This window comes from Oncorhynchus tshawytscha, linkage group LG13 (genome assembly GCF_018296145.1).
Source record: "Oncorhynchus tshawytscha isolate Ot180627B linkage group LG13, Otsh_v2.0, whole genome shotgun sequence".
Lineage (NCBI taxonomy): Eukaryota > Metazoa > Chordata > Actinopteri > Salmoniformes > Salmonidae > Oncorhynchus > Oncorhynchus tshawytscha.
Genome location: NC_056441.1, coordinates 20,931,240 through 20,990,678, shown reverse-complemented (window position 1 = coordinate 20,990,678; position 59,439 = coordinate 20,931,240). Strand labels below are relative to the sequence as shown.

The window sequence follows — 59,439 nt, the reverse complement described above, 5'->3', positions numbered from 1 at the left end:
TGTTTTGTCATTTCTGCTATAAACTGGAACTGGCTGGCTAGCTCTTGTTGTTCTGTACTGTCCTCTCTGCTGCTATAGCAAAGCTTGGAGTACTCTGGGGCTGTTTTTCACAGTTCTTTATGTTTTCATCCGTGTTGTTTCTAGGTCAAGGGCTCTCCCTGTGGCGGCCTGCCAGTTGTATCCACAGTCTCACATAATTCAGATACATAAATCAAGCTAGCCTCCACAGAAATCCTCCTCCCAGCCTCGCTCTGCTTGGCCAACTCCTGCACAGACAAATACACCCTTGCCAGTCAGAGAGAGTGTTTGTGTGTGTGTGATATTGAGTGTGTGTGTGTGTGTATATGCGTGTGTTCATGGGGGCAGAGCATGTCAAAGTGTGTGAGTGTTTCTGTATGTCTGTGTTTGCTCTGATAGGAGAAATTTTGACAGGAAGCTGATTGCCAGTCATGCACCAGACAGTGTCTTCTCCGGCATGATGGGATTTATTGACTGTCTGACTCCCCAACCCCCTCTCTCCTCTCCTCTCCCCTCACGTTCTCCCTCTCTCCTTCTCTTTCTCGCTCCTCTCCTTCTGTCTCTTTCCCTCTCTCTCTTTTTCTCTGACTCTACCAGTACTGCAGATCAGACCATTAAAGTAACAGTTTGTAAAGTTTCAACTAATTTCATTTCACACAATATAGCCGTTGAACAGAGTGTGGCTTTAAGAAGTGTAGGGGGGCCTACACTTGCAGATTGAGTGACAGGCACTACCTGTTCCTCTTCATTGAAACCTGGGAATGTCCTGAACTCTGACACGTGTCTGGCCCTGGTCGTGGTGCTATAAACAGGGTCAACACACACGCACGCACACAGGCAGGCACCCACACATACATACTCTCTCTCTCACACACACACACACACACACACACACACACACACACACACACACACACACACACACACACACACACACACACAAAGGTACCCCCACCACGTTTGCACACACTAACAAAATGACTCAAAACCTGTAGTCTATATGAGAAAGTTGACATGTGTTCTGTGTGAGTGTTCATTCAGTGGCCATATCCCTTCCTGTAGCACACTGGACCACGGGAGTCTCACTAGTCTGTGTGTGTGTGTGTGTGTTTGGTTTTACTATCCTTGCGGGGACATTTTGCCCGTCCCCTTAACGAAAAAGGCTATTTTAGGCTTAGGGGCCAGGTTTAGGCTTAGGGTTACAATTAGGGTTAGGGTTAGACTTAGGGGTTCGGGGTTAGGTTGAGGTTTAGCGTTTAAGGTTAGGTTTAGGGTCAGGTTAAGGGTTAGGGTTTGGTTTAGGGGTCAGGGAAATAGTATTTTGAATGGAAATCAATTGTTTGGTCCCCAAAAGGATAGTAAAACAAACATAATTAGTAGAGAAGAGAGTTCTTACTAGAGAGCACTTAGATAATACACATACACATTCAAAATCCTATTTTCTCTAACCCCTAAACCTAATCCTAAACCTGATCTAACCTTAACCCTAACTTTAAGCCCAAAACCATAACCAGTGGTGGAAAAAGTACCCAATCGTCATACTTCAGCAAAGATACCCTAATAGAAAATGACTCAAGTAAAAATCACCCAGCAAAATACTGCTTGAGCAAAAGTCTAAAAGTATTTGGTTTTAAATATACTTAAGTATCAAAAGTAAAAGTATAAATCATTTCAAATTCCTATAAAGCAGACCAGACGGCATCATTTTCTTGTTTTTTAAATTTACGGATAGCCAGGGGCATGCTCCAACACTGAGACATCACTTACAAACAAAGCATGTGTTTAATGAGTCTGCCAGATCAGACGCAGTAGGGATGACCAGGGATGTTCTCTTGATAAGTGTGTGAATTAGGCAATTGTCCTGTCCTGCTAAGCATTCAAAATGTAATGAGTACTTTTGAGTGTCAGGGAAAATGTATGGAGTAAAAAGTACATCATTTTCTTTGGGAATGTAGTGAAGTAAAAGTTGTCAAAAATAGAAATAGTAAAGTACAAAAAAACATTCAAGTATTTTTTACTTAAGTACTTTACACCACTGACCCTAACCCTAAAACAAAACCTAACCCTAGTCCTAACCCCTAACCCTAATTGTAATCCGAACCCTAAACCTATTCCTTGTGGGAACCGGTAACATGTTCCTACTTGTCCAAATTTTCCATGTTTTACTATCCTTGTGAGGACACACACACCCCACATACTATAGCAGCCGGTCTCTTTCTGTGTATGTCCTCAGTACGTCATAACTCCCCAGGAGTAAAGGGGCCTGCATTCCATGCTGACAAAGGAACCAGGGGATCCAGAGGAGAAGTAGACTTTGATTAAGGCAGCATTCAGAAAAGTATTTTAGACACCTAACTCACAAAGCAGCGACAACTAGACTGATGAGGATGATGAGGATGATGATAGGGGTGATGATGATGAGGATGATGATGGGGTGATGATGGGGTGATGATGAGGAGGATGATGGTGCTGATAGAGGTGATGATGATGGGGTCATGATGATGATGATGATGATGAGGTTGATGGGTGATGATAGGGGTGATGATGATGATACTGATGAAAGGGGTGATGATGATGGTGAATATGGTGGTAGAGGTGGGGCTCCGTCTTATGACAGGAGGACTGATATCATCTGCTTTGTGTAACCACTTACATGACAGTCTTCCATGACTCAATCTATGGGAATTAATATAAGGTCATAAGTGCATAAGGTCACTTGTGTCATGGACTATGCGATTCCTTACACACACACACACACACACACACACACACACACACACACACACACACACACACACACACACACACACACACACACACAGTGGAGTCCTTGTGGGGAGCTGTGAGTGCAGATGGTGATCCTCTGGTCATGGTTTATTACAGTATGTGTGGGTTGGGTAGCAACCTATGCTGGTCTATTTTTACCAGCCCTCCAAGTACCACCCCTCCATGCTTTAATGTGTGTGTGTTTGTGTGTGAGTGTGTGTGTATGTGCATGCTGTGTGTTAATGTGTGCATGTGTGTGTGTTGTCAGTCAGCAGTGGAAAAGATTAGATTGTTTTTCTACCATCTGTGACTGTATTATGTTTCACATACAGTATCGCCTTTTACTGCATGGCATTGGCCACAGGGCGTGTGTTGAAGGCCATGTTGTTCTGAATGGTTTGTTGATTCTGCTGATGCAGGGTCGTAAAACACTCACAGGCGTGTCTTACCAGCTCTCGCAGTCTCACGTCAGAATGAAATGTTCATCCATGTTTCGCGAACGTCACATTTTGAAGTTGTTCCAAACGTCAAATGACAAAGTGTTTAAGGTTAAGTTAAGGCATTAACTCCAAATTCTTAAGATTAGGCATAGACTGAATAGTTAGGTAAGGTTTGGGATAGACTTTAAACAAAAATATCAAAAAACACTTTTGTTGGAATCAGAGGCAGATGCTTACACCTGTCCACAATGCCCTAGCAATACTGAAACCTATTTGAAGGTAACAGTGTTCACTGTTGCCCCTTGTGGTTGGTTTCAACATCATCTCCTGACGTCCTCAGAGTGGATGGACGTTAAATACTGACTTGTGTCGCAAGTGACCTGTAATTATGTAATTATGCAAGCACATACACAGCCATTCACACAAACATTCAAAGCAGTGATGAGATACAGGTCGTAAATGACACACACAGGTCACAGGGGTCACAGCACACTCTGAACTATATGCTGACCTGATTTAGATAGCTGATTCAGGTCTGAGGCGTCACTCACCAACCGTTCTGACATTCTCTTATCAGACAACTTACTCTTCTCCACCTCTCTCCATCTCCAGCCCTCTCCTTCTCTCTCTCCCCCCTCTCCTCCACCAGTCAGTCAGTGATTATTTTAAAGGCATGAGCTGTTGAACTCCTGACATACAGTACATACCTCCAACCACGCTGACCAGACCAGGTGGCTACAGCAGCCCCACCACGGGGCACTAATCCTGGGCTGCTACCGGCTGCTGCGGCCCCCTCACCCCCAGGCCTGGACTGGGCCCTGTCCCTACAGTGCACACCAGGGCGTTGAGGCCTCGGGGACCAGCATAGCTGAACTTGGTCTACCCTGATCTCATACCCACAACAGGTGCCCTTTCAAATCAACACCTCATGATGTTTGACTAGGGCGTTATGGTGATACAGCACATTGTTTTTATTCAACCTTTATTTAACTAGGCAAGTCAGTTAAGAACAAACTTTTATTTACAATGACGGCCTACACCGGCCAAGCTCTAACCGGGACGACACAGGGCCAATTAAGCGTCGACCTATGGGACTCTCAATCACGGCTGGTTGTGATTCAGCCTTGAATCGAACCAGGGTCTGTAGTGACGCCTCTAGCACTGAGATGAAGTGCCTTAGACCGCTGCGCCACTCGGGCTGTCATTCAACCACATTATTTAAGGCCTCAGATAGAAATGTAATAGTAAAGACACATTACAAACATGACATGCTGCTATAAACTAAAAACATGTTTTTACTAGGCCTATTGTACATTGTAGGTTTCTCTTTTCTAATAGCCTAATATTAATTTCTGGAGAAAAATGTCCTTGATTCAAGGATGTTGACACTTTACACTTGGGGGAATTGGCCTATATGGATAGGGCCAAATTGACATGTTTCCCACGACTGCGGGTGGCATTGTAAATAGTACAGACTCGAACGAGCGGGGGTCTGACAAGGTGCAACAACCACATTGCAAACACAAAGTCAGTACTAGAGATAAAAGAGAAGCAAAGTATAACAACAGACTGGAGCGACATATAACTGGGGCAATATGGGGAGCAGAGTTCATACAACCTTACAATCAGTAGAAAAGTAGGAGGAAGGGAGAGTGGGACTCGGACTTGAGCACTCCACTCCACTCCTGTCGCCATCACACTGGCTCTATCTTTCCTTGATTCCTCACATCTTATCTCCTCGCCTCCTTCTCAAAACACGTTGGAGAGGAAGGTCTGAGGGGAGGGATCTTGAACGTTTTCCTCCGATACGGGGTTGAAGGAGGCAAAGTGATAAGATGAGAAGAATCATGGAAAAACAAATTGAGATGTCTCCATAATGAAATGTCAGTGGAAGACAGATGATGTGCAACATTTTTATGATGCATTAGGAAAACAATCACCCATCAGAATCTCCCTACTCTACAGTATTTTTTAAAATGGTATTTTATTTCACCTTTATTTAATCAGGTAGGCTAGTTGAGAACGAGTTCTCATTTGCAACTGCAAACTGGCCAAGAAAAAGCAAAGCAGGTCGACACAAACAACAACACAAAGTTACACATGGAATAAACAAACATACAATCAATAATACAGTAGGAAAAGTCCATATACAGCATGTGCAGATGAGGTAAGATACGGGAGGTTGTCACGTTCTGACCTTAGTTATTTTGTTATGTCTTTGTTTTAGTATGGTCAGGGCGTGAGTTGGGTGGGTTGTCTATGTTCCTTTTTCTATGTTTTGGGATTTCTGTGTTTGGCCTGGTATGGTTCTCAATCAGAGGCAGCTGTCAATCATTGTCCCTGATTGAGAACCATACTTAGGTAGCCTGGTTTCACCTTTGAGTTGTGGGTGATTGTTTCCTGTGTCTGTACCATACGGGACTGTTTCGATTTTCATTTGTTCATTCACATTGTTATTTTGTATTTTTGTAGTGTTCAGTTTTATATATTAAAATGGACACTTACCACGCTGCACATTGGTCCGACCTCTCTTACTCCTCGTCAGATGAAGAGGAGAGTCGTTACAGAGGTAAAGGCAATAAATAGGCCATGGTGGCGAAATATTTACAATATAGCAATTAAACACTGGAATGGTAGAATGTGCAGAGGATGAATGTGCAAGTAGAGATACTGGAGTGCAAAGGAGCAAGATAAATTAAATAAATACAGCAAGGGGATGAGGTAGTTGGATGAGCTATTTACAGATGGGCTATGTACAGGTGCAGTGATCTGTGAGCTGCTCTGACAGCTGGTGCTTAAATCTTGTGAGGAAGATAAGAGTCTCCAGCTTTAGTGATTTTTGCAGTTTGTTCCAGTCATTGGCAGCAGAGAACCATAAGGAGAGGCAGCCAAAGGAAGAATTGACCTTCTGGAGCGCTTGCTACGGGTGGGTGCTGCTATGGTGACCAGTGAGCTGAGATAAGGCAGGGCTTTACCTAGCAGAGCATTGTAGATGACCTGGAGCCAGTGGGTTTGGTGACGAGTATGAAGCGAGGGCCAGCCAATGAGAGCATACAGGTTGCAGTAGTGAGTAGTAATGGGGCTTTGGTGACAAAATGGATGACACTGTGATAGACTGCATCCAATTTGTTGAGTAGAGTGTTGGAGGCTATTTTGTAAATTACATCGTCAAAGATCGGTAGTATGGCCAGTTTTATGAGGGTATGTTTGGCAGCATGAGTGAAGGATGCTTTGATGCGAAATAGGAAGCCGATTCTAGATTTAATTTCCTAGCCTCAGTGCAGTGGGCAGCTGGGAAGAGGTGCTCTTATTCTCCATGGACTTTACAGTGTCCCAGAACTTTTTTGAGTTTGTGCTACAGGATGCAAATTTCTACTTGAAAATGCTGGCCTTAGCTTTCCTAACTGCCTGTGTACTGTATACTTGTTCCTAACTTTCCTGAAAAGTTGCATATCACGGGGGCTATTTGATGCTAATGCAGAACGCCACAGGATGTTTTTGTGCTGGTCAAGGGCAGTCAGGTCTGGAGAGAACCAAGGGTTAAATCTGTTCCTGGTTCAAATTTGTTTTGAATGGGGCATGCTTATTTAAGATGTCGAGGAAGTCATTTTTAAGAATAACCAGGCATCCTCTACTACGGGATGAGGTCAATATCCTTCCAGGATACCTGGGCCAGGTCGATTAGAAAGGCCTGCTCGCTGAAGTGTTTTAGGGAGCGTTTGACAGTGATGAGGGGTGGTCGTTTGACAGCAGACCAATTACGGATGCAGGAAATAAGGCAGTGAATGCTGAGATCTTGGTTGATAACAGTAGAAGTGTATTTGGAGGGCAGGTTGGTTAGGATGATATCTATGAGGATATGGGTTGGTGGGTTCATTGATAATTTGTGTGAGATTGAGGGCATCAAGCTTAGATTGTATGGTGGCCCGGGGTGTTAAGCATGTCACAGTTTAGGTCACCTAATGGCACGAGCTCTGAAGATAGATGGGGGACAATCAATTCACATATGGTGTCCAGGGCACAGCTGGGGGCAGAGGGTGGTCTATAGCAAGCGGCAACGGTGAGAGACTTGTTTCTGGGAAGGTGGATTTTTAAAAGTAGAAGCTTGAATTGTTTGGGTACAGACCTGGATAGTAAGACAGAACTCTGCAGGCTATCTCTGCAGTAGATTGCAACCCCACCCCTTTTGGCAGTTTTATCTTGTCGGAAAATATTATAGTTAGGGATGGAAATTCAGGGGTTTTGGTGGTCTTCCTAAGCCAGGATTCAGACATGGCTAGGACATCCGGGTTAGCGGAGTGTGCTAAAGCAGTGAATAAAACAAACTTAGGGAGGAGGCTTCTAATTTTAACATGCATGAAACCAAGGCTTTTACAGTTACAGAAGTCAACAAATGAGAGCACCTGGGAAGTGGGAGTGGAGCTAGGCACTGCAGGGCCTGAATTAACCTCTACATCACTAGAGGAACAGAGGAGGAGTAGGATAGGGTATGTGTACGGCTAAAGGCTATCAGAACTGGTCGTCTATTACGTTCAGAACAGAGAGTAAAAGGAGCCGGTTTCTGGGCACGATAGCATAGATTCAAGGCATAATGTAAAGACAGAGGTATGGTAAGATGTGAGTACATTGGAGGTAAACCTAGGCATTGAGCAATGATGAGAGAGATATTGTCTCTAGAGACATTTAAACCAGGTGATGTCACCGTATATGTGGGAGGTGGAACTAAATGGTGGTTTAAGGCATATTGAGCAGGGCTAGAGGCTCTACAGTGAAATAAGACAGTAATCACTAACCAGGACAGTAATGGACAAGGCATATTGATATTAGGGAGAGGCATGCGTAGCCGGGTGATCAATAGGGGTCCTGTGAGTGGTTGGGCTGGCTGGAGACACGGCAATTCAGACAGCTTGTAGGCCAGGGATAGCAAGCTAGCAGAGGGCCTTAGAGGGAGCTCTCGACGGAGGAAAGTCTGTTTTATTCTCCGCTTGCGGTGACGTCGATAGACAAGTCATGATGGATTAGTAGGGTTCCGAGGGGGAGAGGGGTCCAGATCCAATTGGCAGAATAGGTATAGTGGCCCAAGAAATTGGCCAATGGATCTATACAGCTAACAGTCCAATGTGCTCTAGACAGCTAGTGGGCCACGGCTAGCGGGCCACGGCTAGCGGGCCGCGGCTAGCAGATGGGCATTCAGGGGACATCGCGATGTACTGGCCAGTTGAGTCTCTCGAACAGATTACGCCGTAGTCCAGACGTGAAGGATCAGCGGGGTTCCGGGCCCCGTACCGGCAGTAGAAGGGGTCTGGGTATTGTAGCCCAGGAGTGGCTGATGGGCCTCATTAGCTAGCCAGGAGAAAGGGCCTAGCATGGGCCATCTCCAGGCTAATTTGTGCTTGCTTCAGGACCGACGTTAGCCGGACTATTAACTCGGATAGCAGCTAGCTAGCTGCGATGATCCAGGTGAAAATGTCCAGAGCTTGCAGTAGGAATCCGGGGATATGGAGAGAAAATAGGTCCGGTATGTTCTGGTTTGAGTCGCGTTGTACAAACTGGCGAGAGCTTTCCAAGCTAAAGGTTACTTCCTTTCCCACACGTTGTGTGTGTGTGTAGGGGTGAGGGCCCTCGGAGTGTGGTGTCAGGAAAATAACCTCACACTCAACGTCAACAAAACTAAGGAGATGATTGTGGACTTCAGGAAACAGCAGAGGGAACACCCCCCCATCCACATCGATGGAACAGTAGTGGAGAGGGTAGCAAGTTTTAAGCTGATGGGCCATCACAGATAAACTGAGCCAGGAGGAAAGGGCTTGTCACAAAAGGATGCCATCACCAGGCTAATTTGTGCTCTCCAGAGGGTGCTTCAGGACAACGCATCACCGGGGGCAAACTAGCCCTCCAGGACACCTACACCACCCGGACTATTAAGATCATCAAGGACATCAACCACCCGCAGCCACTGCCTGTTCACCCCGCTGTCATCCAGAAGGCGAGGTCAGTGGTGCATCAAAGCTCCAGGGACCGAGAGACTGAAAATGGCCATCAGACAGAGCTTGCCAACACACTGTCAGGAACTCCAGGGGAATTGATGGAGAAAAATAGGTCCGTTCATCTCATATGCATGTTCTGGTTTGAGTAGCCACTTTAACTATGCGGTTTACATACTTATCTCATATGTACAATACTGGCGAGAGTACTTTCCCCTTACACTGTGTAGCTAAAGGTTACTTCCTTATTACTGCATTGTCGGAACTAGAAGCCAAGCATTTCACACTCGTTAACATCTGCTGTGTATGTGACAAATAAAATTTGATTTGATTTGATTTGATTTAGGCGGCTGCCTGGGAAATGTACAAGGAAGAGAGAGGAGAGAGAGAGACCGTGTGTGTGTGTGTGTGTGTGTGTGTGTGTGTGTGTGTGTGAGAGAGAACAATGGAGAGAGAGAGAGAGAACAATGGAGAGACAGCGACAGAGAGAAAAACACTACGTAAAAAGAAGGATCAGTACGTCAGAAATCAGCTCCATGTAATTGAAGAATCCATAGACTCCAACCACTTCCAAAATGGAGATGTATAGGTAAACCACTTCTCCAGTCTTCTTGGCCCTATAACAGAGAACAAACAGTAAAAACATATACATGATCAAATACCAATCTTATAATCAACTATTAAAGACTACCAGAACCAACTGGATTCTCCAATTGAAAGAACTACAGGACAAAATACAAACCCTCCAACCCCAAAAGGCCTATGGTGTTGATGGTATCCTCAGTGAAATAATAAAATATACAGCCAACAACTTCAAATTGGCTATAGTTAAACTCTTTAACATAATCCTTAGCTCTGATATCTTCCCCAATACTTGGAACCAGGTACTGATCACCCCAATACACAAAAGTGGAGACAAATTTGACCCCAATAACTACCGTGGGATATGCGTCAACAGCCACCTTGGGAAAATCCTTTGCATTATCATTAACAGCAGACTTGTACATTTCCTCAGTGAGAACAATGTACTGAGAAAATGTCAAATTGTCTTTTTACCAAATTACCGTACGACAGACCACATACTCACCCTGCACACCCTAATTGACAAACAAACAAAGGTAAACTCTTCTTATGCTTTGTTTGTTAAAAAAAAGCCTTTGACTCAATTTGGCTTGAGGGTCTGCTATACAAATTGATAGAAATGAGTTTTGGGGGAAAAACATACAACATTATAAAATCCATGTACACAAAAAAAGCATGCATTTCTTTCCACAGGGCCATGGGGTGAGACAGGGAGGCAGCTTAAGCCCCAGCCTCTTCAACATATATATATATCAATGAATTGGCGAGGGCTCTAGTACAGTCTGCAGCACCCGGCCTGACTCTACTAGAATCTGAAGTCAAATATCTACTGTTTGCTGATGATCTGTGGCTTCTATCACCAACTAAGGAGGACCTACAGCAGCACCTAGATATTCTGCACAGATTCTGTCAGACCTGGAGGGCCTACAGCAGCACTTAGATATTCTGCACAGATTCTGTCAGACCTGGGCTGGCAGTAAATCTCAGTAAGACAAAAATAATGGTGTTCCAAAAAAGGTCCAGTCGCCAGGACCACAAATACAAATTCCATCTAGACATCATTGCCTTACAGCACACAAAAAACTATACATATCTCAGCCTAAACATCAGCACCACAGATAACTTCCACAAAGCTGTGAAAGAGCTGAAAGACCAGGCAAGAAGGGCATTCTATGCCATCAAAACAAACATAAAATTCAACATACCAATTAGGATCTGGCTAAAAATACTTGAAATCGGTTATAGAACCCATTGCCCTTTATGGTTGTCAGGTCTGGGGTCCGCTCACCAACCAAGAATTCACAAAATGGGACAAATACCAAATTGAGACTCTGCATCCAGAATTCTGCAAAAATATCCTCAGTGTACAATGTAAACAACAAATAATGCATGCCTATACCCGCTAATTATCAAAATCCATAAAAGAGACGTTAAATTCTACAACCACCTAAAAGGAAGCGATTCACAAACCTGTCATTACAAAGCCATCACCTACAGAGAGATGAACCTAGAGAAGAGCCTCCTAAGCAAGCTGGTCCTGGGGCTCTGTTCACAAACACAAACAGACTCCACAGAGCCCCAGGACAGCAACACAATTAGACCCAACCAAATCATGAGAAAACAAAAAGATAATTACTTGACACATTGGAAAGAATTAACAAAAACACAGAACAAACTAGAATGCTATTTGGTCCCAAACAGAGAGCTTGGTAGCCTTGCTATTGAGAAAGGCCACCTTAGCACACTGACCACAAAATGACGTGGAAACTGAGCTGCACTTCCTAACCTACTGCCAAATGTATGACCATATTAGAGACACATATTTCCCTCAGATTACACAGTGTTTGTGTACAGAACTCCAGGACCAGCTTGCTTAGGGGGGCTATTCTCCAGGTTAATTTCTCTGTAGGTGATGGCTTTGTTATGAAAGGTTTGGGAATCACTTCCTTTTACTGTAGGTGGTTGTAGAATTTAACGTCTCTTTTCTGGATTTTGATAATTAGCGGGTATCGGCTTAATTCTGCTTACCTCCCCTTGTCTGGTGGAAAGCAGACTGAACCAGGTTTTCCTCTAAGATTTTGCCTGTGCTTAGCTCCATTGTGTTTCTTTTTTATCCTGAAAAACTCCCCAGTCCTTAACGATAACAGGCATACCATAACATAATGCAAGGGCGACTATGTTTAAAAATATGAAGAGTGGCACTCAGTAATTGTAACGTTCGTCGTCTTCCTCTGATGAGGAGTAAGAGAGATCAGACCAATTTGCAGCGTGGTAAGTATCCATATTGATAATTTATTATCATAAGAACACTAAACAAAATAACAACGAAGAATGAACGAAACGAAACACATGTCTGGTTGTTACGTTCCCCAGATTATGTGTTGTAGATTGTGTATTTGCATGTGTTTATTTCAGGAAATGGCTTCCTGAAATCCCTCAAGCAGCTGATTGATCGACTCCAGGGCTAATTGGAGAGCTGACCCCGCCCCCTCGTCAAGACACAGCTGTCTCCAATTACCCATTCCTTCTGAAGCTATATAAAAGCCAGTGTTCTGTTCAGGAGGGAGATCTTTTTGGAGGTAGAGGTTTTGCTGGAGGTAGGGATTGCTGAGAGTGATTGTGATAGAGGTTGTGATAGAGGTTGTGATAGAGGTTGTGATAGAGGTTGTGATAGAGGTTGTGATAGAGGTTGTGATAGAGGTTGTGATAGAGGTTGTGATAGAGGTTGTGATAGAGGTTGTGATAGAGGTTGTGATAGAGGTTGTGATAGAGGTTGTGATAGAGGTTGTGATAGAGGTTGATTTTGCTAGAAAGTGGTATGTTCTGTGAGTTTGTTGCTCAGATAGAGCTTATTTGACATCCTTTTGTTTCTTAGTTTGTTTGAAATTGTTTAATATTCTGTTTCATTTGTTCCCAGGGGGAAAGGGGAAGGCACCTAGGGAGTGTTTAGGCAAGAGGCCCGCGGGCATACATATACCCGTAGCATATTCGCTGTCTAGACACACTAGGTAAGACCTGGGCGGACCACCCCTTGTATTTTGGTTAGGGCACCAGGTGGTGCTAAATTAGGTAAGTAGTGGGTAGGCAGGTAAGATAGGAGAGGGGGGGGCTTTGAGATTTACTTTCTTTGCTTTGGTTCCGTCCAGCCCCTTTTCCCCATATTACCGTGTAAAGGAATAAAGTCCTTGTAAACGGTACCACATTCTGCCTGTTGTCATTCTTACTTGCACCTACAGTCCATACCTTTTTTGCTTCACGGAGAGTTTAGTTGTAGCAGGGTGTTGCATTCCCTCTTCATAGAGGCGTGCGTAACACTGGTGTAGACACAAAATAGAAAACAATCACCCACGAAACACAATACAAAACAGGCTACCGAAATACGGTTCTCAATCAGGGACAGCGATTGACAGCTGCCTCTGATTGAGAACCATAACAGGCCAAACACAGAAATAGCAAATCATAGAAAAACTAACATAGGCAACCCACCCAACTCACGCCCTGACCATACTAAAACAAAGACATAATAAAATAACTAAGGTCAGAATGTGACAGTACCCCCCCCCCCCCGCCCCCAAAGGTGCGGACTCCGGCCGCAAAACCTAAACCTATAGGGGAGGGTCTGGGTGGGTGTCTGTCCGCGGTGGCGGCTCTGGCGCGGGACGTGGACCCCACTACACCATTGTCCTCTTTACCCGCCTCCGTGGCCTCTTTAACGCGGCGACCCTCGCTGCCGACCTCGGACTAGGGACCCAAGCCCCGGGTCCCGAATGGACGGGAGATTCCGGCAGCACCGGATGGACGGGAGACTCCGGCAGCTCCGGAGTGAAGGGCGATTCCGGCAGCTCAGGGCAGGCGGGAGACTCCGGCAGCTCAGGGCAGGCGGGAGACTCCGGCAGCTCAGGACAGGCGGGAGACTCCGGCAGCTCAGGACAGGCGGGAGACTCCGGCAGCTCAGGACAGGCGTGAGACTCCGGCAGCTCAGGACAGGCGGGAGACTCCGGCAGCTCAGGACAGGCGGGAGACTCCGGCAGCGCTGGGCAGGAGGAAGACTCTGGCAGCGCTGGGCAGGAGGAAGACTCTGGCTGAGCAGGCGGGAGCACCTGTAGGAAGGAGATTGAGAGACAGCCTGGTGCGGGGGGCTGCCACCGGATGGCTGGTGCGTGGAGGTGGCACCAGATAGATCGGACCGTGAAGCGCACTGAAGCTCTTGAGCACCGAGCCTGCCCAACCTTACCTGGTTGAATGCTCCCTGTAGCCAGGCCAGTGCGGCGAGGTGGAATAGCCTGCACTGGACTGTGCTGGCGAACCGGGGACACCATGCGTAAGGCTGGTGCCATGTACCCCGGCCTGAGGAGACGCACTGGAGATCAGATGCGCTGAGCCGGCTTCATGGCACCTGGCTCGATGCCCACTCTAGCCCGGCTGATACGAAGCGTTGCTATGCCTGTGCACCGGGCTATGCCTGCGCACCGGGGACACCATGTGCCTCACGGCATAACACGGTGCCTGCCCGGTCCCTGTCTCTCCACGGTAAGCACGGTGAGTTGGCGCAGGTCTCCTACCTGACTTCACACACACTCCCCGTGTGCCACCCCCAAGAAATTTTTGGGGCTGCCTCTCGGGCTTCCAGCCGCGCTGCCGTGCTGCCTCCTCATACCACCGCCTCTCAGCTTTCGCTGCCTCCAGCTCATCCTTGGGGCGGCGATATTCTCCAGCCTGTGCCCAGGGTCACTTACCGTCCAGAATCTCCTCCCATGTCCAGAAGTCCTGAGATCACTGCTGCTGCCCGTTACCACGCTGCTTGGTCCTTTGGTGGTGGGTGATTCTGTAACGTTTGTCGTCTTCCTCTGATGAGGAGTAAGAGAGATCGGACCAATTTGCAGTGTGGTAAGTGTCCATATTGATAATTTATTATCATAAGAACATTAAACAAAATAACAACAAAGAATGAACTAAACGAAACAGTCCTGTCTGGTGTAGACACAAAATAGACAACAATCACCCACGAAACACAATAGAAAACAGGCTACCTAAATATGGTTCTCAATCAGGGACATCGATTGACAGCTGCCTCTGATTGAGAACCATACCAGGCCAAACACAGAAATAGCAAATCATAGAAAAACTAACATAGACAACCCACCCAACTCACGCCCTGACCATACTAAAAAAAATACATAATAAAAGAACTAAGGTCAGAACATGACAGTAATGTATTGGATTGGATTTGCCCCAAACATAACACTTTGTATTCAGGACCAAAATGTAATTGCTTTGCCACATTTTTTGCAGTATTACTTTAGTACCTTGTTGCAAACAGGATGCATGTTTTGGAATATTATTATTTTGTACTGTGGCTTCCTTCTTTTCACTCTGTCAGTAAGGTTAGTATTGTGGAGTAACTACAATGTTGTTCATCCATCCTCAGTTATCTCCTATCTGTTCACTATTGGCCTCATGACGAAATCCCTGAGCGGTTTCTTTCCTCTCCGGTAACTGAGTTAGGAAGGAGGCCTGTATCTTTGTAGTGACTGGGTGTATTGATACAGGATCCAAAGTGTAATAAATCATTTCCACATGCTAAAAGGACCAATAGGTTCACTTTTTTGCGAGGCATTGGAAAACCTCCCTGGTCTTTGTGGTTCACTGCTTGCCTGGGGGACCTTACAGATCATTGCATGTGTGGGCTACAGAAATTAGGTAGTTATTCAAAAAATCCTGAGTTCTTTGAAACATTGTGACTTGTTAAGCACATGTTTACTCCTGAACCTTTTTAGGCATGCCATAACAAAGGGGTTGAATACCTATTGACATTTCAGGTTTTCATATGCAATTCATTTGTAAACATTTCTAAAACACAATTTAACTTTGACATTATTGGGTATTGTGTGTAGGCCAGTGACACAAAATCTCAATTTAATCCATCTTAAATTCAGGCTGTAACACAACAAAATGTTGAAAACAGGGATGTGAATACTTTCTGAAGGCAGTTATTCATCCATGAAACAACACCGTTGTTGTTAAGCCAGAGCCTGGATAATGTCTGCTTCCCAAATGGCACCCTATTCCTTAAATAGTGCACTACTTTTGACTAGAGCCCATAGGGCTACGGTCACAACGAGTGTACTATATAGGTAACAGGGTGCCATTTAGGAAGCAATCTGGATCATGTTTTTACTCTAGAATCCTACAGCCAGCGAGTTCCAGGGAGTTTATTAAGGAGAGAGTTTTAGATTAGAAAACTAGGTCAAAGTCCTGATCAAATTCCAACCATGTTATGTCTCTGTTGTGCGATGTTGTTGTCTGATTTGTTCAGCAGAGGTTTGAAACAATGCGTGTGCTTGCGGCTTGGTGCTCGAGGCAAGGAGTAAGCCTACCAAGCCAGTTATTGACTAGGAGGACGAGGAGGAACACTATAAGTGCAGCTGAGACTACATTCTGAACACACACACTACGGCTCTGTCATCAAGTGGTTAAGGTGTCTGACTAAGCAGCAGCAGTGGCGGAGCTGACATCAGCACATTCCACATTATTACTACTACAGATGTTTGTTTTCCAGAAGCGATCTGATTGGCTCTGAAATGGGGACGGGACAGCCAATGAGGAGCAGACACTGGGGAGCAGCCAGGGAAGAGATAGTAAATCAATGAAGGATGACCCTCCTTCTGCTAGTTGAATGACTTTCAACTCTGTCATAACTACACTATATATACAAAAGTATGTGGACACCCCTTCAAATGAGTGGATTTGGCTATTTCAGCAACACCGGTTGCTGACTTGTGTGTAAAATCAAGCACATCCATGCAATCTCCATAGACAAACATTGGCAGTAGAATGGCCTTACTGAAGAGCTCAGTGACTTTCAACATGGCACCGTCATAGGATCTCACCTTTCGAAAAAGTTAGTTTGTCAAATATCTGCACTGCTAGAGCTGCCCCGGTCAACTGTAAGTGCTGTTATTGTGAAGTGGAAACATCTAGGAGCAACAACGGCTCAGCCGTGAAGTGGTAGAACACACAAGCTCACAGAACGTCAGTAAAGTCAGTATGTAAGAATGGGACTGCCGAGTAGGTTCCAAACAGCCTCTGGAAGCAGCGTTAGCTGCTTTGTCGGGAGTTTCAAGAAATGGGTTTCCATGGCCAAGCAGCCGCACACAAGCCTAAGATCACCATGCGCAAATGCCAAGTATTGACTGGGGTGGTGTAACGCACACCGCCATTGGACTCCGGAGCAGGGAAAACGTGTTCTCTGGAGTGATAAATCACGCTTCACCATCTGGCAGTCCAACAGACGAATATGGGTTTGGAGAATGCCAGGAGAACGCTGCCTGCCCTAATGCATAGTGCCAACTGTAAAGTTTAGTGGAGGAGGAATAATGGTCCGGGGCTGTTTTTCATGGTTCGGTCTAGGCCACTTAGTTCCAGTGAAGGGAAATCTTAACACTACAGCATACAATGTAATTCTAGACGATTCTGTGCTTCCAACTTTGTGGCAATAGTTTGGGGAAGGCCTTTTCCTGTTTCAGCATGACAATGCCACCGTGCAAAAAAAACGATGTCAATACAGAAATGGTTTGTCGAGATCGGTGTGGAAGAACTTGACTAGAATGCACAGAGCCCTGACCTCAACCCCATCAAACACCTTTGGGAAGAATTGGAACACCGTCTGTGAGCCAGGCCTTATCGCCAAACATCAGTGCCTGACCTCACTAATGCTCTTGTGGCTGAATGGTAGCAAGTCTCCACAGAAATGTTCCAACATCTAGTGGAAAGCCTTCATAGAAGAGTGGAGGCTGTTATAGCAGCAAAGGGGGGACCAACTCCATAGTAATGTCCATGATTTTCGACATTGCAGGAATATGGAACGAGGCAATAGGACATTCTAGCTTTTATAGTTTTTGTGGACATTTGGTTTCCAAAGTCTCTCTTTCGGTTTGGTATACTTTTTAAGATGCTCTGTTCCTATAATATTTTTGCCTCCCTCTTGGCTACTCTCTCACACTTTCTCACCATCTCTGTCAGCTGCGAAAGATAGGCATACTGTAGGGCTAGACAAACACAAAGACAGTAAGTCAGAAAGACAGACATGTGTTACAGACAGACAGACTGCCCTACGATCCCTCCCAGCTGTAGTCAATAGGAATGCAGCCAGCCAGCCCAAAGCAGAGTTATGAGATAGAGGTAGTATAATGGAGTTGGTTGCGTGCGGACCTGAGAGAGTCTGAATTCCCTGCCTTATTCAAACAGCTGACAGACAAGCTATGGCAAACTCAACGATCTTACTCTGCCATTTTATGACCGCAGCAGAACACAAAAATCAACTGTTGCTCCCTTCATCTGAGACCAGTGCACCTCTTCACCCCTTCATAACCAGTCTTGAACTCCTTCTCACAGGCCTTTAACATTAAGGAGAGAGGAACAGGCTATGAGTCATTCAAAGGAGGGGTTTTAGGGGTTTCTCTGTAAAATAGCACATGTTTCGCTGGGAGAAAAACTGTCATTTGTTGGATCTTAAAGGGATACTTTTGGATGTTGGCAATGAGACCTTTTATCTACTTCCCCAGTTAGATTAACTCGTGGAGACTATTTTTATGTCCCTGCTTGCAGCTTGAAGGAAGTTGATAACTAGCATGAGCACAATAACTGAAATTCTATGGGTATCTGCTAGAAAGTTCTCCTGAAACACGGTGATCAAATGAAGATCCTGTAGTTGCTTAGGTTGCTGCTCTACCCTTAAATGCAGGTTTTGTCTGTTCTTTTATGTCATCAAGTTGGTGTTGTAGCAAGCACAAGTGGTTCCTGGAGACAGTTGGTGTTGTAGCAAGCACAAGTGGTTCCTGGAGACAGTTGGTGTTGTAGCAAGCACAAGTGGTTCCTGGAGACAGTTGGTGTTGTAGCAAGCACAAGTGGTTCCTGGAGACAGTTGGTGTTGTAGCAAGCACAAGTGGTTCCTGGAGACAGTTGGTGTTGTAGCAAGCACAAGTGGTTCCTGGAGACAGTTGGTGTTGTAGCAAGCACAAGTGGTTCCTGAAGACAGTTGGTGTTGTAGCAAGCACAAGTGGTTCCTGGAGACAGTTGGTGTTGTAGCAAGCACAAGTGGTTCCTGGAGACAGTTGATGTTGTAGCAAGCACAAGTGGTTCCTGGAGACAGTTGATGTTGTAGCAAGCACAAGTGGTTCCTGGAGACAGTTGGTGTTGTAGCAAGCACAAGTGGTTCCTGGAGACAGTTGGTGTTGTAGCAAGCACAAGTGGTTCCTGGAGACAGTTGGTGTCACCTTCAGCATGTCATAAATGGCTGGTGAATAAACTTTATAAACCTTTTTAACACCAGACAGAATAAAACAAGCCTGTCACATACTGACCGGGAGGTCAAGGAGTTCAACATGATCAACTTTCCTACCATTGTTTTCTCATCTCAGTATAATGTAACACCATAACTCTACTAACTCATAGCATACTACTACTAATGACTATAGTGAAGAAGACAATGCTACAGTATGAAGAGGATATTAGACTAGTCTTGACAGCCATGTTATGAAGAATGAGGCCCCCTGCTGGGATTCAAGAGAATTACAGAAATACCTCTCCTGCCGCAGCTTTTGGGCAGACAGCATTTTCCCAGCTGTGGCGTTTCAGGATCCATGCTACTGTAGGCCTCTAACCCGACCTGATAGTTGTCCTCATTGGGCCAATAACAGGTAGGTAAAGAGAGACGGATGTACAGTACACTGACTGCAAACACAGACGCACAGATTAGGAGGAGGTCATACACAGAACTACATGTACCTGCCAGCCAAGTCTTCTGACCTCACTTAGCCTGGCACCAGACATTGGGAAGCCTGTTGTTACATTACAGAGGAACAGTACTGTTTGGGAAGCCTGTTGTTACAGTACAGAGGAACAGTACTGTTTGGGAAGCCTGTTGTTACATTACAGAGGAACAGTACTGTTTGGGAAGCCTGTTGTTACATTACAGAGGAACAGTACTGTTTGGGAAGCCTGTTGTTACATTACAGAGGAACAGTACTGTTTGGGAAGCCTGTTGTTACAGTACAGAGGAACAGTACTGTTTGGGAAGCCTGTTGTTACATTACAGAGGAACAGTACTGTTTGGGAAGCCTGTTGTTACATTACAGAGGAACAGTACTGTTTGGGAAGCCTGTTGTTACATTACAGAGGAACAGTACTGTTTGGGAAGCCTTTGTTACATTACAGAGGAACAGTACTGTTTGGGAAGCCTGTTGTTACAGTACAGAGGAACAGTACTGTTTGGGAAGCCTGTTGTTACATTACAGAGGAACAGTACTGTTTGGGAAGCCTGTTGTTACATTACAGAGGAACAGTACTGTTTGGGAAGCCTGTTGTTACATTACAGAGGAACAGTACTGTTTGGGAAGCCTGTTGTTACATTACAGAGGAACAGTACTGTTTGGGAAGCCTGTTGTTACATTACAGAGGAACAGTACTGTTTGGGAAGCCTGTTGTTACATTACAGAGGAACAGTACTGTTTGGGAAGCCTGTTGTTACATTACAGAGGAACAGTACTGTTTGGGAAGCCTGTTGTTACATTACAGAGGAACAGTACTGTTTGGGAAGCCTGTTGTTACATTACAGAGGAACAGTACTGTTTGGGAAGCCTGTTGTTACATTACAGAGGAACAGTACTGTTTGGGAAGCCTGTTGTTACATTACAGAGGAACAGTACTGTTTGGGAAGCCTGTTGTTACATTACAGAGGAACAGTACTGTTTGGGAAGCCTGTTGTTACATTACAGAGGAACAGTACTGTTTGGGAAGCCTGTTGTTACATTACAGAGGAACAGTACTGTTTGGGAAGCCTGTTGTTACATTACAGAGGAACAGTACTGTTTGGGAAGCCTGTTGTTACATTACAGAGGAACAGTACTGTTTGGGAAGCCTGTTGTTACATTACAGAGGAACAGTACTGTTTGGGAAGCCTGTTGTTACATTACAGAGGAACAGTACTGTTTGGGAAGCCTGTTGTTACATTACAGAGGAACAGTACTGTTTGGGAAGCCTGTTGTTACATTACAGAGGAACAGTACTGTTTGGGAAGCCTGTTACAGTACAGAGGAACAGTACTGTTTGGGAAGCCTGTTGTTACATTACAGAGGAACAGTACTGTTTGGGAAGCATGTTGTTACATTACAGAGGAACAGTACTGTTTGGGAAGCCTGTTGTTACATTACAGAGGAACAGTACTGTTTGGGAAGCCTGTTACAGTACAAAGCAACAGTGCTGTTTGGGAAGCCTGTTGTTACATTACGGAGGAACAGTACTGTTTGGGAAGCCTGTTGTTACATTACAGAGGAACAGTACTGTTTGGGAAGCCTGTTGTTACATTACAGAGGAACAGTACTGTTTGGGAAGCCTGTTGTTACATTACAGAGGAACAGTACTGTTTGGGAAGCCTGTTGTTACATTACAGAGGAACAGTACTGTTTGGGAAGCCTGTTACAGTACAAAGCAACAGTGCTGTTTGGGAAGCCTGTTGTTACATTACGGAGGAACAGTACTGTTTGGGAAGCCTGTTGTTACATTACAGAGGAACAGTACTGTTTGGGAAGCCTGTTGTTACATTACAGAGGAACAGTACTGTTTGGGAAGCCTGTTGTTACATTACAGAGGAACAGTACTGTTTGGGAAGCCTGTTGTTACATTACAGAACAGTACTGAAGCCTGTTGTTACATTACAGAGGAACAGTACTGTTTGGGAAGCCTGTTGTTACATTACAGAGGAACAGTACTGTTTGGGAAGCCTGTTGTTACATTACAGAGGAACAGTACTGTTTGGGAAGCCTGTTGTTACAGTACAGAGGAACAGTACTGTTTGGGAAGCCTGTTGTTACATTACAGAGGAACAGTACTGTTTGGGAAGCCTGTTGTTACATTACAGAGGAACAGTACTGTTTGGGAAGCCTGTTGTTACAGTACAGAAACAGTACTGTTTGGGAAGCCTGTTGTTACATTACAGAGGAACAGTACTGTTTGGGAAGCCTGTTGTTACAGAGGAACAGTACTGTTTGGGAAGCCTGTTGTTACATTACAGAGGAACAGTACTGTTTGGGAAGCCTGTTGTTACATGAGGAACAGTACTGTTTGGGAAGCCTGTTGTTACATTACAGAGGAACAGTACTGTTTGGGAAGCCTGTTGTTAGGAACAGTACTGTTTGGGAAGCCTGTTGTTACATTACAGAGGAACAGTACTGTTTGGGAAGCCTGTTGTTACATTACAGAGGAACAGTACTGTTTGGGAAGCCTGTTACAGTACAAAGCAACAGTGCTGTTTGGGAAGCCTGTTGTTACATTACGGAGGAACAGTACTGTTTGGGAAGCCTGTTGTTACATTACAGAGGAACAGTACTGTTTGAGAAGCCTGTTGTTACATTACAGAGGAACAGTACTGTTTGGGAAGCCTGTTGTTACATTACAGAGGAACAGTACTGTTTGGGAAGCCTGTTGTTACATTACAAAGGAACAGTACTGTTTGGGAAGCCTGTTGTTACAGTACAAAGGAACAGTACTGTTTGGGAAGCCTGTTGTTACAGTACAAAGGAACAGTACTGTTTGCTCACACGTTCTGACTTCCAGGATTAACTCAGGTAAAGATCAGTGTTACCTTACAACGCAATGGTTGTGTGTTCAAATCCCACAGTGATCACATAGACACACAAAAAATGTGTGCACTCACTGCACTGTAAGTTGCTTTGGATAAAATTGTCTGCTAAGGGGTCTATAGATCATTTTTATTACTGTCATGTGACTTGCCATGTTTGTTGCCCTTATTGAAAAGTCTCTCGCCAATGTTTCATGACTCAAACTTCTACATTACAAGCTGTGCATCGGTGTACATAGGAGACTCATTAAGAGATATCAAACAGAACAAAAGAGGGCAAATGCCATGGTGTCTGTCTGCCTCTCTCCTGACAGAACAACAATTACAGCTATTGAAGAACAGAGAGAACGGAGATAGTGTGTCTGCGCCAGAGCCCATAGAGAGAAGCTGCTGAACTGTACTGGGCTCTTCTTGTATAAGAACTGCTCTTGAGCTTTGGTGAGACTCTATGAATTTTAATCGAGTTATGCTGGGTATTCCATAGCCTCCAGTCCCTCTGGTGAGAGATCTGAAAGAATTTCCAAGCACGGTCTCCCTCTCTCTGACTCTCCCTCTCTCTGTGCCCCCTCTCTCCACATTGTATTAGATACACTTGGGCATAATTATTACTAAGCCTTTCTCAGTTCTTTGGCGTAGAGGACAACTTTCTCCTCCCAGCAACAAATTTGCTAGTAAGATACCTCATCACAGCAGTGAACCCTTTACACATAGCTAGCACAATAAGCTATAATATGTTCATATAACTATCCAATTTCTCTAGCTTATGTTCTGTGTGAGACATTGTGGATACATGCATTGAGCCTTGCTAAACGCAGCTGGCAAAGGAATGCAATGGACAAAAGCACCAGCTTAGTGGGATACACACACACGCAAACACACACACACAATGAGTCACTTGATACTGTCCTTGTCACCCTGCTGTCTCCTTGACCTACATATTTCAGCTGGGGGAAATATTTCATTACACTCATTCAGTCCCAGAGAAAAGAGAGTTGAGTTTTGGGCTTTGCACTGAAGGACGTATCACAATGCCAGCATCTGCTTGAGGACTGACAGAGAGAGGGGTAGAGAGACCGTGAGGAAGAGAGAGACAGAGAAAGAGAGCGACAATGCCCCTGAAAGCCAAGCCAGCAGTGATGATTTATAGCTTTTGCTTCATTTGTGCACATGGAGAGAGAGATAATGATGTGTGGAGACTAGTGATAACTAATGCATAAGAATTAATGGAGATGCTATTTAGGGAACTGACACAGCTATACAGATCTATAAAGAAAGGGAGAGAGCAGGCAGGCCAATGGTCTCTAACTGAAAAGCAGTGAGACAAAAACACCCACGGAAATCCTAATTTATGTGGTTCAGAATGATTGCAGGTTAAGATTCAAATGGATAGTTCACCCAAATTACAAAATTACTCAGGAAGGAAAGCAACATTTCGTTTTATAATTTGGATTAACTATCCCTTTAAGGAAAGTAAACCTAGAGTTTGACCAAAACAAAATTCAACTAGAACAAACAATGGTCGATCTCATGGAAACCAACAGACAAACTTCCTTCCCACCTCTCCTTATACTTGCTATTTTCACGTTAGTAGACTCGTTATTTCCCCTTCCTCAACACCTCGTTTGCCTGCGAGTGCTCTTAATTGGCTATATCAGCACATTCATTCACTACAACTGTACATCATTTTACACATTTCAATTAGCTCAGCATTCTAAGTGAACAAAATACTCTAATGAGTACAAAAATGATAAACTATATTATTCATCGTAAAGTGGTGTATTTTCTGCCTAACAACAACTTGTTGCTGTGATATAATAGAGCAAACAGTGAATGTGCACCACGTTTAGGATAACCTTAACACTATCCCATGGCTGTTGGCAAAACCCTAAATAATCTTTTCACTACAACACAGGTCTAAGACCAATGCCATAAGGCCTGACTCAGCAGAGAGCAAAGGATGTCCTAGGATGAGAAGGAATGCCTGCAGTGTAGTCAACTGCATATGTTTTAGTCCAGTGCATTTTCAGGACAGAGGCTGTGTTAGTTTGTGTCATCCAGGTTGAAGGGAGGGACAGACACAGTCAGACAGTTGGCATGTGGCTGCCAGATCAATGTTAGAGCCAGCCAGACAGCCACTGAGTCTCCAGTACAGTAACCCATCTATTCAAATAGAAGGTACTGTATGCATGTCATCTGTCACAGAATGTACAGCACATCAAAACACATATGCTCTCACTGCTGGTTATGACATGATCATCATTAAAACGAGCCATTCAGCATTAGCCTGCTGTGTCATCAGCCAGCCAAAAGGAAGTGAGAGGGAGAGAGACAAAGAGGGGGGAAGGGAGACAGAGACACATCATTACAACACTGTAAATAGACATAATCTGAAGTTTTATCTCTTTATTCTTTTGGAACTTTTGTGTGTGTAATGTTTACTGTTATTGACGGAGCGAGAGACAGAGAGTCACAGACAGAGAGACACAGACAGAGAGACACAGACAGAGAGACACAGACTGAGAGACACAGACAGAGAGTCAGACAGAGAGACACAGACAGAGAGTCAGACAGAGACACAGACACAGACAGAGTCAGACAGAGAGACACAGACACAGACAGAGAGACACAGACAGAGAGTCAGACAGAGACAGACAGAGAGACACAGACAGAGAGACAGACAGACACAGAGTCAGACAGAGAGACACAGACAGAGAGAGACAGAGAGACACAGACAGAGTCAGACAGAGAGACACAGACAGAGACAGACAGAGAGTAAGACAGAGAGACACAGACAGAGTCAGAGACAGAGAGACAGACAGAGAGACACAGACAGAGAGTAAGACAGAGAGACACAGACAGAGAGTCAGACAGAGACACAGAGAGTCAGACAGAGAGACACAGACACAGACAGAGAGTCAGACAGAGAGTCAGACAGAGACACAGACAGAGACACAGACAGAGAGACACAGACAGAGAGTCAGACAGAGAGACACAGACAGAGAGTCAGACAGAGACAGACAGAGAGACACAGACAGAGTCAGACAGAGAGACACAGAGTCAGACAGAGAGACAGACAGAGAGAGACAGAGAGTCACAGACAGAGTCACAGACAGTCACAGACAGAGAGACACAGACAGAGAGTAAGACAGAGAGTCAGACAGAGACACAGAGAGTCAGACAGAGAGACACAGACACAGACAGAGAGACACAGACAGAGAGTCAGACAGAGAGTCAGACAGAGAGACACAGACAGAGACACAGACAGAGTCAGACAGAGACACAGACAGAGAGAGACAGAGTCACAGACAGAGTCACAGACAGAGAGACACAGACAGAGAGTCAGACAGAGAGTAAGAGAGAGACACAGACAGAGAGTCAGACAGAGACACAGAGTCAGACAGAGAGACACAGACAGAGTCAGACAGAGAGACACAGACAGAGACACAGACAGAGAGTCAGACAGAGAGTCAGACAGAGACACAGACAGAGAGTCAGACAGAGAGTCAGACAGAGAGTCAGTACATTGTTTCTTTCTCTCAGACAAGTCACCAGAAAAGACAGCAAAGGAATTTGATGACTGACTACTAGTTTAGAGCATGTGATGAGTGTGCGTGACTGAGTGTGTGAGATCTGAGTGTGTCTGTGTCACTGAGTTCAAGTGGAAAGGAATCCATGGAAAAACATGGTTGTTTATTGTTGACTAGTGTGAGTGTATCCTCAGTCGACCCCGCTCTACACTGTTCTAGTCATTCATTCCATCCAACTGGAGTTTATTAGCAGGAATTTCCCTGGACATACTGGCCTACAGGGCACTACTGGAGAATAGGAGAGGGGGGAGCAGAGGAAATTGATGGTGCTTTTCCACTGAAACTTACCCCCACACTAGGGTGTCGTCAGTGTTTAATGTTAATGTACCTCTAGTGTTATTGTGCTTCCATCAGGAGTGTGACACTGAAGACTTGTGGTGAGCAGAATCAACAGTACGTGCATCATTCAGGACTGTTGCTTTGTCACACAGTGTTAAAGTCCACAATTGGCCATTGTTATGTAAATGAAAAGGACCCAGGGCCTTGCCTTGGCTCCAGGTTAGAGCAGGTCCACCGGAACACGGATGCAGAGAAACATTGATGCTGGCCTGTGTAGATGAAAATAGAAAAGACAGAGCCTTTTGGGTTAAACACTGGGGTTAATCCTCAAATGTGGTATAATGTGCTTGGAAGACGAGAGGAAGCCTTGCATGAAGTCAAAAGTGATATTTGCTGTTTAGTTTTCTACCTCCCCCCTGTGGTTAAACATTGTAACTGTTTTGAGTGTTTCACTACAGTGTGGTGGTGGTGGTGGTGGTGATTAAGCATGAAACTAACAGACACAATAAAGCCACATATTAATAGACCCATGATACATTTACTATAACAAAATAGTCCTGGACCTGTATTCATATGCTGAACTATAACATGTACCGTGTGTGCATGCTGTCTGAGAGATGTACATAAAGTGTAGTGTGTACAGTAGTGTAAAGAATTACATTGAAAACTCACTTCAGGGTGGTAATTTACACTCGTGCATTTAAGGTTAGCCTGTGTAAGGGATGAATTGTCAAATAGACTACCCTGAGTCATGGTTTGTGAGTCCTGACATAGCAGAGGTGTGCATTCCTGCACACACACACACACACACACACACACACACACACACACACACACACACACACACACACACACAGCCAACCTCACTATTTTTGTGAGGAAGAGTCTGGAATGTCCAGATTCTAATCTGTGATTTGGATCAGAATGACAAATGTCTGAGTCTGGCTCTGGTGAAAAAAGAACTAGACAGTAGAATGCAAACCTGCTGCTGAAAATGTGGCCCAGAAAGACAGACAGCCTCAAGGCAAAATTCAGAGGAGTTCAGTAAATTAAAAAAGACCCAAGTAACAGTTTCTAGTTCCATTTAGACAATGCGGAATGGCCACCGTCACATGGGGTTGCAGGGTAGCCTAGTGGGTAGAGCGTTGGACTAGTAACCGGAAGGTTGCAAGTTCAAACCCCTGAGCTGGCAAGGTACAAATCTGTCATTCTGCCCCTGAACAGGCAGTTAACCCACTGTTCATAGGCCGTCATTGAAAATAAGAATTTGTTCTTAACTGACTTGCCTAGATAAATAAAAGGTAAAAAAAAAAAAAAAAACTTTCATCTTGACCTGGAAAAAGCCCTATATCCATATACAAGTCAGTCTGCATATAAACATCACATACATTAATACAACTTCTCTAACATTCCATTGAAATATTCAGCTGTCAAATTCTATGTGGTAACTAGGGAAAGGTTTAGTAACCATACTTTATGAATGAAGACGATAAAACAACCATGATGTTCTGTTCTGCGGCCTCCCCATGAGACTTCTTTATAACGTTGTAACAAACTCCAATCTGTCCTGAGTGGGTTTCAGTCTGAGGCCTAGTTCTGTATTACAGGCCTTCGGTTCAGTTCTAGAAGCCCAAGGTCTGTTGTGTTCAATAGAGAGAAATGTTTTCATACTTAATGAAACAGGTACCTGAACATGTCCAATAAGAACACAGATTTACATTTTGTGTTGCAAAGTGTTATGCTATGGTGTTTCCCTACTGAACAGGACCCTGTTCAGATCAACTATAGGGTATTTTATCTGGCCCCTCTGCGCTGCACCACGATGGTACCAGCTACAACGTCATAGACAGTCCTGTTGTGTTGGAAGAAGAGGAGGATAATGAAGACGGGGAACAGGAAGGCAATGGAGAAGTTCTTGTTCAACGCCCGCACTGTGGAACTGGGAGGAGGGAGAAAAGATTGAAGTTAGGACTTGACAATAGACAATATTAATTACATAGCAATAACCTAAACATGCAATACCAGGTTAAGATCAGTGGAAAAAGTACCATAAAATGAATTGCTAAAAAAAAAAGAAACAAGGGTTAAATCCCCATTTTCAAAGAATGCTTTTCTCCATTTCAGAGGTATGCTTCACATCTTCATAGCATACTACATAGCTACTGAACTTACAACCACTCATGCTCCAGTGAGCATTTGTGTGGGTTTCATATTCAATGCTCACAGTCAAGTTATCATGGTCACACATTTGCTTACGTAAATGCAGTCATATTTTCATCTGTTTTTAACAGAACTAAACAAGATGTGTCACATGCAATCAGTGACTTACGCTGACAGGGTGACGTTAGATGCCGGTACCACCAGTACCCGGTTAGGTCGGACCAGGACTGAACTGTTACATGTCACGACCCGAAGACCAAGGAGGAACTTCCCTGGGGTGGCACCGCCCGCCCCCCAGATACAGATGATCTGTGAGGAGGAGGAAGGTCAGAGTGACAGTGGAAATATATCATATCAAATATCAAATATTCTTCATAAAGATCAATGCTGATGCAATCCCTACATATCACCATGAGTCATTAACTGTGGTAGGACATGATTCATGTGTTTAGTACTAGCCTTAACCTAGTACTAAACACATACTAGCCTTAACCTAGTACTAAACACATACTAGCCTTAACCTAGTACTAAACACATACTAGCCTTAACCTAGTACTAAACACATACTAGCCTTAACCTTCTCAGGTAGCTACACTGAGACTGCACGATTGTTCTCACTGGAAACTATAGCCTAATCTCAGACTGACAAAAAATCAATACTCAAATACCTTCCTCATAGAAACAGACCAGCTCCCTGTTCACCAGAGATACTGTACCTCACAGATACTGTACCTCACAGATACTGTACCTCATAGAAATACTCACCTCATAGAAACAGACCAGCTCCCTGTACCTCATAGATACTGTACCTCATAGATACAGACCAGCACCCTGTACACCAGAGATACTGTACCTCGTAGAAATACACACCTCATAGAATCAGACCAGTACCCTGTTCACCAGAGATACTGTACCTCATAGAAATACCCACCTCATAGAATCAGACCAGCACCCTGTTGACCAGAGATACTGTACCTCATAGAAAAAGACCAGCACCCTGTTGACCAGAGATACTGTACCTCATAGAAATACCCACCTCATAGAAACACCCACCTCATCGAAACAGACTAGCACCCTGTTGACCAGAGATACTGTACCTCATAGAAATACCCACCTCATAGAAACAGACCAGCACCCTGTTGACACGAGATACTGTACCTCATAGAAATACCCACCTCATAGAAAAAGACCAGCACCCTGTAGACCTGAGATACCGTACCTCATAGACACTGTACCTCATAGATACTGTATCTCATAGAAATACCCACCTCATAGAAAAAGACCAGCACCCTGTAGACCTGAGATACCGTACCTCATAGATACTGTACCTCATAGATACTGTATCTCATAGAAATACACACCTCACAGAAACAGACCAGCACCCTATAGACCTGAGATACTGTACCTCATAGATACTGTACCTCATAGATACTGTACCTCATAGATACTGTACCTCATAGAAATACCCACCTCATAGAAACAGACCAGCACCCTGTAGACCAGAGCTACTGCCATCATCTTCTGCAGGTCCTCCATAGACGTGTTCTCATCTATCTCCTCAACTATGAAGTGGGTGACGAACTTAGTGATGTCCCTGTGGAGTAGAGTAGAGTGGAATACAATAGAATAATCATGGCCTATGATGATGCTGACAATAAATGTTCATTAATGTTATTTCCTTGTATTTTCCCCCTCCAATGGCATGGAAATGATAAAAGGCTAGACTGATTGACTCACTTCATGCCACTAAGGTGCATAATCCACAGGATGATGGTTGCCTTGACACAAAATAAAATAAAGAAGTCCACAGTCTCTGCTAGGAATCTGTGGAGGGGAGAAGGGATGGTGTATTCCCGACCTGAGGGGGAGAAGACAACTTCAGATATTGTACCCAGGTAGATTATGTTGAACTAATTTAGAGAGAATGTGAGCAGACCTACTTTAAACCCCTGACCAATCCATTTAACTTTGTTCAGCCAATTAAGTCAATGCATAGCTGACTTGCCATAGGTCAGGTGGGCTCGAGTGCCGACTTAAAATGTGTTCTATTCAGATCAACAAGGCCTCTGCAGATTGTAAAGATATGCATGAGTAGATAGGTACACATCAGCTGTTTGCTCAAGAAGCTGCACATGTGATCCTGTACAAGCAACTAATTCTAGTAATGAACAAATAAAGGAACGGTGTCTTTGTTTGTTTGACCCGAGTAGGTCTAGATGTATTTGATTGAACTAGTTCGTTGCAACATGATGACACAAAAACAACCTGCTACGCCTAGCGTCAGTCAGTAAGTAAGTGTAAGCCTATAGAGCGATTGTCATCATAGAATTGTAGTGTACCTGCTTGAGGTGCGTTTCCGTTCTGTTGTTGCACTGGCCTTGCATCATGAGGCAGTGTCCCAGCTGTCATCTGCTGCCCTGTCTGAAACCCCGTAGTCGGGGGCGCAGGGAATGGAAATGGGTACCCTATTCCCGGATAGTTGTACCCATATCGGGCATCTAAAGTTGGTTGTCCAGCGGGCCATGGAGTTCCAGTCGGTGCTTGATAGTTTCCAGCTACGGGAAAATTGCACGGGGGAAAAGGAAACGTAGTCAGAGTCATCCAGCTTTGCCAATTTGCATAGCCCCAGTAGTACTGCCACATCCATTCCTGTAACTTTGCGCAGTATTCAGTTGTGGCGTTGACATTTGTTTGCGCTTCTTGGCTCTCCTCGGAACGCGAAGTCGGCCCATTCTCTGTAGTACTGGCTGTGGCCATGGTTAAATCCCTTCTAGATCTCACTTAAATCCCTTAAAACGTCAAATGTCTTTCCCCAGCAGCTAATCTCCTGCTACAGTTACTCATCCTAATTTACTCTGAGTTGGAAGGTTCCATGTTAGGTACAGAAAACAGGGATACCCGGAACAATGATTCCACAAATCTATCCAGTTTGCAAATGCATTAGATGTAAATTATATAAAATAGTTAATAATCGGGTTTTCATTAAACTTTACATTCAATCTAAATAAATATATAATCTTATTATTGGGTAATTACACCAATTACCATCCGATTACACCCCTAGAACAATAGTGGTTTTGACCATGTACTCTTGTTCATGTCAGGTTAAAGGGACAGTCACAAAGGATTTCAGTAACGTTCAAACCAAATATGACGTAGTATTATTTCGAGGAACTCACTTCAAATCTAGATTCCCAATTTATTCATTATTCGTGTCATTATGTCAGTGAGAATATTGATGAGTTATTAGGTTATATCAGTAGCCGTTGACTAGACCTCAATTTTGAGGTTATATCATTAGGCTATAAGTAGATATATTGCTTACTGTTTGGGGTTTTAGGCTGGGTTTCTGTATAGCAATTTGTGACATCGGCTGATATAAAAAAAAAAAAGCTAAATAAATACATTTGATTTGATTGATATACAGTACCAGTCAAAACTTTGGACACACCAACTCATCCAAGGATTTTTCTTTATTTGTACTATTTTCTCCATTAGTGTTTGGGGTTTTAGGCTGGCTTTCTGTATAGCACTTCGTGATATCGGCTGATGTTAAAAAAAAAACTATAAATAAAATATATTTTTTTATGATATACAGAAGCTGGTTGAGAGAATTCCAAGAGTGTGCTAAGCTGTCATCAAAGCAAAGGGTGGCTACTTTGAAGAATCTCAAATATAAAATGTATTTGGATTTGTTTCACACTTTTTTGGTTTCTACATGATTCCATGTGTTATTTCATAGTTTTGATGTCTTCGCTATTATTCTACAATGTAAAAAATAGTAAAATAAAGAAAAACCCTTGAATTAGTAGGTGTGTCCAAACTTTTGACTGGTACTGTACATATAATGTAACTTTTTCATGTTAAGTGAATAGGCCTAGTCCTATAATGTTATTGATCAACAACAAACTAGTATTCCCAGTTAGAGAGAACCAGTTTGAAGTCCTAAAACCTGGAAATGAGCTACATCTACTGCTTTGTGCACTATTGTTTTATTACATAAATGCTTCAAAATTCACACAAAGTGACATTAGCTGATGAAGATTATCTCATAGAACAAAATCTATAAGATCTCCTAAGCCTGTGTTTATTACAGACCTTATCTTCGATTTCTTACATTTCCCTATAGGCTTTGGCCAACGAGCCATAGCTGTTAGCCTCTGTTAGTGCCTACAAAAAGACGCCATTACTATTGCTCTCTAAATAGGCACTACACTGTACATGCAAGCATGGCAGACATACACCACAAGGGAGCAGCAGTGTTTTTCATACATTTGGTAAAACTTTCGATTTTTAGAATTGTGCAGTTTTCCAACTGCTTTAGCTTCAGCCAAGCTCTTGACATATTTCCATCTTTCAAAGTTAACCCATACTGTAACTATCAGACCAAGATAATTTACCGTCGATACCTAGGCCTATATGTTCTGTAGTTTATGTTTTTCTAAGATACATAATAGCATGAGATATAGATAGAATTAGACTACGTTCTAATGGCAATTAGGCTACCACTAGGTATTGGTATTGTTTTGGTATTTTGTAGGATCCCGATTAGCTGTTGCGAAATATGATATAATACAGAATATTAACCCATAAAGATCTAAGCCCAGGGATGGGGTGTTATACTATGCTATATGGAATTGTTTTAAGGTCACACCATGGACAATTTAGCTATTTGATTTGGCATTTTAAGACCCCTTGAAGTATCCCAGAAATATATAGAAAAAATTTGGGCCTTACTGCTATTAGCCCATACAAATGTATTGAATAAGAGATTCACTACATGGAACAACAGATAGTCAGCCCCCCCTAAACATCAAAATGAACTTTGTTCTGAAGTGTCTGTCCTGTATCTGAGAGATATAAGAAAGATCAGGAAACATGTGTACTTTTTTTGGGGCATATATTTAACCCCTGATTTTTGGAACAAAACAGTCTCCACATACCTTACTGCATTTGGAAGTATTCAGACCCCTTGACTTTTTCCACATTTTGTTACCTTACAGCCTTACTCTAAAATTGATTACATTTTTCCTCATCAATCTACACACAATACCCCATGATGACAAAGCAAAAACTTTTTTTTTTAATTTTTTGCTAATTTATTAAAAAGAAAACTTAAATATCACATTTACAGAAGTATTCAGACCCTTTACTCAATTCTTTGTTGAAGCACCTTGGCAGCGATTACAGCATTGACTATTCTTGGGTATGAAGCTACAAGCTTGGCACACCTGTATTTGGGGAGTTTCTCCTATTCTTCTCTGCAGATCCTCTCAAGCTCTGTCAGGTTGGATGGGGAGAGTTGCTGCACAGCTATTTTCAGGTCTCTCCAGAGTCTCTTTGCATTGATCTTGATTAGTCTCCCAGTCCCTGCCGATGAAAAACATCCCCACAGCATGATGCTGCCAGCACCATGCTTCACTGTAGGGATGGTGCCAGGTTTCCTCATGGTCTGAGAGTTTTTGGGTGCCTTATGGCAAACTCCAAGCGGGCTGTCATGTGCCTTTTACTGAGGAGTGGCTTCCATCTGGCCACTCTACAATAAAGACCTGATTGAAAAGTTGTGCTAGTGTATTTTTACAGTATTTTTCTCTGTTTTCCTCTCTCTGTCTTATCTCACACTCTTCCCCATCTCTCTCCCCCTCCCTCTCTCCCCCCGTCCCCCTTAACATCTCTCTCCCCATTCCCCCCTTAGCCTCTCTCTCCCCGTCCTCCCTTACCCTCTCTCTGTATCTCTCTCTCTCTGTATCTCTCTCTCTCTTCTATCCAGGAGGGGTGTATTTGCTGACTGGACTGCACTGGGCTGGGTAGGCAGGTCTGGGGTTGTGAGTAAGGTCTGGCTGACCTTAATGACTGTGCTGGCTGGCTGAATGGAGCCAGTCAGGCGGACAGAGATTGGACGACCATGAGGTTGACAACTACTGACAGACCTATAGGGTGACTGGTTCAAAAATAATCGGCCGCAAATAAAAGCCTAGTCCCGCTAATGCTGACTTCCATGGAACCCACCAACATGGGGGGATTACAGATTGGGTTGGGTTTAGTAGGTGTGTGTGTATGTGTTTGTGTGTGTGTGTGTGTCTCTCAATGTGTCGATGTGTGTCTAAGTGGGTATGCGACTGTTTGTGTGGTTGAATAGTCTAGCTTCAGCTGTATCTGTCACTGATGTTATCATACAGTGAACGGGGATACCTAGTCAGTTGCACAATTGAATACATTCAAACAAAATGTGCCTTCCACATTTAACCCAACCCCTCTGAATCAGTGGGCACTCACTACTACGACTGCAACTGTATGTAGCCTGTCATGTGTGTCTTACACACCTATGAAGCCCTTTAAAGGCAAAGTGGTTTACTGACCAGGCAGACAATATAGAGGCCCTGAGGGCCTAAGCTCTTTCCCTTTAATGTCACGATTCCTAGACAGGAGCAGGTTCTACAAGTATGTGCCTGTCAAAACATATCACTAGAGAGCAGGATGTGATTTCTAGACATTGAACCTGATACCTGTACGTGTGTGTGTGTGAGTCTGTATGTGCATGTGTTTGTACGTGTGTACGTCTGTCTGTCCGTTTGCCTGTGTGTATGCGCGTCCGTGTGTGTGTGTGTGTATGTATGTGTGTGTAAACTTTGTAGCTTGTTGTGTCAACATACGTAGGCTGTTCAGTGACCTGACAGACTGATGGGACAGACAGCATCATCTGTCCTGGTGTGACCTCGCTGCATCAACATCGTAAATGGCTGACAGGTGACCTTTTATCCCATATAAGGGGAGAGGAAGAATGCTATGGGTGCAAATGGTTCCCATGATGTCCTTTACAAAAGAAATTGTTCAACATATTCGGCAGGAAATAGGAGACAAAGGTTTGTGAAACATGGGTTTGATCCTGGATACATGAAAAGTGGGATGAATACAGAGGGAACTGGGCAACAGAAGACGAACAGCAGAGGGGCTAATGATCTTGGTGATGGGGAAAGGGCCGATAAACCAGGGGGAAAGTTTGCGGGACTCCATCCGGAGTGGCAGATCTCGGGTGGACAGCCATACCCTCTGCCCGAGACGATATCGGGGAGCAGGGGTCCGGTGGCAGTCCATTTGCGTCGATACCTGGAAGTGGTCTTGATAAGGCTCTCTTCCAGGTACGACGACAGCGGCGGACAAACATCTGGGTAGAGGGTATGCCTACCTCTTGCTCCAGGAAGAGCGGGGGCTGATAACCCAGGGAACAGTCAAAGGGCGGGAGACCCGTGGCAGAGCAAGGAAGGGTGTTGTGGGCATTTTCGACCCACACTAGTTGCTGGCTCCAGGTGGTGGGATTGGCGGAGACCAGGCAGCGAAGAGTCGTCTCCAGGTCTGGCCGTTGGACTGGGGGTGGAATCAGGAGGACAGGCTGGCAGACCCCCCAACGAGCGTGCAGAACGCCTCCCAGAACTGGGACGAGAACTGAGGACCCCGGTCGGAGACCATGTCCACTGGTAGTCCATGGATCCGAAAGACGTGCTGCACCATGATTTGGGCCGTTTCTTTGGCAGAGGGTAGTTTGGGGAGAGGAATGAAGTTGGAAACTTTGGAAAACCGGTCTACTACTGTCAGGATGGCGGTGTTGCCATCAGACAGGGGGAGACCCGTGACAAAGTCCAGGGATATGTGAGACCAGGGACGGTGAGGAACAGGCAGAGGTTGAGGGAGACCAGCCGTAGCTTGCCAGGGAGATTGTGCAAGCGGCGCCGAATGTGGAGACGTCAGGAACCAAGGTAGGCCACCTAAAGCGTTGTCGCACAAAGACCAGGGTCCGACGGGAGCCTGCGTTAGGCAAGTTTGGAGGAGTGGGCAGCTCCAGGACCAAGGAGTGGACAGTGTCAGGAACAAACATTATGTTATCTGCCCCCCCCTGGGTTCGGCTGGGAACGCTGCACATCATCAACCTGCTTCCCTATTCCTATGAGAGGGAGAAGTTGAACCGGGTGAAAAGCAGGGCCCAACATAGTTTGCCTGAGACGCTTGGCGGTGCGGAGATATTCCAGGTTCTTGTGGTCTGTCCACACAATAGACGGATGTTCCGCCCCCTTCTGCCAGTGCCTCCACTCCTCCAACGCCATCTTCACTGTGAGAAGCTCCAGATTCCACAAATCGTAGTTCCTCTCCATGGTGTTGAGGTGATGGGAGAAGAGGGTGCAGGGATGTAGCTTCAGGTCCAGAGCAGAACGCTGGGACAGGACAGCCCCCACTCCGACATCCAAAGCATCAGCCTTCACCACGAACTTGCAGGACGGGTCAGAATGAACCAAGATGGGAGCTGTGGTGAAACAGTGTGTGAGATCCGGGAACGCCCGGTCAGCAGCTGGGGACCACATGAACGGCCCCTTGGGAGAAGTGAGTGCAGACAGGGGGGAAGCCAGGGTGCTGTAACCCCAGATAAAGCCACGATAAAAGTTGGCGAATCCCAGGAAATGTTGCAGTTGCAATCTGGACGTAGGCTGGGGCCAATCCACCACCGCTCTCACCTTCCTGGGATCTATCTGTACACTCCCTGCAGCAATGATGTAACCCAGGAAGGGGATGGTGGAGCGATGGAATTCGCACTTCTCTGCTTTCACAAAAAGCTGGTTCTACAGGAGGTGTTGGAGAACCTGTCAGATGTGGAGCATGTGTTCTTGGGCGGAGTGGGAGAAAACGAGGATGTCCTCAAGGTAGACGAAGATGAACCGGTTCAACATGTCGTGGAGAACATCATTCACCAGAGCCTGGAACATAGCAGGGGCATTGGTAAGGCCAAATAGCATGACCAGATACTCGTAGTGACCACTGGCCCTGTTGAAGGCAGTCTTCAACTCATCCCCTTCCCGTATCCACACCAGGTGGTAGGCATTCTGTAGGTCCAGCTTGGGAACACGGTGGCCCCCTGGAGCGGCTCGAAGGCGAAGAGATGGTAGCGGGTAGTGGTTCTTCATCATGATGTTGTTGAGGCCCTGGTAGTTGATGCAGCGGCGCAGGATTTTGTCCTTCTTCTCCACAAAGAAAAACCAGAAGGATGAATGAACCCTGCAGCTAGGGAGTCCTCAATGTAGGTCTCCATAGCCTTGGTCTCTGGACCCGAGGCAGAGTGGTACCTGGGAGAAGGTCGATCCCGCAGTCATAGGGTCGGTGTGATGGAAGCAAAGTTGCCTGGGCCTTACTAAACACCTCCCGGAGGTCCTGGTACTCCACGGGAATGGCGGAGAGGTCCGGGGCAACTTCCGAACCCCCAGGAAGACATACTGGGGCAGGCTGCTCTGACGAAGGCAATGAACGTGGCAGAACAGGCTCTAGCCCATGATGGTGCCAGTAGACCAGTCAATAAGGGGATTGTGTCGCTGGAGCCAAGAGAATCCCAAAACCCCAGGAACTTGAGGAGACTTAATAAGCAGGAATTGGGTCGTCTCGCTGTGGTCCCTGACACCCGTAGGTTGATGGGGGTGGTTTTTGTGAGTGACTCGGCCTATAGAGCACCCGTTCAGTACTGTACCGTCCATGGGAATGGAGAGGGGCTGAGTGGGGATGCCCAGCTTGGATGCCAGGGTAGCATCCATAAAGCTCTCATCAGCCCCAGAGTCGATGTGTACCCGGAGAGATGGCATGAAAAGGGGTGCGAGTAAGGGGACAGGAAAAGTTTTCCTTATGAACCACCAGAGTACTCACTCCTACTGGAGAGCCTGGACTTTTAGTGGACAGGTGGCCACGAAATGACCAGTAGTCCCGCAACACAGGCAATTCTTAGTGTGAAGCCTGTATAGCCGTTCGGCTGGGGACAGCCTGGCTCTGCCTAGTTGCATCGGCTCGGGAATAGGAGAACTGGCAGACTTCGGAGACTCGGGGGAACTCGGAAGTCTCGCAGGTGAGGTGGAAGCTTTGGGTGGGCTAGTGAAATCGAACCTCCTCTCATTCCTTCGCTCCCGTAGTCACCCATCGATCTAAATGGCCAAGGCGATGAGCAAGTCGAGATCCATCAGTAGTTCCAAGGCTGCAAGCTAGTCCTTTACTTCCTCCAATACTCCGTGCAGGAACATGTCAAACAGCACTTCTGGGTTCCAGGCACTCTCAGCTGCCAATGTACGGAAATCCACCGTATAGTCTGCCATACTGTGGGAGTCTTGCCGAAGCCGGAGTAACTTCCGGGCATTCTCTCTCCCGGACAACGGAGCCTCAAAAACTTTCTTTACCTCCGCCACAAACTCCTCCAGACTGAAGCATACGGCCGGCTGTTGTTCCCATACTGCCGTAGCCCAGGAGAGAGCCCTCGCGGACATCAGCGTGATGAGGCACGCTATCTTAAAGCGGTCCGAGGGGAAGGAGGAGGGCTGCAGCTCGATGATGAGGGAACACTGAGCGAGAAACGCCCGACTGGTGCCCGACTCTCCATCGAAGCGTTCCGAGGGAGGTAAGCGGGGTTCCCAGGAAATTGGGGTGGCAGCGGAGGCAGCCCTACTAACAGCCGAGTTACTGAGGTGCTGGGAAGTTACCATCATGGTAGACTGCCTAACAGACAACCCGTGGAATTGCTCCAGAAATGTATTCAGCGCTCGGTCATGGAGTTCGGCCAAGGTCTGGAACCCTTCCATGAGACCACGAAGCAACTCCTCGTGCCTCCCAATGGTGGCTCCTTGGGAGGAGATGGTATTGCGGAGCTGGTTCGAGTCTGCTGGGTCGGTCATGGCCAGTTTGTACTATCACGTTTCAGGAGAAGACCCAGATGCAGACAGTGTCGAAGTAACACAAGTTTATTACTAGAACAGGGGGTAGGCAAAATGGCAGGTCAAGAGCAGGCAGAGGTCAGTAATCCAGATCAGAGTCCATAAAGTACAGAACGGCAGGCAGTCTCAGGGTCAGGGCAGAGGTCAATAATCCAGAGTGGTGTGACAAGGTACAGAACGTCAGGCAGGCTCAGGGCAGGCAGAATGGTCAAAACCGGGAAAACTAGAAAATAAGAACAAGAAAAAGACAGGAGCAAGGGGGAAACACTGGTAGGCTAGATGCACAAAACAAAGTGGCAACAGACAAACAGAGAACACAGGTTTGGGCCTCCTGGGTGGCGCAGTGGTCTAAGGCACTGCATCGCAGTGCTAGTTGTGCCACCAGAGATTCTGGTTTCGAGTCCAGGCTCTGTCGCAGCCGGCCTCGACCGGGAGGCCCATGGCGCAGCGCACAATTGGCCCAGCATCGTCCGGGTTAGGGAGGGTTTGGCTGGCAGGGATATCCTTGTCTCATCGCGCACTAGCGACTCCTATGGCGGGCCGGGCACAGTGCACGCTGACCAGGTCGCCAGGTGTACGGTGTTTCCTCCGACATATTGGTGCGGCTGGCTTCTGGGTTGGATGGGCATTTGTGTCAAGAAACAGTGTGGCTTGGTTGGGTTGTGTTTCGGAGGACGCATGGCTCTCGACCTTCGCCTCTCCCACCACGAAATTGGAGAGTAAAAAGAAAAAAGAGAACACAGCTATAAATACACTGGGGATAAATGTGAAGATGGGTGACACCTGGAGGGGGATGGAGACCAGCACAAAGACTGGTGAAACAGATCATGTTGTGACAAAAAACATGCATGTCCATCATATTTCTAATGTTTATCATATAAAGAATGTAGCCAGCTACATTTCCTAATGTGTTGCTTGAAGTTAATCTTGCATTTTACCAGAGAAAAGTAGACTACACTGAGAAAAGGACAGGAGAAGAGTAGCTACTGTCTGCTGATAGAATGCCCATTCGTAAATTCTCATCCGAGTGGAGAAGTGTAACTGAAGTACAAAATTTGTCTGATGCTGAGCAGAAATTACATTAAAAAAGAAGCCTTTCAGATCTGCGTGAAAAACACAGAATGCTGCATTAACGCGACCCCTGCATTTACTATCCATATAGCATTAAACATAGTTTTCTAGATTGCATTTTGGAAACAACAAAAAATGTGATGCAAATATTCGATTGTGAATGAGACAACCTGGTTGAATTAGCAAAACCAGTTGAAAACTGTCACACCCTGATCTGTTTCACCTGTCCTTGTGATTGTCTCCACCCCCTCCAGGTGTCGCTTATTTTCCCCACTGTATTTATCCCTGTGTTTCCTGTTTTGCATTCTCCATTTCTAGTCCTCCCGGTTTTGACCCTTGTCTGTTTCTGGACTTTGTACCTGCCTGCCTGACCATTCTGCCTGACTTGACCACGAGCCTGTCTGCCACTCTTTACCTCCTGGACTCCCATCTGCCTCCCGTGTCTGCATTTGGGTCTCGACTTGTGCCTTGATAGAAAACCATTGCTCTAGACAGCTGTCAAAACCCTTACAAGAAACAGGGACTTTTAAGGAGATTCTTCTTACTATAAATAATTTACATTATAAACAATTTTGAATGCCTGGGAAATGTTCCTGTTGGTTTTAAGTAGAGAAATGGAATAAATGCATTTCAATGAGAGAGGGAATGTAGAAGTCTGTTCAAATGGTTTCCTCATTTAACAATGTAGAAGGATAAGGTGCACAATGCAAAAATAACATGTTGTTTTCTCTTGCTTACTTATTGAATCCAATATTAGCCAGCACTAACGTTTCAAAAAGCTTCTGGGCCTTTCTCGAGGGATGCTGCCATTTTTGCTTGATTCGGTGACTCCTGACCTACGTAATTCTACATTCAGTCACGTTCTTTCCCTTGCTGACCTGGTGCCACTGTGTTTAACCACACTACTTTAAGCCAACCAATGGCTTACCCCCAGACATAGGCAAAGTTCAATGACTTTGCTTAATGGGAAGAGTTTCAACAGAGTTTAAAAAGTGAACAAAGCATTTCTGAGTCGTCGTCCCCCAAAGAGAATGTGGTCGAGGAAATGTTGCTGACTTCGTTTTCCACCAGAGAAATCAGATGAGCTTCCATATCCATTAATACTGTGTTATAATTCTAATAATTGTTGTAAATGTTATTATTCTTTTGAAAGAACTCTCCACACATTCTGCAGCTATCTTCTTTTAGACACATTATAAGTGAATATTCAGAGAATGCTTCATTGTCCTGCATGTTTACATTAAGTAGCATGCTGTACTATGTTTAAAATGTTTAAACAACATAAGAGGACTTTTAAGAATTGTGTGGTCTTAATAAGGGTTAACAAATGACCCGTCACTATGTTTAACAGCAGAAAACCCCCCTAAATTTTATATTTCTTTCAACTTGAAATTGGACTTTTCCTAGAGTGACCACACCATTAGAAAAAGTGAAACATCACCTTTGTTCATATTTCCATGAAAGCTGTACACCACCAGGGTACAAAGATTGTGTTAGGGTCATTTTTGACCTGGCAGTTCTAAAATAATTTACACACCACAAAAACCACAAAGACACACACACACACAATGAGAAATTGAGATTGTGTGACCCTAAGACAATCAGCAGCTCCTGAAGAGGAAGATCACCATGGTTAGCACAATTAGAAAGAACAAGCCTGAGCTCCCCCCTGCACTTCCCATCAAAGTTTGCCTTCACCCCTCCTCCCACCACAGTTTCTTACCTCCCAAAGAGGACCATGAATGCAGTCCTCCTGAGCACACTGCACAAAATGGCTGAGATCAGTGATCGTGAGGACAGGAAGCCAGCCATCATCCTGGACCAGAACCACAACAAAGGAGGCGTAGACAACCTGGACAAGGTGATTGGAACTTACAGCTGCAGGAGGGTTGTCTGCCTGCTGGCCCCTGGTCTTCCATCTTCCATAACATCATTGATGTGTCCTCATACAATGCCTTTGTGATATGGAACAAGATCAACCCTACCTGGATGCCTGATAAGCAGAACAAGAGGGTGTTCCTGGAGCATCTGGGAAAGGCCTATCCCGCACAGGAGCCTCTGCAGTGCTTGTGAAAGCTGTTCAGGAGGATGAATCTTGTCCTAATCCACTTGAGGCTGCAGCTAGGGCAGGCAAGAGGAGGAGATGCCAATTCTGCCCTCCCAAAGAAGAACTGTAAAACAAATACTATGTGCTGCACATGTGAGAAATGCATCTGCAAGGTCCATGCACAGACACTTGCATACTGTCCTACATGTGCTAATTAGAGTTAATTGATTTACTTTCTTCACGTTTTTGTTTTGTATCTATTATATTATTTTATTCTTATATTGTTGTTAATACACCATATGGGTGGGGGCAATGGTTTTAAAAAATGGGAGAAGACTAGTATGTTGTAGTTGAATTCCTCATTGTACAGTATATAAGAATATATCACTATGTTGCCAAAAAAGTTCAAGACTGTTGTTTCCCTTAAATAAAATGCCTTCAGATTGCTGTCTGCATATTTCTGTTACTTTCATAGGCTATGCAAGTGCCATCTCTTGCTAAAAAAAAATATGTTTACACCTATGCAGTACCTTTAGCAATAATAGTAATAAACCTCTACTTTAGTAAAGAAAACAATTATGACAGGTGTGTTGTAATAAAAACAAGTGTTCACTGATAAAATGCAGTCTTTCTGCATTGTGAAGAGGGAAAACCCAGATATTCAATCAATGTGTCAGAGGAAACACCGTACACCTGGCGACCGTGTGAGCGTGCAGGCGCCCGGACCACCACAGGAGTTGCTAGAGACCGATAGGCTCTTCCCTAACCTGGACAACACTGGGTCAATTGTTGTGCCGCCCCATGGATCTCCCAGTCGCGGCTGGCTGCGACAGAACCTGTACTCAAACCAGGATCTCTAGTGGCACAGCTAGCAACTGCAATGCAGTGCCTTAGACAACTGCGCCACTCAGGATGCCTGAATATATTTATAAATGAATGTTAAGTGTGTGTTTTATTGAAGATTTGAATGGCATGAGCAAAAACAACTGAAAATATTTGTATCTCCAGGTGATTTAATAAGAATAAGTATTTAAAACACTGGACTGGAGAGCACTCATCAGCCATATGAGATCGTATAAAGTTAAAAAGGCACTGCTGATTCAGCAGAAGTAATACCAAAGATGGTGGATGAATGAAGAGAGTTCACTCAGGCCGTTTACCCTTTAAACAAATGTGTCAGTTCCGGTCTACTTAACAGGGTGGCACCAATGCAGTAGCAGCTGTGTCTGGTCTACTTAGTTCATTGACTTTCATTGAACCAGAAAAAAACTGTGTGGAGTGTCGCGCTTCCTCTTCCATCTCTGGTAGTAATTATTGGTCGGGCATGGAGTTGTTCCTGAACACGTCATCTGACCAGGAAAAACTCTGGTCCCATGTAGCACAATTTCTGCCAGAAGTGTACTTACAGGACCTACAGTTTTTCCTTGTGGTAAGGGTCAGGGTAAACTCCTGGCCCTCCTCTTGGGCAACCTACCTTTGCCCCTTTGAACAAGCCAAATATTTCCTGAGAGATTTGTAGCTTGCCTTATATATTTCACAAACATAGCCCAATTAGCTGAATTATATCTGCTTCCTTCAAACTCACGGACAGGAACGCACACGTCTGGTGACTGCAAAGCACTGCAAAGGAGCATACCTGGGTTCAAAAAATATTTGAAATTGGCTCTAGCCTGCCTGGAGTTGCCAAATGGGCGGGGTTTTGAAATACTATTTGAACCCAGATCTGCAAATTAGCATCTGTCCCACCTCCACCACCTCCTCTTCCCCCTCTTCTTTTTGAACGAGAGCAAAATCTCTGACTTTCAGCTCAGTGTGAAGCATTTTTGTCCTCTGAGTCACATGGCTGACTCCCTTTTCTGGATCAAAAGTCCTCATGAGAAAAAAAGCCAAAGACATATGACCCACTGAGGGTGTTTGCTTGCTTTACGTGCAGCTGTGTAGTCAGTGGAAAGGGAGCCTATTATGAGTGTGTGTGTGTGTTGTTTCAGTAAAGGAGTAGTTGGCTTTTTACAGTTCAGAGAGAGAGAAAGGGAACTATAGCTTTGTGTGTGTGTGTGTGTGTGTGTGTGTGTGTGTGTGTGTGTGTGTGTGTGTGTGTGTGTGTGTGTGTGTGTGTGTGTGTGTGTGTGTGTGTGTGTGTGTGTGTGTGTGTGTGTGTAAAGTAGGATCTATAAAAACAACTCGTAAACAGTCAAACACTACTCAATTATTTCGTATATCCCTGGCTGTCACTATATTGGTTATTTGTATTCATGCAGTTGCATGCCATGTAAAATAATTTGAGCATTGGAATCCTCTATATAAATTCTATAAATTATCACTGTAGGTTGAGGTGAACAACAAGAGAATAGAACAATAATGTAGGAACTAACAGCCAACAACCCAGCTAACAATTGTTGGGAGAGAGAATGTTTTTGTAATGTTACCCGTAATGTTCCCCTAATGTTTGAGTGTCCAGTTCTCTGATAGGTTAGGAGACAATTCCATCAACATCCCACCAAACATACACGGACCATGGTTGCCATGTTCTCAGAATAAAATATAGTAATGTTCTAGACACGTTTCATGGGAACAGTTATGCCTCCAAAAACATATTCATTACACATCACATTACCAAGACAATTAAGGCCCTGATTTGTGAACCAGTGATAGCTCTTTGTCTGTGTGCAGGATTAGGGATACTCATGTGCTTTTAACTGACATATTTAACATACATGATTACAGTGCGCAGGTTCATTTACACAGTTGAATGTCTCCACCTGGGATTTAAACTCACAATCTCTTGGTTGACAGTACACCAAGATTCCTGCTGCGCCACCATGTACATGTCAGGTATCAGTTAGACCAACTATTCTCATCATTGATTTGATGTACTTATTTCAAAAACTGAAGCGCCTTCTGTATATATGTCTAATTTTGGTGGGGCATATTAACCTGTTTAATTATACTCCTGAATCCCTATGATCAATAAAAGTGTTTCTTGAGTAGACTTTCAAAAGACCTGAGATTTACTTCATAGAGAATTCACCTTATTGCTTACACCTATCAAGTTGTTTCAGATCTATACAAGTGCCTAATGAAGAGGGTTTATGGTTTCTGGACATGGTCTAACTTTATTGGCTCAATAAGCACATGTCCTAGTGATATCCCTTACTGGGAAAGGGAAAGGGGGATACCTCGGCAGTTGTACAACTGAATGCCTTCATAAATGTGTCTTCCGCATTTAGACAGTGGTTAGGGCATTTGTCATTGGTGCTGATGGCCTGGGTTTGGCTATTTTTTTAATACATGTTCTGTGTATGTTTTGTGGGACATTGATGGAGTATTCTCCTAACCCTCAGAAAACTGGACACTGAATGTTCCTGCAATGTTCTCATGAAACATGTCTAGAACAATAATATCTCATATTGTGAGAACATTGCAACCATGTCCTGTGTCCTGTCTTAAATAATCCCACAGCACACCCCTTCGCATCCCTTCCTCACCCCGACCCTCACAAAAAAGCCTTTCATGAACTAGCATTTGCATTTGACCCCCCTTACTAGATCTGTCTTTGCTGATAGCTACCTTATTGATGAAAATGTGGTTGTCCCACCTAGTTATCTTAAAATGAATGCACTAACTGGAAACAGTTCTGGATAAGAGAGTCTGCTAAATGACTAAAAAGTACATGTGTACAGTCATGGCCAAAAGTTTTGAGAATGACACAAATATAAATTTTCACAAAGTTTGCTGCTTCAGTGTCTTTAGATATTTTTGTCAAATGTTACTATGGAATACTGAAGTATAATTACAAGCATTTCATAAGTGTCAAAGGCTTTTATTGACAATTTCATGAGGTTGATGTAAAGAGTCAATATTTGCAGTGTTGACCCCTCTTTTTCAAGACCTCTGCAATCTGACCTGGCATGCTGTCAATTAACTTCTGGGCCACATCCTGACTGATGGAAGCGCATTCTTGCATAATCAAGCTTGGAGTTTGTCAGAATTTGTGGGTTTTTGTTTGTCCACCCACCTCTTGAGGATTGACCAGAAGTTCTCAATGAGATTAAGGTCTGGGGAGTTTCCTGGCCATGGACCCAACGCATCGATGTTTTGTTCCCCGAGCCACTTAGTTATCACTTTATGGCAAGGTGCTCCATCTTGCTGGAAAAGGCATTGCTCATCACCAAACGGTTCCTGGAGGGTTGGGAGAAGTTGCTCTCGGAAGATGTGTTGGTACCATTCTTTATTCGTGGTTGTGTTCTTAGGCAAAATTGTGAGTGAGCCCACTCCCTTGGCTGAGAAGCAACCCCACACATGAATAGTCTCAGGATGCTTTACTGTTGGCATGACACAGGACTGATGGTAGCACTCACCTTGTTTTCTCCCGACAAGCTTTTTTCCGGATGCCCCAAACAATTGGAAAGGGGATTCATCAGAGAAAATGACTTTACCCCAGTCCTCAGCAGTCCAATCTCTGTACCTTTTGCAGAATATCAGTCTGTCCCTGATGTTTTTCCTGGAGAGAAGTGGCTTCTTTGCTGCCCTTCTTGACACCAGGCCATCCTCTAAAAGTCTTCACCTCACTGTGCATGCAGAAGCACTCACACCTACCTGCTGCCATTCTTGAGCAAGCTCTGTACTGGTGCTGCCCCAATCCTGCAGCTGAATCAACTTTAGGAGATGGTCCTGGCACTTGCTGGACTTTCTTGGGCGCCCTGAAGCCTTCTTCACAACAATTGAACCGCTCTCCTTGAAGTTCTTGATGATCTGATAAATGGTTGATTTAGGTGCAATCTTACTGGCAGCAATATCCTTGCCTGTGAAGCCCTTTTTGTGCAAAGCAATGAGGACGGCACGTGTTTCCTTGCAGTTAACCATAGTTCACAGAGGAGGAACAATGATTCCAAGCACCACCCTCCTTTTGAAGCTTCCAGTCTGTTATTCGAACTCAATCAGCATGACAGAGTGATCTCCAGCCTTGTCCTCGTCAACACTCACACCTGTGTTAACAAGAGAATCACTGACATGATGTCAGCTGGTTCTTTTGTGGCAGAGCTGAAATGCAGTGGAAATGTTTTTAGTGGATTCAGTTCATTTGCATGGCAAAGAGGGACTTTGCAATTAATTGCATTTTATCTAATCACTCTTCATAACATTCTGGAGTATATGCAAATTGCCATCATACAAACTGAGGCAGCAGACTTTGTGAAAATTAATATTTGTGTCACGTGCGTCATAGTGAGGAGACCAAGGTGCAGCGTGATAAGCGTACATCTTCTTTCAATGGAAGAACGAACACTGAACATAACTAACAAAACGACCGTGAAGCTATATAACACGAGTGCTGACATGCAACTATACATGGACAATAACCCACAAAAACAAAAATAGAAAATGACAACCTAAATTGGATCCCCATTCAGAGACAACGATAAACAGCTGCCTCTGATTGGGAACCAATTCAGGCCACCATAGACCTACATTACCTAGACATACAAAAAACCCATAGATATACAAAAACCCTAGACAGGACAAAAACACACATACCCATCCTCGTCACACCCTGACCTGACCAAAATAATACATAAAACATAGATAACTAAGATCAGGGCGTGACAATTTGTGTCATTCTCAAAACTTTTGGCAACGACTGTATGTTTGGTGGGGCGTTGATGGAATATTCTCTTAACCATCAGAAAATTGGACGCATGAATGTTCTTGCAACATCCAATGAAACATGTCTAGAACATTCATATTGTATATTCTGAGAACATGGTAACCATGTTCTGTGTATGTTTGGTGGAACGTTGACAGAATATTCTCTTAACCCTCAGAAAACTGGACACGAGTGTTTCTTGCAACATCCCATAAACATTACACAGTAGAAAATTAATGTTGTATATTCTGAGAACATTGTTACCACGTTCTAGAAAAATTCTGCTGACATTAAGAGAATGTTCTCCTAACTTTAACACCAACACATTCTAAAAATGTTCCCAGAAGGTTTTTGCGAACATAAATAGAATGTTCCCCTAACGTACAGAAAACTGGACACATGAATGTTCTTGCAAAGTTCCCATGAAATGTTCTGAGAACATGGTAACCACGTTCTGGGTAAGTTCTATTTAGCATTAAGGGAATGGTCTCTTGGAAACATTCCTTGCACATCACAGGAACATTCCTATGAAAGCGTTAGTTAATGACCTAATGAGACTCTTGACGGAACCTTCTCTTAAGTTGTGGGAACATTTGTTGTTAGTTGGGAATTGGCTGTTGAGATTTCACTTAGACTTGAGAGGGTTAAAGGGAGAGGAACTGTTTTGCTTTTAACTGGTGGACGGACGCCTTTCGAGCCATTTGGAGAGAGGTCAGCTCATGACAGATGGTTTCCTTTTTCCTCTGGACTATCACAGGCCCTGTTACAGCACCCTGTTATCTTTCCCCTACATTGTGGGGAAGTGTGTGTTGTGTGCAGCATTGTGCTTGAAAGTGTTCGAGGGAGTTCGGATGCCTATTGTTTTGTGTTTATGAACCACAGTAAAGATCTAACTGCATTTTGTGTCTTTATTTTGTGACCAATCAATGACAACCAATTCTAAATTCTATAAACAAAGTATACATTGTTATGGTTTTATACTGGAATTGAAATGTTCTCATTTTTGCTCAGTGCCAAGATATCTTGGCTCTGATTGTCCGAATATTGCAGTCTAAATTGTTGCACTTAAAGGGATACTTCGGGGTTTTGGCAATGAAGCCCTTTATCTACTTCCACAGAGTCAGATGAATTCATGGATACCATTTTATTGTCGCTGCATCCATTATGAAGGACGTTAGAGGTAGCTTCGCAAGCCAATACTAACTAGCATGCTAGCAATTACAATAGACTTCCAGTCAACGCGCTAAAAATGGTATCCACAAGTTAATCTGACTCTGGGGATGTAGATAAAGGGCTTCATTGCCAAAATCCCAAAGTATCCTTTCCGGAACTGTCTTTATTATTGGTCTAATTTAATTTACTGCCTGGTGATGTCACAGGCCAAAACTCCATCCCACCATAACAGGCTGAAATTTCAGGTTGTATTTTCTAACAGTTTTCCACTAAAAGAGCATTATCTTCATTTTCACAATTTCACAGTATTATTCCAACCTCAGTGTGAAAATATATATAAAACGCAGGAAATTCATGTTTTTGGCTGCACAGGGCCTTTAAACAGAATTTTATTCAAAATATGGAACTTTACTGTGTACTCGTTCGTGAAGAAAAGGTAGATTATTTTGCAGACAGTCCAATATTGTTTTTACTGACTTCAGTCAAACAACGATACTGTAGCTCTTCTGGTCTCACATCACAAATCATGTTCTCTCCAAAGTTCTGTGAGGTTTTAGGAAGAATTCCAGCCATGTACAATACACCACAACAACAATACCCACTGGGCAAGAACTGGTTCCATCAATGTTGTTTCCAAGTCATTAAAATAATTAAATGTGATGATGTTGAATCAACGTGGAAAACTGATTGGATTGGCAAAAATTCATCAATGTAAGGGAATTTAGTCTTTTTTCAACTAACTTGTAACCTATATCCAATGAAATGGTGGCATTTTTTGTTGATTACTCGTTGAATTCGCGTTAGTTGACATCTCAACCAAATGCAAATGAAAACTAGACGTTGAAATGACGTCTGTGCCCAGTGGGTATGGCCTGACTTGTGATAAGGCCACTGTCTTGTGACCCCAGCACCTCCATTAGAAGTCTGTGGTGGCTTCGTAGAGCTCAGACGTAAACAAAGAACAGTTCTCCATATCAACATCTTACAGCTAGGAGATTCCAGTCATTCCCACTCTTTGCATTTTCGTTGGAGAACAGGAATCAAGACAGACACAATCTTTTACTGTTTACCCTAAATGACTCATTCCCTAGTAGACAGTAGCACAGTACAGTCTGACTGTAGTCTAGACAATAGTCTAACAGTCAAGCCATGTTCTGACCTCTGAGCATCAACAAACCCTGTAGTTCTTTAAGGGCCAGTGTAACAGACACAGGTTAAGCCTAGTCCAGGACTTGGCTCAAACTGTCTCTTAACCTGGGCCTAGGTGGTCAAGATGATTTGGGTGTACATTTGCAGCTTTCTTAAACCTGAAGACCTGAAGACTTGTGTTAGCTCCTCAAGCTAATGCAACTTAAACTTAGCCCGACCTCACTGATACTCTTGTGGCTGAATGGAAGCAAGTCCCCACTGCAAAGTTCTAACATCTAGTAGAAAGCCCTCCCAAAAGAGTGGAGGCTGTTATAGCATTAAAAGGGGGACCAACTCCATATTAATGCCCATGACTTTGTAATGAGAAGTTCGACGAGCAGGTGTCCACATGTAGTGTATCTTCAGGTCCCCACCTAGCCACTCCACACCTACAGACACATTGTTTCTCCTTCACAGCTCTCCCTGCATTACCCTACAAAAGATAAGAGACCACATGCCTTGAGGCACCATGAGGAGTGAGAATGCCAGTAACAGCTGGTTTGTTGGTCTGTCGGTCATGATCAGAAAAATTCCAACACACAATGGGGATTGATTTAAAAGTTGTTAGACAGTTTTTATATCAGGACATGAGTTCTTTATTTCAGCACTCAACACTTGCAGGCTTGTCAGCAAATATGACTATAATGTAGCTCATTAGATTAGCCGACCCCGCTTCTATGACAGTAAATGCACAGTAAAGCAGCCTTTTAAGACTGTCATCACCCCAGTTATTTTTTTTATTACTTCTCTTATCTTTCCTTTGGGGATGACATGAATCTCAAATGAGGGTTTAATCCGCTTGCTCGAAATGGGAACAGAAAGGTTTTTCAGAGTACATTTTGTGTATTGAGGAGTGACTGATGACAGATTATAATTTTCGTCCATCAATTGATCAACCTTAAATCCCTAATCCCTGTATTTCAATCGACTTGTAATTTCCTAGAAATACAACACACATAAAACACTTGACAAATATATATATTTTTTACTCTGTGATGTGTTGCTTCTGGAGTGAACCCAAACCAGGCCAGGCTGTCCTTTCCTTCCTTGCATAACATAACGCCCAAGCCCAGAGCTGATGCAGTTAAAATCAGAAAGACTTCATCCAATCCTCAGTTAAACTGGATTTGGAAGTAGTTCAAATTCAGCTTCCCTGCAGTTCCGCTGAGGCCAGGGCTGACATACCTAACCTTCCTACCCATCAACCCCCTCTCTACCCAGCAGGCCGCAGGACCAGGCTGTACCCAAGGTCCACTTCACTCCAGAGTAGACCCAGATTCAAATAGTATTTGAAATCTTTCAAATGCTTTAGCTGTGCTTGATTGAGTTTGTCTGGTGCAATATAACCAATGGAATAGTCCCAAAAGTGCAAACACCGCCCACCTGGCACTTCAAGCAGGATCCACAAACACTCAAAGCAATTGAAAGAGTTCAAACACTATCTGAACCCAAGTTTGCTTTAGAGTTCCTGTTACAACCTGAGTAGATCAATAAGACAGAGAGGATAGAAGAGGACGATAGAAGAGACTGCAGAAGGATAGAAGAGGAGGATAGAAGAGGAGGATAGAAGAGAAGGATAGAAGAGGATGATAGAAGAGGACGATAGAAGAGACTGCAGAAGGATAGAAGAGGAGGATAGAAGAGAAGGATAGAAGAGAAGGATAGAAGAGGTGTTTTTATAAAGATTCTGTTATGAAATCTTATATAGGATAGTGTCACAAATTTTACCTGAGGGGAGAAAATGTGTTTTTATATGGTCACAGTAAGAGTTGCCAGTGTTGGTAGGAACATTAAATGCGAATTAGATGATTGATTTCAGGTAAAAGCGATATTTGCCGTATCAAATACCCTGTTCTCAGGACCCAATGGGTGAGGCTGAGGAAAACAAAGTGAACTATCGTAAACTGTGTTGAATGTGTGTGTGCGTACATGTGTGTTAGGCTACTATAGCCTTGGTGCTGGTGTGTGTGTGTGTGTGTGTGTGTGTGTGTGTGTGTGTGTGTGTGTGTGTGTGTGTGTGTGTGTGTGTGTGTGTGTGTGTGTGTGTGTGTGTGTGTGTGTGTGTGTGTGTGAGAGGAAGGGGACAGCGGAAGGGTGTGGGTGGACCTATACTGCGAGTGGAGCTTTCCAGATGTGACACAAAGGATGTGATTTCATTCCTGTAATGTCCAGGCTGTCTGGTCAACAAGATACCCCTGTGTATGAAAGGCACACACACACGTGTAACAGTCTTGCTTCCATCGCTCTCCTTTAAACATTTTTTTTTACATTTCAGCTTTATTTAACCAGGTAGGCCAGTTGTGAACAAGTTCTCATTTACAACTGTGACCTGGCCAAGATAAATCAAAGCAGTGTGACACAAACAACAACACAGAGTTACACATGGAATAAACAAACGTACAGTCAATAACACAATAGAAAAGCCTATATACAGTGTGTGCAAATTATGTAAGATTAGGGAGGTAAGGCAATAAATAGGCCATAGTGGCAAAATAATTACAATTTAGCAATTAAACACTGGAGTGATAGACATGCAGAAGATGAATGTGCAAGTAGAGATACTGGGGTACAAAGGAGCAAAAAAAAAGAACGATACAGGGTTGAGGTAGTTGGATGGGCTATTTACAGATGGGCTATGTACAGGTGCAATGATCTGTAAGCTGCTCTGACAGCTGATGCTTAAAGTTAGTGAGGGAGATATGAGTCTCCAGCTTCAGTGATTTTTGCAATTCATTCCAGTCATTGGCAGCAGAGAACTGGAAGGAAACGCGGACAAAGTAGGAATTGGCTTCGGGGGTGACTAATGAAATATACCTGCTGGAGCACGTGCTACAGGTGGGTGCTGCTATGGTGACCAGTGACCTGAGATAAGGCGGGGCTTAACCTAGCAAAGACTTATAGATGACCTAGAGCCAGTGGGTTTGGCAATGAATATGAAGCGAGTGCCAGCCAACGAGCATACAGGTCGCAGTGGTGGGGCTTTGGTGACAAAACGGATGGCACTGTGATAGACTGCACCCAATTTGTTGAGTAGAGTGTTGGAGGCTATTTTGTAAATGCCATCGCCGAAGTCAAGGATCAGTAGGATAGTCAGTTTTACGAGGGTATGTTTGGCAACATGACTGAAGGATGCTTTGTTGCGAAATAGGAAGCCGATTCTAGATTTAATTTTGGATTGGAGATGCTTAATGTGAATCTGGAAGGAGAGTTTACAGTCTAACCATACACCTAGGTATTTGTAGTTGTCCACATAGTCTAAGTCAGAACCGTCCAGAGTAGGGATGCTAGACTGGCGGGCAGCGATCCTTTCCCCAACCTTGCCTCAAACCAGGGACTCTCTGAACACAGGGAAACAACTACTTCAAGGTCTCTGAGCGAGTGACGTCACTGATTGAAACTCTACTAACACGCACCGCTAACTAGCTAGCCATTTCTCTCTCTCTCTCTCTCTCTCACACACACACACACACACACACACAGTCTCAAAACATCCCTCTGGGTGTGTGAATAGACCTAATGTGATACACAGACATTGTATCAGTCCCTGTAGTGTAGACTTTTGTCACGTTCTGACCCTAGTTCTTGTGTTATTTCTTTGTTTTAGTTGGTCAGGAAGTGAGTTGGGTGGGTATTCTATGTTTTGTGTTTCTAGGTTGGGTTTCTTGTTTGGCCTGATATGGTTCTCAATCAGAGGCAGGTGTTAGTCATTGTCTCTGATTGGGAACCATATTTAGGTAGCCTGTTTTCCTTTGTGTTTTGTGGGTGGTTATTTTCAGTCTTTGTGTGTCTGCACCAAATAGAACTGTTTCGGTTGTCACTTTGTTGTTTGTATTTTTGAAGTGTTCAGTTTTCCATTAAAAAGATGAACACTAACCACTCTGCGCTTTGGTCCTCTCTATCTCCAGACGACAACCGTTACAACTTTATCATTCCCAGACACTGCTGTATTAGTTTTGAGCAGGACTTTACTGTTGGTTTCCCTGACACAGATGATGTAAACCTGGACTAAATTGCTCAATGTAGAATCTCCATTGAAAGTGCATTTTAGTCCACGACTAGGCTTAAATTGTGTCTGGGAAACCGACCTGACTTTCTCTTCTTTGGTAAGCAATGACAGAAGCCTAATATGTATCCCAAAATACAATTATTTATCTTCACACAACTTTGTTTCGTTAAACATTTCTAATGTTTACTGTGGCTCTCTCTCCTCTGACAGATCTCATGTTGGGCTCTCTTTATCACTCTCTTCCTGAGGAGATTCCTCACGGTGCTGTAATTACCTCTGGCCACAGCTACAGCGGATCACTGAACTATGAGCTGTTATGGTAATGTTTCCTTTCCCGTTACCACCAGCCTGCTGCTTTCACACAGAGGCTGTGTCTAAATGGACACCCTATTCTCTATTCTCTATTTAGTCCACTTCTTTTGACCATGGCCCATAAAGTAATGCACTATATCGGGTGTCATTTAGAACACAACCAGAAGCAGCTGAGAGTTGTATGGCTTAAGGCTTGGGTGGTATTATTTTAGATGTCTCTCTTGCCTCAGAAGGAACTTGTACCCTTGCGCACACAAACACATACACACGACTATACAAACACACATAACACGTACACACACACACTAATAACTTACTCATTCCAAGATGGCGTAGCAGTGAAGTGTTTGTTTTGTCCTCTCGTCTACTTTTATATTTTTTGTATTTTTTTTGTATGCATATTTCAATTTATTTTCAATCTCTTTTTGATTTTTAATTCAATTATACCTTCCGGTAACCTGCCTCACCCAATGTGATACGGAATCGCTATTATTTTACATTTTAGAACACATTCAAGAACCTCCAGAAGCTAACCAGCTAATTAGCTATAAGCTATTTAGTCATTGTTAGCCACTGCTAGCGGCTTTTACCTTCTGCACAGATACCAGCCCTGTTTTTAGCCTGGATAATTACTCCCTGGTCTACCAGTATCGGACTGTCTCTCCACAACAACGCCGGATTCCTGCCGTAATCCCTGGGCCACTACTTCTGATATTTACAGCTAGCTTGCAGCTAGCTAGCTCACAGCTAGCTTGCACTCACCGTGGTACCCAGTACCGAAGCTATCCCTGAGGCCCACCTCCCGGCCTACTCAGCTGTTCACCCGAACCCCACTCATTCACGGCTAGAGCCCAATACTCCACCGGATCCTTGCTATAAACTCTGGACCTTGGCACCGGATCACCGCTGCTACCAATTGGATATATTGGCTAACGCCACTGCCACAAAGCTAGCACCAGTTAGCTGTGAGCCAGGCACATCTCCCGGCTAGCAAACTAAATTCCACAATACCTCTTTCGCCAACAGGCTTGGATTCTCTGTCGATACGGCGCCCCGCCACACCACCACGACTGGTCTGCCGACGAATACTCCATCCGCTGTGCCTTCATCCGGCCTCCGTCGGAGCAGACGCTCCTACTAGCCCAGGGCTACTAACTTTAAACGCTGTGTCACGGCTTCCCTATTCCATCTACTGTTGCCCCCTGGCCACTATGATCACTTGGTTACATAGCTGATGCCTGCTGGACTGTCCATTAATCACGGTACTCCATTCTGTTTATTTATTTTTTATCTGTTGGCCCCAGCCGCGAACTCAGGCTCTGTGTTGTTAATCCGACCCTCTCTGCCTAGTCATCGCCATTTTACCTGCTGTTGTTGTGTTCGCTGATTAGCTGTTGTTGTCTCACCTGTTTTAGCTAGCTGCGATTACTTTATGCCTCGCTGTCTGTCTCTCTCAAATGTCAATATGCCTTGTATACTATTGTTCAGGTTAGTTATCATTGTTTTAGTTTACAATGGAGCCCCTAGTTCCACTCTTCATACCTCTGATACCTCCTTTGTTCCACCTCCCACACATGCGGTGACCTCACCCATTACAACCAGCATGTCCAGAGATACAACCTTTCTTATCATCACCCAGTGCTTGGGCTTACCTCCGCTGTACCCACACCCCACCATACCCCTGTCTGCGCATTATGCCCTGAATATATTCTACCACGCCCAGAAATCTGCTCCTTTTATTCTTTGTCCCCAACGCTCTAGGCGACCAGTTTTGATAGCCTTTAGCCGCACCCTCATCCTACTCCTCCTCTGTTCCGCGGGTGATGTGGAGGTAAACCCAGGCCCTGCATGTACCCAGGCACTCTCATTTGTTGACTTCTGTGATTGAAAAAGCCTTGGTTTCATGCATGTCAACATCAGAAGCCTCTTCCCTAAGTTTGTTTTACTCACTGCTTTAGCACACTCTGTCAACCCTGATGTCCTTGCTGTATCTGAATCCTGGTTTAGGAAGGCCACCAAGAATTCTGAGATTTCCATACCCAACTATAACATTTTCCATCAAGATAGGACTGCCAAAGGGGGAGGAGTTGCAGCCTACTGCAGAGAGAGCCTGCAAAGTAATGTCATACTTTCCAGGTCCATACCCAAATAGTTCGAACTTCTAATTTTTAAAATTAATCTCTCCAGAAATAAGTCTCTCACTGTTGCCGCCTGCTACCGACTCCCCCCTCAGCTCCCAGCTGTGCCCTGGACACCATTTGTGAATTGATCACCCCCCATCTAGCTTCAGAGTTTGTATTGCTAGGTGACCTAAACCGGGATATGCTTAACACCCCGGCAGTCCTACAATCTAAGCTAGATACCCTCAATCTCACACAAATCATCAAGGAACCCACCAGGTACAACCCTAAATCTCTAAACAAGGGCACCCTCATAGACGTTATCCTGACCAACTGGCCCTCCAAATACACCTCTGCTGTCTTCAATCAGGATCTCAGCGATCACTGCCTCATTGCCTGTATCCGCTAAGGGTCCGCAGTCAAACGACCACCCCTAATCACTGTCAAACGCTCCCTAAAACACTTCTGCGAGCAGGCCTTTCTAATTGACCTGGCCTGGGTATCCTGGAAGGATATTGACCTCATCCCGTCAGTTGAGGATACCTGGTCATTCTTTAAAAGTAACTTCCTCACCATCGTAGATAAGCATGCTCCGTTCAAAAAATGCAGAACTAAGAACAGATAGCCCCTGGTTCACTCCAGACCTGACTGCCCTCGACCAGCACAAAAACATCCTGTGGCGGACTGCAATAGCATTGAATAGTCCCTGCGATATGCAACTGTTCAGGGAAGTCAGGAACCAATACACGCAGTCAGTCAGGAAAGCAAAGGCCAGCTTTTTCAAGCAGAAATTTGTATCCTGTAGCTCTAACTCCAAAAAGGTCTGGGACACTGTAACGTCCTTGGAGAACAAGAGCACCTCCTCCCAGCTGCCCACTGCACTGAGGCTAGGTAACACGGTCACCACCGATAAATCCCTGATAATCGAAAACTTCAACAAGCATTTCTCAATGGCTGGCCATGCCTTCCTCCTGGCTACTCCAACCTTGGCCAACAGCTCCACCCCCCACCCCCCTACAGCTACTCGCCCAAGCCTCCCAGCTTCTCCTTTACCCAAATCCAGATAGCAGATGTTCTGAAAGAGCTGCAAAACCTGGACCCGTACAAATCAGCTGGGCTTGACAATCTGGACCCTCTATTTCTGAAGCTATCTGCCACCATTGTCGCAACCCCTATTACCAGCCTGTTCAACCTCTCTTTCATATCGTCTGAGATCCCCAAGGACTGGAAAGCTGCCGCGGTCATCCCCCTCTTCAAAGGGGGAGACACCAAAACTGTTACAGACCTATGTCCATCCTGCCCTGCCTATCTAAGGTCTTCGAAAGCCAAGTCAACAAACAGATCACTGACCATCTCGAATCCCACCGTACCTTCTCCGCTGTGCAATCTGTTTTCCGAGCCGGTCACGGGTGCACCTCAGCCACGCTCAAGGTACTAAACGATATAACCGCCATCGATAAAAGACAGTACTGTGCAGCCGTCTTCATCGACCTGGCCAAGGCTTTCGACTCTGTCAATCACCATATTCTTATCAGCAGACTCAGTAGCCTCGGTTTTTCTAATGACTGCCTTGCCTGGTCCACCAACTACTTTGCAGACAGCGTTCAGTGTGTCAAATCGGAGGGCATGTTGTCCGGTCCTCTGGCAGTCTCTATGGGGGTGCCACAGGGTTCAATTCTCGGGCCGACTCTTTTCTCTGTATATATCAATGATGTAGCTCTTACTGCGGGCAATTCCCTTATCCACCTCTATGCAGATGACACCATTCTGTATACTTCTGGCCCTTCCTTGGACACTGTGCTATCTAACCTCCAAACGAGCTTCAATGCCATACAACACTCCTTCCATGGCCTCCAACTGCTCTTAAACTCTAGTAAAACCAAATGCATGCTTTTCAACCGTTCGCTGCCTGCACCCGCACACCCGACTATCATCACCACCCGGGATGGTTCCGACCTAGAATATGTGAACATCTATAAGTACCTAGGTGTCTGGCTAGACTGTAAACGCTCCTTCCAGACTCATATCAAACATCTCAAATCCAAAATCAAATCAAGAATCGGCTTTCTATTTCGCAGCAAAGCCTCCTTCACTCACGCCACCAAACTTACCCTAGTAAAACTGACTATCCTACCGATCCTCGACTTCGGCGATGTCATCTACAAAATAGCTTCCAATACTCTACTCATTAAACTGGATGCAGTTTATCACAGTGCCATCCGTTTTGTTACTAAAGCACCTTATACCACCCACCACTGCGACCTGTATACTCTAGTCGGCTGGCCCTCGCTACATATTCGTCGCCAGACCCACTGGCTCCAGGTCATCTACAAGTCCATGCTAGGTAAAGCTCCACCTTATCTCAGTTCACTGGTCACGATGGCAACACCCACCCGTAGCACACGCTCCAGCAGGTGTATCTCACTGATCATCCCTAAAGCCAACACCTCATTTGGCCGCCCTTTCCTTCCAGTTCTCTGCTGCCTGTGACTGGAATGAATTGCAAAAATCGTTGGAGACTTTTATCTCCCTCACCAACTTTAAACATCTGCTATCTGATCAGCTAACCGATCGCTGCAGCTGTACATAGTCCATCGGTAAATAGCCCACCCAATTTACCTACCTCATCCCCATACTGTTTTTATTTATTTACTTTTCTGCTCTTTTGCACACCAGTATCTCTACCTGCACATGACCA

General features: G+C 44.6%; 1 protein-coding gene across 1 annotated transcript; it reads right to left on the bottom strand.

Annotated features, from left to right (window-relative positions):
• Nucleotides 1–26,811: 26,811 nt before the first annotated feature.
• Nucleotides 26,812–31,313, bottom strand: LOC112265874 (protein FAM8A1). Its single transcript, XM_024443412.2, has 5 exons — nucleotides 30,793–31,313; nucleotides 30,191–30,311; nucleotides 29,924–30,047; nucleotides 28,623–28,762; nucleotides 26,812–28,232 (listed from the first exon to the last, which is right to left on the bottom strand). The coding sequence occupies exons 1-5, from the start codon at nucleotides 31,208–31,210 to the stop codon at nucleotides 28,088–28,090; spliced, it is 948 nt and encodes a 315-aa protein (XP_024299180.1). The 5' UTR covers nucleotides 31,211–31,313; the 3' UTR covers nucleotides 26,812–28,087.
• Nucleotides 31,314–59,439: the final 28,126 nt, after the last annotated feature.

Excerpts from the sequence above, each read along its gene's own strand:
- LOC112265874 (XM_024443412.2), bottom strand. The coding sequence starts at position 31,210 with ATGGCCACAGCCAGTACTACAGAGAATGGGCCGACTTCGCGTTCCGAG. Across the intron at positions 30,048-30,190 it reads ATGCACCTTAGTGGCATGAA|GGACATCACTAAGTTCGTCA; the intron begins GTGAGTCAATCA and ends TCTACTCCACAG. Across the intron at positions 28,763-29,923 it reads TGCTGGTCTGTTTCTATGAG|ATCATCTGTATCTGGGGGGC; the intron begins GTGGGTATTTCT and ends TCCTCCTCACAG.